The sequence below is a fragment of the Pithys albifrons genome, chromosome 5 (assembly GCF_047495875.1).
Source record: "Pithys albifrons albifrons isolate INPA30051 chromosome 5, PitAlb_v1, whole genome shotgun sequence".
NCBI classification, from domain to species: Eukaryota; Metazoa; Chordata; class Aves; order Passeriformes; family Thamnophilidae; genus Pithys; species Pithys albifrons.
In genome coordinates, this window is record NC_092462.1 from 25,130,402 (window position 1) to 25,202,490 (window position 72,089).

The following is a 72,089-nucleotide window of genomic DNA, read 5'->3' on the forward strand; positions in this document are numbered from 1 at the left end:
TCTGTATAATCTGATTCCTATCCCATCCCTCACCTTATTCTTTTATTTTCAAAACATTTAGATGTTTTACAAACCAAAGTAATGCTTCAGTCTACCTTCTTCCCATCAATATTCTTTGAACTTCATTTCATAACAATAATGCTATGGTAGCAAAAACATCTGAAAAGGATACAGCAATTCCCACCAAATTAAAAAAAGTATGTCTCAGAGTCTATGCAAAAATGTATAGTCAGCAAACGAGTACGAAGAATCCAGTACACAAATCATAGTCTTGATTCAGCAAATATTTGGCAGGTATCCTGACATGCCCTGCAAGCCCAGAATAAAATAGGGCTGAGAAAAAAGAAAAGGCAGAGGAAAAAAAAGATAAAAAAGCTGAAGGAGGAGATAAGACAGGAGTTGTGCTGTTTGGAGAGGAAGCAAGAGCATCTTGCATCGTTTTTTTGAGAGGGAAGGCAGGTGCTGCAGACCAGCAGCAGGCCTGTTGTATGTTCATCAGTGACACCATCTGCAATGTTCACTGGCAACAGCACCTTCCACCCCACTCTCCCCTCACATGCCAAAGTGAGCTCTACAGCCACAAGCCCAAAGCTGTTGTATAGGACCTGAAGATGCCCTCCGTCATGACAATGTCATACCCTCCAGCACCATTCTGGAAAAAGATGACCAGAAGTTACACTGAGACAGAGGTAGGATAGCACAAGCCCTGCTGGAAGACAAGAATGGGACCTGAGGTTTGGCTTCAGGGAGACTTCTCTGCTCCAGCTACGTCCACTCCATGGGGAAGACTGGCAGCAACCTACAAGAGCATGGAGAAACTCCTGCCAGGGGCAGGAATAACAAAGTGAACAAAAGTGATGGGAGACTCTGTGGAAACCCACACCATGGCTCCAAGCTCCTTGCTCCAGTCCTGTGGGCACATTCCCAACCCCAATCTTCTCCCTGGTTTGGGTCCTTCAGGACCATGTACAGAGCCAAGCACAGGCGAGTTCTTTCTCACCTATGAGCCTGCACGTGTCACATTAACACAGACACCAAGGGAGGATGAAAGCATCCAGAGTACTGGGCTCATCCATGACATTGCTACTCCTCAAACTCAAAGGCAAAAGGGACTATCATTATCCACTCTTAATGAGGCCCTTAATGATGATCCTGTTACTAGGTGACTGGCGCATTACTGAGAGGTGCATATAACAACATATATCCAGAGCTGCTTATAAATCTGTGACCTATTCTAACTTATACTTGCTAAGGACCTGACCCAAAATATTTATTCCCTCATGGAAAACAGATACTTCAGGTCTCCTAATGGTCTCCTGTGTTCCTGGCTGACCCAGTTTGGAGCATGAGCTTCACTCAGCCCTATTTCAGCACTGAACTTGTTCCATCAGAAATGGTTTCCTTTAAAACTGCTGCTACCAAATGACACACTATGGAATGTTTAGATATTTTTGAGAAAGAGTGAGAGAGAAAGTGAGTGGAACTAATCAGAAAACATATACCAGGTAAAACGAAATGGGCATTATGTAACATCAATAGAGCTCCTAATTAATTCAGGTTCATTCAGATTTTATAGTCCTCTCCAGAATCAACACTTCTTTTCAGATGAATGGGGGGAAACTATAAGATAATACAAAAATACATGTAACCACAGCTTCTGAGCATATTATGAACAGAAATGTGGAAAAGGCAGAATTTTTTTGGAAGAGCAGAATAGCATCTACAGTGATAGATGCAGGGTACAGCAAAATAGGTCAGCAAAGGCAAATATGTGTAATGAATTATATAAAGCTGTATGTATAAAAATGGATGTATTGATGAAAAGTGATTTTAAAATGAAGGCTCAGATACAAATCATTAGTCCTATGGCCAAGACTAATATGTATTCTGCTGTAATAAGCGATGTCATTACAAGTGAATAACAATGCTGTAATGGGCGAGGAGCCTTGCTGGGGGAGGGGACTGATTATCAAGCAGTTAGGAAACCTTTTCCCAATTATTCATATAGTTTTAGTTGCCTCAGGTGCTGGCAGGGGCCATTTCCAAAAGGCAGTGGCAATGCTAAAGAAGACGAGGAGGAAATTCAAAGGTTGGAGTGGTGATGAGGATGCCTCTGCAGGGACTCCATTAGAGACTGGCCCACTGGAGCTGCAGGGGGATGCTACTGCACTGGGTGATCTTGAGAAGCAAACGAAATCACCCTACTCTTAGCTGAGTGACTAGAAAGGGCCACTGAGAACTCGAGGACAGAGCAAGTGGGCGAACCTCCAGCTGCATCCCCACTGCATCCCTTACTGCATGCCCAACAGGCTCACCCCTTGTGTGTGCTGCCAAAGCCTGGCCTGCCTGCTGCAACAACCTCCTCTGCTTTTGACACCTCTAATGCATACCCAGCAGGCGGGCATGGCACACAAGCCCTCCCGCCTCCCCTCCTTTGCGCCATCTCCCCCGACGCCGCGCCCCTCCGGCCCATGCGGCATCGCCGCACAGTGACAGGGCGCGTGATGCGCTGTGTTGCTGAATCGGCGTCTCCGCGGCCATGAGGGAATGGATGTGTAATGCGGCGCTGATACCAGCTGAGCAATATAATGCGGTGCTGTTAGGAGCATTACTCATAGCTGATGAACACATACCTTTTCCAGGGAAACACATACATTCCGGAAAGGAATGCATAGATCATTTGGTGAAGCACATTTATTATAGTGAAATGTGTACCACAACTAATGAAACGCATAGATCATATAGTAAAATGATTATGCTCACACCTAGCAGGCTCAACCATTTATTTATTTTTAACCAACTTATTTTGGTTAGGAGGCTGAGTGCAACCTTCCCCCTCCCAGGGATTAGCAGTTCAAATCCCATTTTTTCTTCAAAAGTGTATTTATTTTCCCGTGATATAAACTCAGCTTCCCATCCCAAGCTCACCAAAAATAAATTAGTAGGAAGCCTTCTCTTACAGGAGCTGAACATTCAAGCTGAAGACAGATTTGCTATTGAAGATGGATTTTACTACTGTGCATTAGTGGATACTCTGTGTGGTGTGCCTGCTAATTAAAAATTATGTCTATGTACCAGGAAACATTTTAGGCACTCTCCCTTAAATATTAGCTTTGCTGCCCACCTGAGACTTCTTGTGTGTGCATCCTTATTAGCATCTTCAGCCAGAAATAGGTTGAGTCAGGGCCCCTTCGGTGTTAGCCATAAACCAGCCATTCCCAGTACATAAATTCAGTTGGTTCTGCTCATGCTTGCCCTAAGGAATGAAACAGGTCAAACACTTTGTTTATGACTAAGGAATTCCCTAGTATACGTGTGCCAACCATAACCTCAGCTCAGCAGTGTTGGGAGCGGATGTAAATCCTGGAGTCATGCTATGGTGCCAACATCATTGACACACTGACCAACTGGGAAAAAAACCCAACATCCTGACTCACTCTGTTACATGGGATGCCAGCAGCAGCCAAGGGACAGCAGGCCTCTTTCACAACAGCTTGTTTGATTAGCAACAAAGCTGTATTTTGAAAAAATATACAAGGAGTTTGTATTTTATTGGACTGGCCTTTCCTCTGCTGAATTGTATCTGTTTGAACAATCAATCTAGGGGAGGGGACAAAAAAGCAAATTGCTTTTGGGAGTGAGCAAGGAAGGAAAAATAGACCAATAAAAGCAAAAAGTGGCAGAAGATCAGGTATGAAATGACTACACTCAATATCCCTTTCCCCTTTCATCCCCTGAACACCATTGGTTTCCAATTGTAGAGAATATCGATTTGAATTTTTTTCATGTTAACTTTTAATTGCCTAGCTACAGCTGTCAGGCAGTGCCTTGCTGAGCCCATTTCCCACCGCCATCCCGAGCTCCCCACCACCCCCAGCACCCCACACTCTCCATCAATAGGAAATCAAGCTGCTGCTCACTGAATAACTCTTCCAACTTTTCGCACTTAGCAGCGAAGCTTTTTCAGCTTGCTCGTGTGTCGCCAACCTTCAGAGTGGCTTTGTCACCCAACTATCAGCCCTGCTGGAGACTTTTTATCTTCCTTACAAACTTATCTTTCGAACATGCTTTTTAATATGTAATCGTTGTTTGCTTCAGCAGGGGAGGCTTCCTTGGGGCTTACTGTGCTTAACTGGCCCTATTGTTGTGAGCCTTTCTGATAAAAGATGTTGTAAAAATACATGGAGGTCGGGCTGGATATTTGCGTTTGCATTTCATGGAGATAACGACATTTTCCTTAAGTTATACGAGTCCCATTTCATTATTCTGTGAACCTCTCGGTGAACCTCGGGCTTCAAGATATAATTTATGGTCCCTGATACAATCCAATGGTGTAATCTCATGATTTATGTACTTCATTTATAATTTGATCATTTTGGTATAATACGTGTTTTCCTAGATGATTTATGTACTTTCACCTGTAACGTATGTGTTTCATGCCATGATATACGTATTCATCAGCCGTACATTATGACCCTGATGGCACTTTCCCAGGGAGGAAGGTGGGATGCCCCAGCCCGAGGCCAAGTCTCGAGGTTAATTGCAATCAATTCACCTTCCATGCAATTACACTTTCATCTATCTGCACACGCCTGTGAAGTGAGCACGCTTAACGCCATATCAGCGGGAAAGCAAATGTGCCTCTTTTCCCCTTAGAGCCAATAAAGCCACCCGTGGCACAGGATTACAGGAGGGCAGCAGGGATGGTTTAGCCCTCCTTTCTAACGTTTCCATTGAGAAGGTGCTGAGAATAATTAATTATGTCCCCGTTGTGCTGATTAACGCAGGTCTTGTTTAAGCGTGTCAACAGAAGAGTATCCCAAATGCTGATGAGGCAACAGGAACCTGCTGTGATTTCAGGAGAGGATCCTCGTGCAGCACAAAGCTGAGGAAAACAAAAACACTCCTTCTCCTAATTTCCCCACTTGGAAACAAGGACTGGGAGGATCTGGAGGGACCACCCTGTCTGCTCACCTTGTGGGATCAGCTGTGTCCAAACTTTTCCCTGCAGCAGCCAGCCCCCAGGTCACATACTTTTTTCCAGCACTTTGCACTTCTACCACAAATTTCCCTCATTTTCAGCCTCCTGATCCCTTCATGCTATGCAGCCAGGGCTCCTAGTCCTGCCCACCCTGCCCCCCACCATCCTGCACCTACCATTTGAGGAGCCTCAGCCTAAATAAATCCTCTTTTCATCGTCCTGTGCAGGACATGCTTCCCAGACCACACGTCACCCTTGGTGCTTTCAGATGAATTCTTGCCAATTAATCCGTATTTTTTTCCAACAGCAGGGTTCAAACTGGGGCAGACAATGCCAGCTGAGCCCTTGCTAGCACTGAGTGGTGCAGAAAGTCTCACTTACCTGTGATTCACCCTTTTGTTTCCCCCAGTGAGACATCTCCTTTTCCACAGCTGCACTTTGTGTTCAGTTTGTGATGCTCTCTAAACCCAGTGGATCCTTTTTGCCTGTTGATCTGCTGTTTTGCTGATGGTGTCTCACCAGGAATGTGTGCCATTTATTCCTGCCTAAAACCATTCCTGTGTGCTTGTCCTTATTGCACCATGTCACCTTTTCCCCAGCTCTCCCCACTGTGTCCCACAAGCGTGTTGAGCCTCTGCCTTTCTGTGGGCCCCCCACCTCTCCTCCCTCAGTGCCTCTGCCCTCCATTGCCCATCCCAAAGGGATGCACAAAAATGCCATGCATCCCACCATAGGGTGGGTCATCATCAGTGACTTTCTCCCCTTCATGTTCTCCATTCCTGTTACGTCTTCAGGAGAGTGTGGCTTGAGACAGCATCAGAAGCCTCTCTGAGCGAAGATATATGATATTCATTGCCTCTCCACAAGGCTTATTGCCCTGTCATAGGAGGAAATAAGGTGAGTTTGACATGATTTGTTCTTGACAAATCCCTGTTGGCTGTTACTTATCTCCATGCTATATTCCAGGGGCCCATAAATAATTTGCTTGATTATTTCTTCCAGCATTTTTCCATGTACTAAGTAGGCTGACTGGTCTACATCTCCTTGGTCCACTTGGTTTGCTTTTTTTCCAAAGATGGACATTCTAGTTATCCTCTCCCTGGCTTTAGAAACCTCCTCTAGTCACCACTAGTTCTAAAAAAATATAAAAATTGCCAACAGCTAAATGACTGTTTCTGAGTTCCCTCAGATTCAGTCCAGTGGAAAATATCCTGCTGTCTTCTTCTTCCACCCTAAATTCAACCTCCTTGTTGCTGAGATAAACACTGTCAACCTAAAAAATGTTCATTGGTTATTACATGGGTAAAGCTGGAGGAAGAATAAGAAAGATATGGAGTGCTTTTATCTTCTTGACATCACCTATTACCAGTTTTCCCACCTCATTTAACAATGGGCCACCCTTTCCTCATCATCATGGGAAGTCACTAAGATCCCTGTGGAATGTATATGAATCAGAATAAGACGTTTCCTTGTTCTCTGTTAGAATATATATAAATATATATATGGATGTATATAAATATATGGTTGCATATAAATATGTAACAAATATCAAAACATGGGTATAAAACAAGCTGGTTCTTTGATACCAGAAGGGATGTGATGCCTATGTGGACAGGGTATTCCTTTGATACCAACATTGCTCGTTTTCAGCTATCCTGCAAGGTAGCTTGCCAAAAGAAATACCACCAAGCCGCAGCTTTTTACCACATGATGAGACAAAAGCCCAGAACAAATTTGGTGTGTTAAAGTCAGCTGTATAAACAGCAGGAAGCTGGCATGTGTGCAGGGTCTTTTAAGTGTAAGCCAGATGTGAGTCCAGCAGTCGTGCAACCCTTCCAAAGCCAGGGTCTAAGGAGCAGGGACTTACACAGCCCTCTCTGACCCACTACCTGTTCTCCTCCTCAACACAGGAACTCAGGTTGTTGCATTTGTGTCTGGTCTTCATTAAGAAGGAGCATCTCCACCTTATCCTAAGACTTTGAAATTAAAAATCACTTTGAGGGATTTTGATGGTATCTGCGGGGGCTCCCTCCTCAAGAGGAAGAAATTGTAATCAGAGACTACTTCTCAGAAAAATAAAATATTTTGTTTAATGGAGAATGCTATGAACAGTATTCTGCACTATAGAAATTAAAAATAGAAATAAAACCCTCCAACCTCACAAAACTCCCACAAAAAACATGCAGCCTCTCAAAGACTTGAGCTGTGACCTGAGTGGTTTTGTTAGATAATGTTGACTCTCTCTGACAATTAAAAGCATCTTTCAGGAATATTCTGCTTAAGAGATCCTATCTACATGCCAGAAAATCTCAGGCCTCTTGTGTCTGAGATCAATTACAGTACTGGATAGGAAATAAATGTTGCCTCGGTGCAAGTATTGAGGGAATTCTGTCCTTACTAGTAGAAACCAGTCACCCAAGGGGTGGTCTAAGGACGCAACCATCAAATTCTCACCACGTCAGAAAAGACAAAGAACAATTTATTAATTCTTGCCTCACTGGGCCAAGACCTCTGAGAACATAAGGTTAGTTTGCATCCTCCCAGTTATTGCTATTTTTCCTAGGCCTTGCTCTCCAAGGGGGAATGCCACATCTAGCCACTATGGCTCAGCATCAGGGCCTGAGTACATCTTGGGGTGTCACCCACAACCAATCACAACTAAGCACAGCTCACAGACCTCTGGGTTCTAACAACCGGGGGGAATGTGGGGTAAACAAGAAGGGGGAAAAAAGATGCATTGTGGACACACACCAAGCCCAACAGCATTGAGAAGCATGAATTTTGGAGTGACCTCTTTGCTGTTGGCATGTCTGGGTTCACTGTGAGGCATCAGGCAGCAGAGCCCCAAGGGGACCTGGCAGGGAGGGAGGATGGCTGGCCATCCCAAACTGGCCCAGCTGTCAAGAGCCGGTGCGGCTCCTGGGAAGGGCCAAAGTCACACTGCTGGCCAGTCCACTGTCATGAGTAATATTATGACCACATTCTACAGGAATGTGCCAATGAAGAAGACTCGGTGAAGTGACCTCCCCACCTCACACCTCACCCCCTGCCACAGCTGTCCTCTGAGCTGCTCTGACAGAAATTACCTCAGAATCATGTATTCTGGTCCTGCGTCTGCTGCTGGCAAGTCAGTTTCTCAAAGAAAAATGACCTCACAAGCACATGCCACAGCTTGTGTTAAGGCTGCTGACAGAAACTACCTCAAAACCACATAGTCCAACTCATAGAATCCCAGAATGGTTTGAAGACCTCAAAGACTTTATTTCCAATATCCCTTCTATGGGCAGAGACACCTTCCCCAGACTGGATTGCTCAAAGCCCCATCTAACCTCACCTTGAGCTCATCGGTTCTGGATCTCTTGGTGACTGATCAGCTCCTCCAGCAGGAGCAGCTGCATCAGCACATACCAAAGCCAGTGCCTGCTCCTGACCTACCACCTGCACAGGCAAAAAGTACATAACAAGCACAAACAGCAACCAGGCTGCCCATCTGCTCTCCAGGCCACCCTGCATGCCCCCAGCCTTCCCATCCTGCTTTGACCTCAGCAGTCTCTTTTCTTTGACAGATTTCAATCCTCACACAGCATCTGACAATGGGTCTGAACACAGATTTTCTCATTACTGACAAGGACCCATTCCCAGATACATCACCAGGAGCTTCCTGACCATACCCATCACCATACCTTTCCCCATCATTTCTGAGGCATCTCTCCAGGTGTGCTAACAGTTCGAGAGCAGCCTCAGGGAAGTATTGCATAGGACTTTTGCCATCAGAGAGGCAGAAAGCTTTCAGGAGATGACACAGCTGCCACCCTCAAGGATTTGCATGGTTCTCACTAAGGAGCCACAAAGAGTGCGCCAGGGAAGCACCAAGATGGGAGAATAAAGCATGAAGTCTGGCAACTACAACTTAGGAACAAGCAAAGTCATTTCCTCCAGACACAGAAGAAAATAGGGCACTTTGTGTAAAAGAGACTGGCCAAGGGCCAGCAATGACCTCACCTCAGTATGTTGGGTCTGTTTGCTGCTGAGACGGAGATCTTCAAATAAGAACAAACAAAAAAAAAATCAAAATCTGAGGGGGGACAAGTCCCAGGCTCTCAGTAGCAATCTTGTTTGAGTGGTGGATGTTGGAGTGAAGTCCTGAGGAGACCAAAAGGTGCAGCCAGGTATTTGAGGTGGTATATAAACCTGAAATAAGTTTTTCCATTAGGTGTTGCAATTGATCTCATTGCTGTAAAGGCCCCTGTTCCTATACACATCAGGCACTCTTTCCACTCTGTTTTTAAGGTCAATGAATATGAGGTTTTTTCAGCTGTAATTTAATTTAATTTAAAGTATCCAATGGCAAAAAACAGAAGATAAAATCCCATCTCTTATCTGGACAAATATAATTAAGAGTTTATACATATTTTATTTGACAAGTGAGGGTTTTGGCAACACGTGCACTGTGCCCAAGCAGTGAGTTACCACTCAGACAAAGAACAAATTTTGCAGGTGGGACTTGGCTCCAGGCAGCTGCTCAATTGAATAACCTCACCAGCAGTGCAGATGTAATATGGGCCTAGAATTTTCCAAATGTCAAAGGACTGGGTAGAACACAGACAGTAATCATGAAACTCTTCTGCAAAACGACAGCATTTTGCTCAACCAAGCACAATTCATAAGAAAGGCTTATGGAAAGGGAGGTTGAATGTGTTGGAGAGAATGTGCTGTTATGCAGCACTTCAATTTTTTACTAGACCCACAGCAAAGCAATTGTTAATGTCCCCAGAGCTCTCACAAGAAGGTGGTGAACATAGTGGTGGTAACTGCAAGTGGCCACCACCAGCAGCCCAAGAAGTGCATTACAGCACACACCAGGGCTTTTTTGACCCACTTGCTTCTCCAGCACCTGTTGCAGTCTTATGGGTTTCCTCTCACATGACATCCCGAATGCTGTTCCACTGTTTGAGGTACAGAAAGGCACGTCTGGCAGGGAAACCATCATCCAAAGATCTGAAAAGCCAACTCATGTCTCTCAAACAGTGCTTGCAGTCTCTCCTTGCCTAAGGCACAGCACTTCTTTGTCATGAGGGACAATAGAAGTGTCAAAAGCTGCTCCTCCCTTTCATTTTGCAAATTAGAAAACAAGCCTCAAATGATCCTTTTTCCTCCCAGGCAGAAAATGACCCATACTCATCCTGCAGCAGCCAGAACTGGCAGGTTCATCTGTGGGTGAGTGGGTGACTCTCATCACCCCACTCTAGGATCTGGGGCCCTAGAAGTAGTGGGCCTGCATCTCAACGAGCTTTGAGGAGGGACTTCCCTGCCAGAGACAGGTGGGTTTGAACAGTATGGGAATATTGACGGTTTATCAGGAAGAATTGAGAACTTTTCCTTAAAAAAAAAAAAAAGGAAAAAAAAAATTGGAGTCAATGTGTTTCTCTCACCTGCAAGATGCCCATAAGCTTTTGTGTCTGTTTAGCTGCAATCTCCTGGTTTCTTTGTTGTCGGAATGCATTTCACTCTTGTGTCTAAGTGTGTCAACTCTAACCTTTCCCTGTGCAATGCTGGCTCCCCTCCAGCCCCCCAACCCTGCTGTCTCAGCCAGCCACAACACCCCACCCTCTCCACAAAGCCAGCAGGCATCTCCTCCCACTCAGCACAAGGAGAAAGGTAATTAAAACTGTTTAGGTATTTTTGTTGTTGTTGTTATTGCTTTCTGAGGGTCAACAGCATAAAAGTGACTTCTGCTCAATTAAGCTCTGGGATAAAAATAAAATAAAAGAAGGTCTTAGAGCTATTCTTTATTTCTGCACATTAAAACTGGAGCCTGAGATTTACTGACACCCACTCCCACCACCCCCATGGAAGAAAACCTTCAAATAAAGATGTCTCCAGCTGAAATGACCATTATTATCTACAAGCTGGCACATATATATATATATATATATATATATATATATATATATAAATGCATATATACACATGCACCCATACCTATATATAAACCCCAAATCTGTTTGTGCCTCTTCCTGCTAATGCCAAGCGTACATTCCTCCCCATTACAACAGCATTTGCACATTTATAGGAGGAATAAAGAAGGAAAAAAAAAGGATGCATGATACGTGTGGAGGAGCCTTTCCTCTGCCATCCAGAGAAAGAAGAACTAAAAGGATTATAAAAGTTCAGATTAAAATGATATAAAATCTAGCATTTGGCTCCAACACTAGTGCCTTGGTCCTCTGTAGCTAATCTGTATGCACTCTGTGACCTCTTCGCAGCGAACCCTGCTAAATATATTATTCCCACGGGGGCTTTCACTGCTGCTTGGTGTCAGAAATCAATATGTATGAGGCGCGTGGATGGGAATTTCTAATAGATCTGCCTGGCCCTGTGCTGCTTTTCAATATCTGCCTTGGACTATTAGTGCCGGCTCGGTGCCTGTGAAATAACCGAGATAATCTTTTAAGGTGCACTGTTAAGGTGGAACCTAAATGTTGCCGTTTCAATTAAAACAAAATATATATATATATTCATAAATCAGTCACCACTGTGCGTAACCTTGTGTGTAGCGCAATTATAAACAATGATGGGGATTAAAGTATTAGGGCGAGTATGCTAATGTCTAGATTTCTGAGAAAGAGCTTTAGTTTCTTTCTTATTTTTTTATTAACGGAAAATTGCATAGATTCACAGGGGGAGGGAGGAGGAATTAAAAGTGGAGAGAATGAGGGATGGCACATTGTCTGTGGAATCACCTCCATGCTGGCAGAGCCATGGAGGTGAAAGAGCGAGATCACTATATTACTGTAGATAATGCACCCATTTTACCTAAGCAACACCAGACTGCAGTTCTGCAATGCTCTCCATTTTTGACTGGTTTGTGCACATTGGAATTATTGCCTGAGTGATCCCGAGTGGGTTTTCTTGGGATTTTTTTGATGGTGGGAGAAGGCTTTTTTAGTTTTTGCATAATTGCACTCAGCAGTCCTTTTCCCTTACTCTTTTGAAGGTGTTGAAGGTGGGCAGAAGAGGGCAGTTGATGGGTTTCCCCCAGACGCCTGCACCCAGGGCAGCATGTCCGCCCCGTTGCAGGCAGGCAGCATAGCAAGGCTCAGGTCTGGGAGTGGGCTGTGGGGAAGGCTGCGTCCTGCTCTTTCATTCTCCTTCTCACTCTTTGTTTTCAGTTGAATGCACAGAGGAAGCTGTCTCAGCTCAGTGCACAGAGGTGCGGCGTATAAAGGCAATAACTTGCTAAAGGACCTCTCGCTCTACCTTTTTTTTCCCCTTTTTATTAGGGGAAAGGTAATCACTACTCCATGCATACGCTCCCCTGCCTTTACAGGCGGCCAGACTGAGTTCAGCCCTGTGCTGGAGATGACAAGTGGAGAGTCACCACCCCAGAGGATCCGTTTTAGTCACGTTTAGCTCCGCTGCCCTTGCAAGGTTGTCACCCTACCAGAGGTTGAAGAACTGGCATGCAGCTCTGGTATTATTCTTTCCTCCTCTCTCCTCCTTGCACACTTCACTTAGCACAGCCCAGTCCAGCTGACAATTCTTTGAGCCCTCTACTGCTTGTCTGGCCTGAACTGGAAGTGGGGGGAACAGGGCAGCAGCCTGCCATTAAGGATGTGGGTCTGGGGAGAAGCACAGAGGTTAGAGAGAAATCTCTAACCTAACAGTGCTTGCACAGTGTCAGGCCTGTCTGTCAGGATAAAAGCAAAGGGCTCTGAAAGGAGCTTTTATGCATTTGAATTTCACCACAAACCCTTGAAATGAGGAAAATATGGAAGGGAATCTGTTTGGCTCTGTTTTTTGTAATAACTGTGCTTTTCTTCTGCAGGTGTCATAATTCTGCAAGGATGTAGCCCTGCTCCCACAAACAAAAAACAATCAGTGTTGCCTGAGAAATATGAACAAGGCTTTTCAGACTCTTGTCTGGGTCTGCTTCAGCCACTCTCCTTCTGGTTAAACATTAGTGTGCTACACAGCCACAAAGTAAAAAAAAATAAAAAGAAATAAAATACTCTGGGTGGGTTTGGGAGTTTGTTTTTTTCTTATGCTCAGACATAAATAAGTCACAAATCTCTCTGGACCCTGAAAAATTTCACCTGAGTATACTTCTGCCCCATACGCTATATATAAATAGATCAGAGCTGCAAAGCTCAATTCTAGATTTAAAAATCCACCAGCATGGATTGCAGGTATTTACAGGGAGTGGTTTGCCAGCAGCTCGTCTGGAAAACAGGACCAGGCAGGCAAGGCAGAGATGCATGTGCATTCAGCCCTGCTACCTAAGGTCCCAATACAGCACAGAGGCAACACTGCTGACAGCCATGGGAACTAAAATCCAGGTGTGTAGTTTGGATTAACTGTCCCTTGCATCTAGAAACATGCAAATGGTTATAAATGGCTCCACTATCACTGGTGGTTTTATCCTGGATGCAAAGAGCCAGCTCGCTCACTGCCTCAGCTCCTTGCAGTATTTATAATACAAACATTTCTAATCTAAGGAATGCAATTCCCAACAGTTTAATAGGGCTGAAGTTCCCTTCCCACCTCCCCTTTCTCAATCCATCAGTGAGGTAGGTATATGTGAAGACAAACAACCTATGTGTTTTCTGCATCTCTAAGGAGGTGTAATGGTGCGAAGTGCTGGTTGTATGCGTTTACTGATGGGAAAAGAGGAGCAGAGTGGGTCTTTGTAAACTGCAGGCTTGGTTTTTCCATGAATGCTGAAAAAGAGCAGCTTTCAGCAGTGCAGGCATGGCTGGAGAAGGAAAGAGCAAGGGAAGGGCTTGCATGAATGACACAGCCTCTCACGGTGTTGCCAGCAGCAGGAGGCGAGAATGAGGCCCAGAACCTAACCCTGATGCCCCAGATAGGGCAGATGTTGGGCTGTAGGCCAGAAAAAATTCTCCCTCTGGGCATGGAAATCCCTCAGCTTTGTTTTCCTGATCCATTTAGTCTCCTCTGTTTAAGCTTACAGCAGCAGAGTAGGACATAGGAGTCCCCTCACGGTCCACAGCTGATGGTCACTTTTAGTTTGCTTTGTTTTAGTCGATGCTGACCACCACAGTTCAGCTACAGACCTGAGTCCATATTTAAACAAAGCGATTTCTTTAATCCATTTTAAAAATACACACTCATACCTGTATCTCTAACAGCTTGCACATCTCCAGTTCTCAAAGAGGCCTCCAAAGCGGTGAAAACCCATCAAGGCAGTGAGCACCACATGAAGAATCCCTTGGTCTTCTGAGTAATTCCCATGGTGTAAAATACCACCACCATGTACAATCAAGTATACGCATACCAAACCAGTAAGCCATTATTGACAAAACCACTTGAGCTGTTAGGGGGAGCAGCCTGCAGAAGGTGGACCAGCTGCTTCTCATGCTTGCCACAATCCCGTGCCATGTTTGTGTGGACAGACACCCGCCTAGGCAGAGCTCTGCTTTGTCTGACCTTTTGCCACAACCTCTGCCTTATTGCCTCACAGCTCACATTTGCAAAGATGGGATTTGACAAGAAGTGTCATGTCCCTTCCATCCTAAAGGCAAAAAAATGTCCCTTTCGATCATGGCTGTCACCCGCCGCTCATGGCTGAGTGACACCCCAGCCCAGCAAATTACTCCTACCCTAGTTGCTGCCAGCATCAGAAATGCAGTTGACTTGGAGACTGGAGGAAGGCAGAAACAGAAGTAAACTCAGACTACAGGTCCACCCTGCAATACTCATGTGAAATGTAGATACCACCAGCACCCACATAAAAAACTAAACCCTTTTCCAGTAATCATGACCTTTTTGAAGGTGGGCATTATATAGCCATGCAGTTAAGGAAAACACAGTTATGTTGACTCAGTAGAAACTGGCTGGGGGCTGCAAGGGAAGTCACACTGGTGCAGATCAGCCCACTTTTGACCAGGAGCAGGTGATGACCACTTCCCCTGCATGGAGGGGCACAGGAACACTGCTGCCTGCTGCTCGGCTGGTAACTGCAGCTGCCGGTGCCCAAGAATCTGGGAGAGGAATGGGAGAGGCATGCTGGTCTGTGTCAGTGGTCTGTGCAAAGACAGAAATCCTTTATTGGATCAATATCGGGCAATGAAGCTGGAAGTCTAGCCCATGTTGCAGAAGAGGCAGCAGCGTAGGAGGCAGCCACCATGCAAGAGCAGCCTCTGTTTATTGTGGCACAGCTTTGGGCTTTCCTTGCATGCTCCAGGGAAAGGAGCCTAGTGGAGGCTGAGGTCCTTTTTTCCACCCTGTCCCAGGGAGTCCCCACAATGTCACTTGGATACCACTGCAGCTCCCTGAATTCCTTCTCTGGTCCCCTACCTAGGTGCTGCCTACACCTCTGTGGGCCAAGTAACAGCCAAAGTTAAAATGGACTTCAGAGCTGGTTGTGACAGGTGTCCATGAGTGTAGGAATGAAGCAAAAATGTCACCCAAACCTGAAACAGAGAGCCCAGAGTAGCATCAGGTAGTGCAGAGCCTTGGAGTCAGTGAGGGCACTGTGTTACACCATAGCTCTGCTGTGTCAGTGCCACGGCTGGAGCAGGGTGTCCCAGAAGGGCATTTCCTGGAGATGTGACACCTTACACCACCAGAATCCTCAGACACTGAGAAGGGCTCTGCGAAGCAACTTCATCTCTTGAAGGGTCAGGGGGAGGTAGATGCTCTGTTGCAGTAATGGAGAAGAGCCCAGCTGGGCCCACGGGCAGGGTCAGGAGTCCAAGTACATCCGTAGGGTCACAGCCACGCCTCCAGCACCTCATGTTCACCTTCTCTGTATGAGCCCCGGCAGCACTTGGGCTTTTTTTCCTCTCCTGTTTGCTCTCCTCGCACTGGTGCCAACTTCCTCCGATGAGGGGCTGGGGGAACAAACTGAGAGCACATTTCCCAGCACAGCAAGTGATGCTTGCATGCATTTGGTTAGGGCTGCACCGCAGGGGTTTTTTAGTACCTGGCTAACCTCCCGAAAGCTGCAGTGCCTTTATTTGTAGGCGTGTGTGTTTTAAGCAGTGTTTCAGCCCTCCTCTGACTAAAGCATTCTTACCAAAAGCTCTCTGTCCCTGCCACAGCTATGATTAATGTCCTGGCAGCACTCACAACCCTGACCAAACCTCGGTTCCCCATTTAAAACCTCCTGGGAGCAGCTTCTCCCCCGGGGTAGAACGCTCCAGGGTGAGGGGCGGCAGGACCGCGGGCAGCGCTGGGCGGGGGGTCGGCTCCCCCCGCTCCTGGGCCTCTCGGGAGGCAAAGCAATTCATCTCAGCCCTTCTCGGCAAATCACTCCGCTGACCACACAACGAGAGCCGGCCATTCAGGCTGAACCTTGGCCATATATTATCCAGTCGGCGAATACCGCTGAGCCTCGCAGCTCAGCCCCGCTTCCGCAGCTTGCCCAGCCTCACTGGCAGCATCTCCCAAGAGCTATTACTGTGGCAAAGGGAAAACTCCGTCCCGTGGAAAGGATACAAAATTTTACATCTTCCACCTTCCCCAGAAAGAATGAGCACAGGTGCCGCCACGCTTGAGTTTACTCCAGTGCAGTCCCAGCAGCTCCAGCAGCGAGCTGGGTGTCCCAGCCGAAATACCTGGGCAGGGGGCTGGGGCTCTCTGCGTTGCTACAATACAGTGCATGGGTTTACAGGGAAAGCGAGGTCAGACTTGATGGAATTGTTTAGCTGCACTAATCTCTAACTTTTTCTTGGTCTTTCCTCTTTTTCTCCCTCTAAGGAAATGAGGGTTATGGAGCCATTCAGTGGCAAAGGCAGGAAGGGAAGAGGAAGGAGGGAAGTGAAAGAGTGGGAACAGAGCCAAATTGCACAGCATATCTTTTTAAAAGTGAAAAATACAGTCAGAATAACAAGTCTAATCTCCACCCCAGCACTGCCTGTTAACACTCACATGTCCACAGAGATGACAGGCAAATGCAAATACTCTGGGACATGGTGGCACTGATGGGTCCAACAGCAGAGATGATCTTTGGGCTGTGCCTTGTATGCTCAGGCAACCTGGGATACAGGCACCTGTGATTGTGTGCATCAGCATGTGCCCATACAAGTATCTCCTTCTGTCCCTGCTTCTCTGCCTGGGGGTGTCCCCAAGCTCCAGGAGCAGAGAAGCTCCATCTATACAGACCAGGACAGGCTGTACCTCCCAGCATGGGAGCTGCTGCTCTTCCCAAGCAAGCCAGAAGTCAGACAGCTGCATTTGGTGACCCTGTAAGGCAGTCCACATTGGCACGTTTCAGGCCAGAGGAGCAGTTTCTCCTTTCAGCCCCATAGGCTGCATGAAGGATGCTCACCTCCTGTGTTACCACAGGCAAAAGAAAGCAGGATTACCAACCTTGACGGCTTTTCCCCTGACTTCTCCCCAGTTCCCAGCAGAGGTTTTGCGGAGTCTAGTTAGGATACAGCCTTAGGCGGCCTGCCATTCATTTTCACAGCCATGGGCAGCTCTGTACCCAGTTCAGCCATGATCTATGGGAATACAACAGTGGTGGCACTAGGCAAAAGCAAGTCCCTGGTAGGGTCAGATGGGGAATGGCTTTGCTCCCCAAGAGAGTCTCCTGCAAAAGTGGCAAAAGCACAAGTGGTAACAACAGTGTTCAAGCGAAAAGCATTGGAAATAAACCCCAAACCAGCAAACAAAAAACATTTGCCAGTGGAAGTTTCCCATTCCCATTTCCCTGCAGATGAATCTGCTGCTGCTCAGCTGCCTCCCCACTCATCGCAGGCAGCAGTAGGGGAAAGCAAGCAACACTCTGCATTTAGAGTAACCTAAGAAAAATGCCAACCTGCCACAGCCGCCAAGATTGCTTTTGCATGGCTGTCCCACTTCGATGCTTAGAGCCTTAAGAACCATTGAGGCTTGGCACAGCTCGGTGCACCCACTGCAGTGAGCAGAAATGCTCATCCAGCAGCAACAGCCAAATGCAGCATTCCTGGGTGCTGAAAGTAACATGAGTTTTGTCTCCTGTATCTGCAGAGGAGTGGGAGCAGACCCCAATTCCACAGGTGTGGTAGTGGCAGCAGAATACACTTGGACACATAAAAATAACTTGGAGGAAGAGCAAGTAAAAAATTCTCCCTTTGATTGAACAGACACCAGGAACTCCAACACCCACTTTTTTTTAAGGGGAAGATATTTGAAGGAGCAGCAACAACTCACAGGAGGAAGAAACACAGTGCTGTACATCCCACATCTCGTGCAGATTGCTGCCAAATCAGTGGCAAGGTGACACATTGCAGGGAGAACAACAACAACAACCTTAAAATAATAATTAATGAATTATTACTGACAATTGGAAAAACAATCCCTGTCGCTTATACAAATGAATGTTGGCTTCTGGAGTTTCTAGCAATAATAAATATTTAAACATCTCCCTTGTTTTAACATAAAGCAGAAGAGAAATGCAGCAACCACGGTGGGAGCGGCAGTGTGTCAGAACAGCAGCATGGGGCGTTGGATCAAACCACAGCAGTGGCTCGGGCCCCATCGCCGGAGACCGGGGAGAGGGCCATGACACCCCTGGCATGGCTCTATGGGGCCTTGCCATCACTCCCAGCATGCTTCTTGGAACTAGCATTTGGGATGTTAGCACTTGTGTCTCTGTACTGATGCCGTGAAATGACCCTTCCCCCAAAAACAGGACTCTGAGCACGTTAGTGTAGGGTAAGATAAAAAGTAAAGGTCCTTTAATATCACAAGCCTACAGCCCACAGGAATACAGGATGACATGCATGTGTCCCAGTTCTTGTTTCCATGGCTTTTATAATAAGATCCCTCCAATCATTGCTTTACACATTTCTCAGTCCAGCCCCAGTTCCACCCCTGGACCAACCCCTGGAATTGGGTCTGGGGTCGTCAAGACCCTCTGTCTTCATCAGCTCTTCTTCCTTGGGCACACAAAGGTCTCTTGGAGTTCATCCAGTTTTGACTTCTGGGTCACTCTGACCTATGTTTATGTTTCATTCTGTAGGCCTTCTGATATCTTTCAGTTCTACCTTGGAAAGGAGTTTAAACAAGATTAATTAACTAAAGGAATTTGAGCTCCCTGTTCTGAGACAGGGGTAGTGATAGAAAGGCATTAAACTTAAACTGTTAGAAATATTAACCCTCTAAAAATCCACAACTACTGTGTTCCTAAAATCTACAAAATGTGAAAATCAGAACAAAAACCCCATTGGCATCAGTACATAGCACACTAGGGCAGGAAGGTGCTGTGCTGGGTTGCTGGCTCTTTTCAGAGGAGTCAGAGAAAGAAATTGTAGCAAAACCCCCATTGCACATGTGCCAGGACAGCATTTCTCCCGCCTGCCCTGTGGGACACCATTTGGCAACGATGGGGAGCTGTTTGGCTGTGGCTGCCACAGCCATCTGCTTTCCTTGCCCAGCTTTTTCTCACCATCATACAATTGGTGTTTTGTGCTAAGGAGATGCCCATCCAAAAAGCACTGACCCACCTCTGCTGCCTCCAGCCTTGCTGTGAAGAACCAGCCTGAGTCTCCCCATGCAGTGCTGCAGAATTAATGCCCTTCTCGCTTCTTCCTTTAGTCCTAGCAAAGCTGGTGGCAACATCTGCAGTTCACATCAGCTGAAATGCCTTTTACAAGGTCCCACCTTGCACAGTTCAGTTTTATTCAGACCTTTAATCCTACAGGCTAAAAGCTTCCAGGTGAGGCATTTACTTCCAGCTCAGTGTCTGCCTTGAGCTAAGTGTTCTTTCAAATTCCTAGCATAACCAACTCAGCTGTTTCCAAGAAAATAACTAGGGAATAAACTGCCTAAGACCTGGCTTACTTTAACCTCTTTTCCAGAAGAGTAAGAAGTTTAGGACAAACCAGTGATGGATTAAGCACACACCTCACTCTCTGTTCCCTTGAAGTCCCTCCTAGATTTGGTCAGGACCAGCATTTCAGGGCAGAAATAACCTACATATTCACCATTCACCTTTGCAATCTGCGCTGGCTTGATGCTGCCATGATGGAGGATGTAAAAAGTTCAGCATCAATTGCTTTATCTGCCACCATTTCCCTGTGGAATTAATTGGCACAAGCATAAGAGCAGCAGCCCCAACACTTGCTGAGGCACCACTCCACACACCAAGCACCCTACGTACCTTGCAGGTGCTCCAGCCTCCAGGAGCTCAGGCCTCTGTGCAGCTGCAGCCCCATCACCTTCCCAGGATGCAAATCACTGAGCTGGGGACCTGCTGGTAGGAGCTATGGCATCTGCCTTCTCTGCCTTCCTCTAGGGAAGAGAGGAGTTACAGGAAAGGAGTATAGGGGAAAACATAACAAAAAGAGCAAATGAGTTTTTTCCTCTGCCTGGCTTGGAGGAGCTGCAGTTTTCTGTGGCTTCTCTTCTTTCAGCTCCTGCAATTCTAGATTATGTTATTGGAGTAAGATGTGTTGGATCACAACAGGAAAAAAAGATCAGCTAATAATGCTGCTCACACTTCATCTTTGTGGTGGGACTACCTCAGGATCATCCCCATCTTGTAAAAATCACTTTTTCCAGCAGAACTAGGAAAGGTAGGTCCCCAAAAATCCCTGTCTAGGATGACTGCACCACAGGCAGGATCAGTGTGTATGGTGGCTGGGTCCTGTCCAGTTCAACTGCTCCATTCAATGATACTTGATCTCACTGCCTGCATTCAAGGCCTTCTGCTCTCAAATTCCTCTATGGTCTTTGGTGAGGTGAAGATCCTGTGTGTGCCCTGGGCCTCTAGTGGACTGAAAAATACAATTTTTATGTATAATATTTAGGATGCATCAGATTGCCATAAGGAAAAGACAATGACTTCCTTACATCAGAGGGCTACATGTAGTTGTGTGCAGGCATCAGACCAGTCTATTTCTAGCCTTGCTACCTCTCCCTACAGAAAGTACTATTCCATCCCCACGGCCTTCTCAAAGAGACCCATATAAAAGGTTATCAATTACTCAGCTATGGAGATGCCTTAAACAGCTATTACATGAAAATTCATGTTCTTTCTGTTTAGTATGCTAAGTATTTCCAAGGTGTTTGAGTTTGAACTAAGCACCTGAAAAAGAAAATACTCCCCCACCTGCAGAGTCATTGTTGACTAGACATGTGCCGTGCATCACAAGTCAGGGAGTGTCAGACCCTGGGAGCATGAGAAGATGCTGGCCCTGGACCTCTGTGTGCTGAGAGGTCGTCAGCCTGCACGTGCTCCAGCTGTGCCCTTTGCCGACAAACAGTCTGCAATCAGCATCACCCGGCTAGAGCCAGTGAGCCATACTGGAGGCAAATGCTCTGCTTAATTGGTCTCAGCTGGAAACTGCTCTGTGCATGTCAGCGTGTTTAAGGAAGCAGATCTACAGGAGAGAAGACACCAGAGTAACCTATTAAAGAAAAACTCCTGATTTTCCTTCCCCCTCTCTGCCAGCCTGAAGCCCTAAAAGTTTGGTTTATTTTAAAGGAGGGGTGTTTCTCACTGTCAATGAAATCAGCTTGAGAATAAGTTTTTGCTACTGGTATTTCTAGTTTAGTACTGACAGCCACCTGTGGAGATAGCTACAGAGACCTGATTAAATCAAGTCAAGGTTTGCCCCTTTATATCTCCTTTAATTTTTTTCTTTAAAAAGAGAAAAAAAAAGGCACTAGGAATCTCTTTATCCAGTTCAAATCCAAGTTTATTAGCCTGTAAAAGTCTGTTTCCACACAGTAATCATAAGAAATGAATGACTGTTTATGGAGCGTAGCATAAAAAAAATACCAAGTCAGCCATAGGTTGGAGTTTATGATTGCTCACAAAAATTAATCAGCAGATCACATGACATTGCATCAGAAAGGCAAATCAGTCCTAGGAATGCAAACAATCAGGATAAAAAGGCAAAACAAGTAAGAGCAGAGATCAGAAAGCAATAATTAGTTCACAGTTCCTAATGTGGGTGACAGATTTCTTTAGATCAGGTTATTTACCCACTAATTCTCCAAAACCAGGTTGAAAGCCAGTTGACATAACTTTGCATTAAACAGTACATTCTCAGTCAATGTGTCAGGTGCTCAAATTCACTATCTAGGTATGACTATTAAAATATAGGCACATAAGAGACTAGGTTTACTCAACAGTCCAGCTCTTTTTTCTAAAGCCCTCCAACACTCACACCTAATGCAAGACATCTGGGTCCAGATATTCTAGTCCCTGTCTGGACACATGAACCTTGTCTCTTCTTAAAAACCTCCAGCATGCTACTGGCTCATCAGATCTGGGGAGGTTCACCTCTCTGCTGGGCATAGCAAACCTAACCCCTGTGAGGAGAAGGGGCGTTGGACATCTGGCATAAACCTGTGTTTGTTGGATGTACCAGAGAGGTGGCAATGGGAACGTCCCCCATTGGGTCCTGTTTGCTTTAGTGTTCATATTCTGTAGGGTTGTGTCCGACTGCCAAGCTGATGCATGGACTTTGCTCACAAGCTACATCCAATGGAGAGAAGACCCCAGTTAAGAGATTTGGGCAAACATCAGGAGTTTTTGACCTGGACTAACTCTTCCCTCTCTTTCCAAGGTCAAGCCAAAAAGAGATGTATTTCTTCTAATGCTTTGGGCTTTCCTATTAACTCTATAAAGAAAGCGGACTTAAAGGAGCAAGCAGAGAAAGGAGTTTTCTTTTCAAATGGAGGATGCTTATACACATCATAAACCAAACTGGGGAGAACTGCACTGAATAATTAATCCATGCTCTGCCTGACATCATAAACACCGGCAGATCTTTCTACCAGAATTCTGCTGAATTGTTTTCTAGCAAAGATCCTTGAGTCTCCAAGTCAAGGCCTTATACAAGACAATGAACCCTTCTTCAGTTATGGGGAAGCCATATTAGACTAAGAAGTACCTTCAAAGTTTATTGGGAAATTAACCCATTAAGGCTAGTTCTTAAAACCCCTTTTCCTTCTTATTAAATTAATAATAATGTGACAATCTTTTAATAGCATCTGAGAAGTTGGAAGAGCAGAGGAAATACTTTAGGCAATCAAGATCCTTGTCTTGCAAGATTACATTTTGCCACCTGCATTTCCTTCATTCTGCCTTCCTTGGGCAGAAGCACTTTGCTGAAGGACCCAGTGACCCAGCTGAACGTGTCCATCCTAAAACACAAACGGCAAACAGAGACAATGCTACTGTGGGAACAGATCCTGACATCTTTGCGGATGTGGAACTTCACCTTTCTTTCCTTGGATAGTGCCAGTGGTCTCACTTTATTGTACGCTCTGCAGTTATTACTGAGAAGTATTTCTTTCCTTAGTAGATTCTGGGGCCATCTATCCATGCTCAATGCACACTGGTGACTGAGTAGATCCTTACAGTGAAGTAAGATCAAACTTAGGTAAGTAAGTCACCTATATCCTATCCTCCAATTTCATGAACTACCTGGTAAAGCCCATGGGAACCTGGGGAGGACTAGAGCCTCCCAGGAGACACACTGCCCTGAATCACTAGTCTGTTCATAATTTCAGACTTGTTCCTTGGAAATACATGAGAGCACTGAAATGGCTAGTGGCAAAACCAAATTGAGTCCAACACAGCCTAAAAGAATTGAGCTTACACACAAAAGGGTATTTTCCTTCCTTTAACAGACTTGGTAATAACTTTGTCAGTTTTGGCTTTGAAAAGTTACCTGCTTTTTGTCTGGGTTTTCTTTTAGGAGTGTTTTTTTTTAGTTGTTTTTGTTTTGTTTTTTTTTTAATTAAAAAATAAAAGCTATAAAAAGCTAGAGGTAGCTTTAAACTGCAAGGTTCATATCTGGGGTGAGCATTTCTCCAGAGCTGAGGGACATTTTTCATTCAGACTAGTCTAAAACAATACTTGAGGGGAAAAAATGTTGAAAGAGAAAGCATTAAAGGAATAGGAACTCAGAGACCTCTTTCCGCTTCCAAATCGACTGTCTCATGAAATAAGTGTATTTCCTCCCTGTGAATTCTATATTTAATCCAGAGAGATCACTGAGTATGCCTTAGCAACCTGGCAGTCCTTTTCCTCCTCTTCAAACAGACCTCAAGAATCACTCTTGTCTAATGAGTGCTCTATGTCTCCCAAGAACATATATCCTTATGGATTTCGATAAGAGCAGACAGGATCAGTGGAAAATCCACTTCTGTTCCCTTTTCTTTTGTTGCTTTCTTTGAAAACAAAAGGATTCACCAAGGCTCCCCCTGGAAAATCAGCTGGCATAGAAGGAATCTCACAGACTAAAGTACCTACCTCATTTTTCAAACTCTCAAAATTCTGTTTTGACTCCTAAGAGCAGACTTTCTGTTGATTAAAGGAATATTCACAGAAAAATGACGTTCCAAATTTCACCAGATTCAGGTGACAAGCTTCCAGCACTGTCACGAACTTTCCCACCTATCTGAAGTTGCTTCAATGCTGGCAAGTAGTACGGGGAAACAACACATCAAGAGTAAGCCGCTTCCTGAGCTACATATAGTTTTTGCGACAGGTAGAGAGATGAACTTTGAACTGAGAAGCAGTAAAACAAAAAGAAAGATAATATTGTCATTCTCTCAGAAACCATATTCGTCATTCCAAATACTCCAACAGCAACAGGATGATCTATTCTGAGGACTATTGTTTGTTGCAAGAACTACAGATGAGATTTCACCTTCACATGCTTCTCCCTACAAAGCTAACTGCTAATTTATCATACCACCCTCACCAGTCCACTTTTTTTATACATACAGATCTGTACCAAAGGGTTTAAGGCCTTTCTGTAATCAGTCTTCCTCCTACTTCACTAACCTTTTCATAGCCTCAAAATCTCAAAGTAACATTCCTAGTCAAAAAAGGCAGTATTTTTCTACTATTTTAAAAAATCCAGAGTATGATGTTACCTCTAGTTGTATAACTTATGGGGTTTTCATCGGTTGCCAATTGAGAAGGAATGAGTTTTGTAGCTATTGTACCATCACTTCATAAGCATTCATTCCCATAAGCAAGGCTGAGGTCAGCATTTGGACCTTCTCGCTCATTTTGAGGGTTCTTTTTTAAAAGAGGTTTTCTTTGTTTAAGATCCCACAAACAGGACCTGTTTATGGAAAAAGAGAGATATTTTGAATACTAAAGTCCTTTATTCAACAACACAGAAATATCACAAAAACAACTTTACTGGGCAAATTGAATGTTTTTATACAGTTTTGTACATGCCCCATAAGTGATTATTTTTTCATAAATACACTATTTTCCAAAACTGTTTTTTCCATAATTGCACAAGCATACATACACCTTACACAAATATCTATTAGAAAATTTAATAGATAACTGCACAGTTCAGAAATAGGAGAACACTGTGAAAGGAGTACATTTCTGTGGCCCATGTTTCTGAAAATACCCTCCTAGTTCCCTGCAATTGTGAAAATGGAGTACTTTCTAACATAGGAGCTGTCTTTTGTTCACTAAGAATACAGTAGACCTCAGCGTGAAACTGCCAAATTTAATAAAAACAAAATCTGAAACATTTAGCTGTTACATGAGAACCCACTGTTTGATATCACTATGCATCTAACCATGATCAAAGACCCACTACTGCTTTTTGCTGAACGCATTTGACCCTGAATGATATGTTCATTTAGCAACTTTTTTTCTTCATTATTTGATTACAGATACAGTCCATTTAAAGACTTTACATTCTTCAACACTAATTGTAGGACGTACATACCAGAGGGTCTGTACAAAAGGGAGTATTTTCCCTCATAGGGAGGGTCTGTTATTAATTGACAGAATGGGTACGTGTGCCTCCCTTTCAACCTTACAATTTTTCATAAGTTTCTCTGGGGTATGCCAAAAATGCTTCCATTAGGCTTAGCATTCCTGCCTAGAAGATGGTAAAAGTTCTGCTCCTTTTTTTTTTTTGCCCACCCCCTTTTTTTTTCATTTTTCACTGTGAGAATGAAGAATGCAGAATAACACAAATTTTCACATTAGAAAATGGTATTGGACCTTGTGAAAAGCACAAATTTGGTAATTAGAACTTGATAGTAATCAGATTGACAAATGTGTATATAAAAGGGGGAGTGGGTGGAAGGAAGGGCAGTGGAGAGAGACAGGCCAGAAAAGGGATTTCCTTCTTCAAACATCACTAATTAAAATGCTCTATGCACACTATGTCATATAAATACTGTTTCAGCAAAATCTAAAAACCTGATGGTGCAAAGGAACAACATCCGAAACAAAAGCCGTATGGGAAAATCAAAGAAAAATCAACTCTTGTTCATTTTCATTAATTAACAGGCTTGCTTGTTTGTTTCTTTAACAGTTTTGAATTGACATGTAAAACACCACAATTACAATATACAGACCCACCAGTTCTTTAAAACAAAACAACAAAACAAAAAAAGAAACCACATCAAGACATGCAACATTAGGGTATTAGACAGTAAGTACATTGCTATGAGTATCTTTGTGCACCTAATGTAGCCTGAATTTAACTTTGCCTCTGCTTCTGCAAGAGCAATCAGAGTTTTCCAAAGAGCAAGGCAAGCTTACCAGCCAGATGTGAAAATAAGGCTTCAGTTTGTAAATCAATCAATGCTTTGGTAGAGAAGACCTTGCAGAGCTCATATTGGTCTAGTGATCAGTAACAGAGGCCCTAACCAAAATGTCTCCAACACAAAAAAAAAAAATCCATACGTGGTTGCCATACAGACATAAAGCTCATTGAATGGGCACTGGATGACTATTTAACTGAGGATCTCTTACAAACTGTAAGAGGGGCACCATGATAGAAGCATTTTAAGTGTGACATTCCACCTCTGAAGCCATGTACGTGATGTCGTACGACGCAAAGACATAGACACATGCACTGGCCCTAACCTGAGAATGCAGGTGTAAACCCAGCCCACCTGCACTCCTCCAGTTATCCTGGGTCACCCACGCTCTGACGGGTCCTGCTGACACACGTGACCTCAGGAGGTTTATCCTCCTCCATTCCTTGATCTTCACTTTCTTGACTGCCCCCAATACCTTCCAGTCCTGTGAACTCCCTCACCTGCCAAAGCTGGCACCTGCACAGGTCCCACACTGTAGCATTCCCAACCCATCCCTTGCGCTTCACCAAATAAGTCTGATCAGGGGCCAAAGGCTAAAGTCCTTAGCAAAAAAATGGAGAAAGTGCTGAAACAGTAGGAGTTTTGCATGTGCTGTGCAACATTACCTGGTTATTTCCATGTCCAGCACCTTGTCTGTGAAACTACTGGTAGTCCTAACTTGTACAAAATTATAAATCTATCAAATACATGGCACAACAGCATTCACTTACTTTGATGGCATGGCCTTTTCACTCGTGAGTGATATGCCAAAGCTAAGTAAAAAAAAGTGATGATCGACTGATAATAAGTATTCCTAAGTTTAGAATCCTACATATTTTTTACACTGTGTGAATTATATCCATTTTTGTGCTGCCTTTCCATGGAGTACACATTACCTCAACGCAGCTAGAGCAGGAAGAACAGCAAAAGCATTTTTCTGGGGGCCTAAGGGACCAGTCATTCAGCAAAGCCAAGATCTGCGGACCAAGAAATGTGTGTGGAGAAGTGGTCTTTTTTTTAAAAGCACTTTTTTTAAAAGGTTCATTTTTATACCACAAAATGATCCAGGCTCTCAAATGAGCACAAGTGCAAGTGAGACCCAAACCAGTCTAACTGTCAAAACTCACTTAACTGTGAAGAGCTCCACTTGAACCAAAAATATGGCATTCCACTTTATAAAATACTTACTCCATTGACTGAAAATGTTACACAAGATCTCGTAGGTGAGGGTAGTTCCACTGAGTCATCATTTTTTCTAAAGTCTCATACTCTGTTTTGCATCCTACAACAACCTTTATTTGGATGACTAGTTTTGCATATCCGCCTGTGCTGGGCACTCCAGCTCAGAGCACAGTGGAAAACAAGTCAAACACCAGACAGCATTTTTTGAAAGATACCCCTCTGTAAAGCTCATTTGGAAGTAATGCAAGTGCTCAAACCACTACTCTAATAGAGTGCTTGAAAGATTAATTTTAAATGTTACGTCTTTCCCTCTCACAACACCATAACGGAAGGTAATTGCTAGATGTGTCACAATCTTTTTATCTTGGAAAACTTGGCATCAAGTCTCTGTGGAAGGATGCAGGGTAAAATAGTGTTGCTGTTGCTGCTGCTGCTAAACAACTAGCAAAACAAATAGTTAAAGCTAGAATTTATTGCTCCGGATTTAACTCACAGAACCACACTGTTGTGTACAAACCGTTTATCTCCATTGATGCTCAGACATGATTGTCTCCTTGTGTCTAAACACACAAAATACAAGCGGCTATCTGTACAGTTTACAGTACTGAAACACATATATTTGAAAATGAAGTATAGATATGTTACTTTTCAAAGATACATGACTTTATAGCAGGGGTTTACCCAAACTTTTTTTTTTACAGCCACTTTAAAAATAGACAACAACTTCACTAGTATAGCTAAGTTACATCAAAGAAAGAATCGGTGTACTGAATGTGAAGAAGCTGGCCAATTCCCCAGGCTCCCAGATTTTTGTCTTTTGCTTTTGAGGAAACCCCTATACATAAATGAAAATAGTATCTGAGTATATTCTTCAATGGTGGACTGAGCAGTTTCTTAAAACAAGACTTTAGCTCGCCATTCACTTCGGACTGCCTTGAAAATAAGATACACTACTGCTTAAAAGAACCATCGGAATGCTTCAGCGCTGGGAACAGGTGTTCTCTAAAAAAAAAGCAAGAAAACAAGTTAAGCTTTCTTTTGCAGCATTGGCATACTTGAGTTCTAGTTGTTCTTTTCCTTTATATTTTAGGCATACTTTCAGTTATCTAGGAACAACATGATGCCTCACATTGCTTGACAATTAATAGAAACATCCCTCTCCAAACACACACCATTTCAGGATCACTCGCCATACATCGTACTCAGTATATAACACACTAAACATGCTGTCTCCTCCTTAGTTAACAAGGCAGTCATGGAAATGTAAACATTGCTAAAAAATATCTGGAAAACAGACAGTGCTTTTAGAATAACCACACAGTTATACAATTGTTTCTGCCTGTGCCTTGGCATACCAGATGCACAGTTATGGCTTGGTGGGTTTGCAGATTAAACACACACTTTGGCAAGACCATGTTTGTGACAGAGGAATAGCAAAGGCTGATCTGTCACTCAGAAAGTGTGGTGTGTCTATAGATGCCTTGGGAACAGAGGTTGGTATTTTCAAACCTCAGGCTGGTCATCTCGTTCCACATTTAGGTTGCAAAGCAGAAAGAATTTAAACACATCCTTGACTTTATTTCAGTGAGGGAAACACCTTGGGATACTGCCCAGGCTGCCCATGTCCTTTTTTCACACATATGCTGGACCGTGGCTTATGCAGAAATAGCCTACTTGCAGAGTTGCTACCCTCCCTCCTTCTCCCGCCTGTTGTCCCCTGAAAATGACATCCACTTGCATTCAGGTGCCTCCATACACATTTGAGTACTGGCAAATCCCTTCACAGCTTTAGAGTACAACATATGAGAGGCTGCAGAGCTGAGCCTGCAAGGACTATGTAATTTCTGTAAGCTACTTCTTGCCCTCCGTTTCCTTCTCAGTTAAAAGATTGTGAAAGCACTCTTGAACCCATGCATCTAGACCCACATGTCTCTCCTCCAGAGCTAATGACTGCATTGTCCAGGGAGGCGGCACTGAGACCTAAGATAACTCTGTATCAGTCTGTCCCAGCTCACAAGTACTTGTTTCATTAAGAACTACCCACAAATAGTGCTGTGACACCTGAAGAAATTCCCCTAAAAACAAAAATACGGAAATTTGCAAATAGATCCTCGTAACAAAAAAGTTCTCATAGATTTTGCTGGTGTCACATATAGTAACCATGTATCTTTTTGAAAGAATGACTTCATTTTTGTTTTAGTGAGGACCTTTGAAATGTTTTCCTAGTTTTTCCATAAAAATCCAACAAACCATGGACCCTGCAGCATATGATGTGCATTGTCCCTGGTGTCAGAATATTTCTTTCAGAATTCCAGGGAACTGCTCATTAGTATGGCAGCTATTTTTTGTTGAATAATTACCCCAGTTTGTGATAATCAGGCTCAAGCAGTACACAGCTCCTCTTTTTGTAAAAGCCGTATGAAAGGGGAGCTGTTATTGTTATGTTTATTGCTTGTTCACGTGGAAATACCAGAAATCAAAATAATTCTGCTGTGTCATTAGAAGGCTCACCTGTCACCAATTCAATACCCTCCTCCTCTGTGAATGTTATGCTTTAAAAAATCATCCAAAAATTATCTTCCAAAGACAATGAGATTGTTTGTTGATACAATCACCCTGACTAGTGTGTTTTCTTGTATTGGTGGTGCAAAAGTAGGAATTGCTCACATCCATCTTTACCAGACCCTGTTCTGCCTGGTTACGTGAGTTGAGCATAAGCACAAGTAGTGACAAAGCACAGCATCTCTCATCCCTAGGTACGCTGAGGAGAGCTAATGCAATTGCTAGACCATCCACATCGGTCTGTGTGGGCTGTAAGATGGCTGCTGAGAGCGAGGTACACAGATTTATAATTTATAAAGAGGTTGTCTGCAGAAGAGGCTGGAGTTTGGAATGGCAGGAAACAATTGTATGACTAAATTGACCTCAAAAGAACAGTCAAACATGAAAATGTATTAAACTCAATAGATTGTCTGCATCTGAAAACTAAGCATAATATTCTGCTGTAGGTCCATCTGCCTGAACACAAAATCACAGGTAGACAGAGAGATTTAAAGACATAGTGACTGAGATGGCCTTTATTTATTTTCTTGCCGCATCAGATTGAGTTACTGTCAGACATTGTCATATCAGCTGGAAACAAAGGTGTAATGTTTGATTAAAAGGTCATTCAGACATTTAAATACACAGAATAGTATTTTTGAAGGGGAAAGCTGTGGTTTAACATGTGTCCTTTTGAAAAACTGCAAGATAAGGAATTTTTGCATGTGTACCAAGTTCTAATTAAAGATATGCATTTACAATTAAATACCCATTGCACTAACTACCAATTTGGGAATGAATTATTAATCCACCCTTTAAACATAAAAAGAAATATTTTAAAATTGAATAGCTGGTTCAAGTTAAATCTAAACCAATATATGTGATGAAATCCATAGATTTCACCACTCCAAGAATGAAGGTGATTTCCAGACAAAGAGAGACCCTTCAGCCCATTCAGAGGTTCAGCACAACAACATACAAGTTAAAGCGCAATGCCTACTGCCTGGCTGTATAAATCCACCAGTCCCAGCTGGGGAATCAAACTCTCGGCAAGATTAGAGCACATTTCTGGATCTCTGTGCTGCCAGCGGGGAATCCTTATCTTGAGTGACAGGAAAGACAGATCCTGCCGGAAGCCTAGGGAAGGGTGGTGAGGAGCAAAACCAGAGCTGATCAGCGACGTTTTCCTGTAAAAGCCTTCACTGATCGTGCCAGTGCAAATGCTGACAAACGGCAGGCTCGCTCTCAGGAGGATGCTCAGAAATCTGCAGCCCTGGCTTCTCTGAGGAGGTAATGCCATAAAGTGCATCACTGGAGAGAATTTATCCCTACACAAACCCAGGATGAAATGACCACCACACTTCCAAACTCTTTATTTTGCTCCCTACTTGCCAGCTTTGACTGTAAAAGAAGTGGCTCAAATATTTGAAATTTGGAATTTTAATTGTTGTCACGAAAAGTCAGCTTTGCAGGGGACCAAGTGTGCTACATTTTTGGAGGATGAAGTAAAAAAAGGCAACACAAACCAACAGAAAACCTCTTCAATTAAGCAGCAATAGAAAAATGATAACTCTGTATCTGTACTGGGTGCCCCAAAGGGAAATGTAAGAGCAGACCCTTGCTACACACAACACATGACAACAGCACACTGGCAGGTGCTATAAATTCCACACCAAAGACACTGTTTCAACACCTGTATTTTCACAGCAAAACCAGATATTAAAGAATGATCCCTCCCACTGTCCCCTGGGCAGGCTTTGCTCATCCAAGGCCCACCTGCTTGCCCAGCCCAGCCCCATCCCTTTTGGACCTAAAACCTACCAAAAATGCCAGAGATGCCTGTCTCCTTGGCTCTGTGAGTCTCACAACCACCTCAAAGATGTGATACAGAGATGAGGAATTAGGAAAGATGGCCACTCCTGCTTAGGATGCTGTTGCTTAGGGTGCAAACAAAATTCACAGTTACCTAACCAAGACTCACTGTAAGTCACCTGTATTATTTTCTGCAAGGCTAGGGACTCACCTGAGTTGAGGTGAACCATATTCAGAAATAAAATAGAATAATAAAATACATCAGACGACTACATGATTATGACCTAATACTTTACCAGTGTTAAAAGATGTTGCACTGTGTAAGAATCCTTTGATGTTTCATCCATGAGCAAAAATCCTGCTCTCATTGAAGTAAACTCACACATCAGCTACAGAAAATATTAGCCAAATGTAGCACTTGTCATTCTTCTTGAGAAGCCCTGGCTGAAACAATCCAGCTCAACAGAGGCCCTTTAGGAAGTATATTGCAGCTGAGGTACATTCAACAAGATCTGGACTACCTGGCCATCTTTACAAAGATCTACACAACCACAGAAACAGACAGCACCTTAAAGAATCTAAAATTCACACAGAAAATTAAATGAAACCAGTGTGTATATAGAGACATACAATCAGACATAGAGAAATCTGGTGTTCTACAGTGGCAAAAAATGTTTAGCTGGAAAGTTGTGGTTGCTGCATGAAATGCAATTTGGATCAATCAGCAGCCCAGCCCAGCAAACACTGACCATCACTGGCCATAAACCAGTACCTGTATGCTTTCCTTACACTGTGCAAATACAGGCCATGCACCTAGTCCGTCCCACAGAGCTCACATGACTGCCAGCAGGAAAGCAAACTGGCCTTTCCATCACACCTTCTATTTCCAGTGCCATAAGCTAATTTAGGTGTCAGACAGCCACCTTGGAAATGACATCAGCATTGTTCATACACAAACAGTGCAGAATCTGTTGCAAATTCAAAACTCACTTTCCATCCCCAATTTTTCTCTCTGGAAAGACCCTTCCCCAGACAAGCACCAGGCTGTATGGCACACATGGTGGTACAGACCCAGTCGTTGCTGAAATGGAGCTGTGTGTTGCACTGTGATGTGCTACAGCCCAGTAGAGTGACAGGACCTCCTGACCTGCAAAGCACCACAAAATCATAGAAGGGTTTGGGTTGAAAGGGACATTAAAGATGTTCAAACCCCCCTGCCATTGGTAAGGACACCTTCCACTAGACCAGGTTGCTCAAAGCCCCATCCAACCTGGCCTTGAACACTTCCAGAGAAGAGTCATCCACAACTTCTCTGAGAAGCCTGTTCCAGCCTCTCACCACCCTCACTATAAGGCATTCCTTTCTAATATCTAATCTAAACCTACCTTCTTTCAGTATAAAGTCATTCCTCCTTTTCTTACCACGATGTGCCCCTGTAAAAAGCTCCTCTCCCGCTTTCTTGTAGGCCCCCTCTAGGTACTGGAAGGATGCAGCCTTCTGAACCTCAGAACACAGCACCTCCTGACCTGCAGGATGAGTGGAAGCCGCCATCTGTCCTGCACCAGCCTGCTCTGCCACTGGTGAATGCAGTCTGGACAGCATCTCCACTTCTTACTTGCCTAAATACTAAGTCACTCCAAGAGGAAAGCAGCCTTTCAAAGTATCTTCGTCCCACTTTGTTCCGCTCATAAATATACATTACCTACAGCAATGACTTTGGGGAAAACCTCCCGTTGCTCAGATTCCACTCACACAGTCTCCTTGAATGTTTTTCTTCAGGCAAGGAGGCTTGGGGGCAAGAAACCAGTGTGTGAACTGCATCTCCTGGAAATGCAGAAGGGAAAGGCAGAACCTGGCGCGTGGCATGTTTCTCCCAGCTGCTTCACTCCCTGTCCTGGCAGTATGCCAAGAGACCCACCGCGCTGCCCTGACACTGAGGGGGCCAGTTGCGGCTGCAGGAGGATGAGTGGATGAGGCACTGCTCCTGCACGCATCTTGGCTTTGGCACTTGTGCACACCAGCTGGCACAGGAGAGCTCCACACAGAAACAGCACTCACCTCAACCCCCTGGCATCCTCCCACCCAGCCACAGGCCCATGGGAGGGATGTGCTGCCCCAGCTCTGGACAAGGTGTGAAACAGTCATGAAGCTGCCACTCCCCACAGCTGCCAAAATCCCTGGCTGTCCACCAACACTGTGCTCCTGCTTGCTGTATATGTTATCAGGCAGTAACAGATGTCCTCTAATAACAAGCTTATTATTGGGCTTAGCAAATAAAAAGGGACACATACGCTGGGTCAGAAGCTTGGTGGTGAGTTGTCTACCACAGCCCACCTTAAAATATCTCTCCCCACACCTGAGCTACAGGCCTGTCTCCCTTCATACCAAGGATGAGATTTAACATTTATTTTAAAAGTCAGCTTTATTTGCTCCAAGAGGAAACACATCTGCGTTCTGGCAGTTATTTTTCCACTTGCAGTGCATATCTCTCAGGCTGTATTTGAGACAAACCAGATTTAGAACATACCAGATTAGGAAACTCATTTGACTTTCTCTGCCGCTAGCTCTACTGAGTGAAAAGTAAACCTTTGCCATGGGACATTGCAAATAGAAATTTAAAAAATGTAGTCCTAAGTCAGGGTCATGGTTTGAAAACCCAGTTCCTCTCAAATAGCTCACTTAGAGGTAACCTCATGAGATTTTAGTGGAGTCAGCTGGGGAGTAAAGGATTTGTGCCAATGGCCATGGAGACCTGCCACTGTATGGCCGGATGCTGCCACTCAGACTCAGCAGCAGGCCACAGCTCCCCAGCCAAATCAATTGGATTAGTCAGAGGAGTAATGTGTTTCTCCACAGGAGAAAGAAGGAGCAAAGGTGTACCTCATTTACATTCACTACACACCATAGCTTATTTTATATATTAATTTTTTTCACTTTATAGATGAGATTAAATTTCAAGGAATGGGTTTTGATCTGAAAAAAATGCATAATGCCATTGGGGAAAACAGATGGTAAATACAGATCAGAAATCATAAGGAATCCAGACTAATGCTGTCAAAGAAAAACAGCTCAGTCCCAGGAAACGTTAGTGACAGAGCCCCTCTCCGTGCCAGTGAGCACCTACAGCTACGAGCAGCCACACCAGCTCTCAGTGGAGCAGCTCACGCGCTCGAACCGCTCCACCGTCAGCCTTAACATCCCCAGGAGTCAGCTCCAGTCGCCAAGCATCCCAACAGTGCATCGAGGCTGGCAGGCACAAGCATTGCCCCAGGATACAGGCAGAGTCCTAGACAGGAACACATCTTCTCTCCTCCTTCCCTCCCGAGCGGGGAGTGACTGGCTGTGGCCGCCTTCCAGCATGCTCCCTCCCTTGTGCCAGTGCAGCTCTTTTGGCCAGCGAGCCGAGGGATAGAGCCAAGTCTCCACCTCTGGCATCCCGCTCACTCCCATGGGGGCAGGCGGCTTGGCCGCTGGCTTCCCTGTGCCTGGCATCCTGCATGCGAGGCTGGCAGCGGCGGGCAAGCCGGGTCGGGAACTCCTCCTGCTGTCTGCTACCCTGCAGCTCAGTTCCAGCTGGCCATGCTCCGGCCTCAGGCAGGGGCTCATAATGGCTTTCTGGCAAAGGCAGCAAGGAAGATACCAGAGGCTTGGCTTTTCAGTCTAGGGGTCTCCCACATCTCACTGCCAAATGGATTCACATTTCTTTCTCTATTTCTAGAGCAGTTCATGCAGTTCCTTCAGTTTTTTCAGCTATCCCTGTACCTGAAGGTGGATCTGCTAAGTCTGCTAGAGTGCCTAACTTGGCTTATGTGACTATTTTGCTTTTCTCAGTTTATTATTTGCATTTCAGCAGCATATGAAGACCTCAGGCATGACGAGGGGTTTCTGCTGGTTCGGCCTGCCTGGTCCCTCAACCACTAGGTCTGGCCTGTCTCCTGCTTTTTCAGGAACGGGAAATGGCTCATCCAAGCTTTAACAATGTTACTTCAGAGACAAAACTCATGCTAAGCAGGTCAGAAAAGCTGTCACTCAGTGCTCCCATACTGACTGTGGGAATTAGTATCAAATAGTCAAATGTTTTATTAGCAAAAAGAAGAAACCTGTGTCACTCAGAAAAGTTTTATAGAGAAATTCTTGGGAAGAGGTTTGTTACCATCATGTAATATAAAAACCAAGATCCTACAATGCAAAAGACAGTAAAATGAAATACCACACCAGTACTCAGGATCTGCTTTTGCCTAGAAACTTCCTGGTTACTTCTTCTGACTTCTCTGTCAGACATTATCAACTAGAATTGTGCCTGTCTTCTGCAGTGGATGTACACCTCCCCACCCCCCCCCCACCCCCCCCCCTCTCTTACACACACACACACACACACACACACACACACACACACACACACACACACACTGCCATTCACCTTCTCCCTAATCAAATCTCTGTGAAGACCATCCATCAGCCCCTATCATTTATCCTTCACACACACACACCAGCTCACAAAACAGAATTATTCTTGTTAACATTCATTCCATTAATGAGAAATCCCTGCTGGTTCATCATCCAGTGGTACAAGTCTTTGCACTCACAGGCTGACATCTCTATCATCCTCCAAACTGCTGCCCTGGGGTACAGTAATCTCTTACAGACTGGTCTCCAAGCAGAGAGGAGGCACATTTCTGAGTACAAAACCTAAATTTAAATCTCTTTCCCCTAGAGCTGCTGGGTCTTCAGTATCTTTTTCTCCTGCATGGAACCTAAAATCAGCTATGATGCCTCATTGGTTAGCTAACTGCTTCTGTCCTTTGGGATTTTTCATAGGCTGTTGATAAAAGAGCCAGTGAAAAATATATCCATTAAATGCTTGGGCTCTGCTTGCTTGTTTCCTTTTCTGCAAAGTTGGGGGGGGGGGGGCAGGGTAATGAAGAAGAAATACAGAAATACATTTACTCAAATGCAGCACTTGGTATCCAGGCTGAGGGAGTATAATTAGCCAATGCCTAAGACTCATCACAGGTGCCAGCTTGGCTCTCTTGCAGCCAAACATGAAAGTGAGCACCATGTATTGTCTGATTGGATGGAGGAAGAGGATCAGCAAGACAAACTATTATGCAGCAGGTCACCACAATTCCTGACTAGCAGGGAAAATGTTAAAAGGTTGTAAATGGTTCTGAACCCCATTCATTCCCAGGTGTGTCTTCTGAAATTTTCAAGGATGACAATTAAGATACATCTCAGTAATTATTTTCATGACACTGTCACCTCCACTGGACTTTGACCTCCAATTTAGTTTACATGAGCTTCCAAGCAACCAGCCAACAGTATCACCACCTCCCAGAGCTCAGACAAACTGGTGATTTAGAGGAAGCAGATTTTACATCATTACTAAGATGGTCATCAAGTCCTCTCCCACCCCCTCCCATGTGGGTCATACCCACAACCATCCCAAATATAATTTTCTTCTCTTTTATTCACTCTAAAACCAATATCCTTTGTTTGACTGATACTACTCACTTTGGAGATCACATATTTAACAACATTTACTTCCTTACTTCTCCTTTTACATTTCTGACCTCTTTAATTGCCCTGCTCAAAGTCCCCTTTGGCTGTATGAAGTCTTGGCCTTCCCTTGTACAAGTCGGGGAAAATGGTTACTGGTGAGCTCTTTAACTACCTCACACGAATTACTAATTGCAAACCTCCTGCTCATAGCAGCAGATATATCTGTGCTCTTCTCACCAGGGAAGATCTCACTGCCCTCTTCAGCCCAACCATCATACCCTTCAGTACTCAGTCAATCTGTGCCACATCACCTCTGTGAAGGACCAGGCACCACATCACTGAGCCTTCACTTATTATAAATAACCCTCAGTCCCTTTTGTGTTCTTCTCTCTTTGAGCACTCTCCAGCTCTTCTTTCTTTCTCCTCTGTCCTCATCTTAAGTGATATCCATCCTGAACTCCCTTGGATTCCCCACTGTTTTCCAGTAATTATTTTCTCCTTCCACCTCAAATTTTAATACTGCTTCTCCACTTCTTAAACCACTGAATAACCCCTCTCATCTCTGTACAAATAACTCCCAGTCAAATTAAGTCTGATACCAGCTAGAGGGGATCCTATATAAAAGTACAACAGACACCATGACCACAGCAGTCTGGAACAGAAAGGAATACTGTCCTGAGACTGGAGAGGGACAAAGTTTTAAAATGCCCAACACTTAAGAGACTGATATAAAGAAAAATACTGAGTAGAGAAGGGTAAAGAATAAGACCCTATGTGGTGAGTGAAGGGAAGGCACTTGATGAGTATGCTGCCTGACAAAAACACAGTGTCCAGCATGACCCAGGCTGGTTTTAATCCTTTTATGTTCTCATAACTCACTTGGCACCAGAGTGTTTGGTTAAATGGGAAGGAATGGAGAAACTCTGGAAAAAAATTATACAGGCTTTGTGCATACCTAGCTATGGATTTTTACAGCGTTAATTAAGAGGATGCCTAGGAGTTCCAGGGAGGAGAAAATATTTCCCATAATGTCTGAGAGTAGAAGTTAACAAGCCTGCTGGGATCTTTTTAGCCCCTGCAGAGCTAAGGCTTCAACATTATTAAATGGCTGTCGCATCTAAAGTATGGCGCAACATAACACACAACAGAAAGCGCAGGATGCTGGAATGGGGCATGACTTCAGATTACACCACAGAGTAATTCAATTTCAGGACAGGTGTTTGCACGTGACTGAACAAGATACAACTGTGGAAAACAATAAAGGTACCCAAAAGAAGAGAGAAGACAGACACAGCAGTATGGGCTCCCAAATAGCAAAAAAGGTGTCAAATGAAACTCATGCTTCAAGACATTGTGGCTCAGTAGGATCATTCAAGTAGATGAGATATCAAAAATACAGACACTACAGAAGCAGAGAATTGCTTTCTCTGGATGGTGGTACTCCTCAGAAGATGTGGTATCTGCTGCCAATTTTTAAGCAAGTAGTCAGAGACTTGGGAATTGTTAGCAACCAAGGTCGTCTTCGGGACTTTTTTTACAGTGATGTGAGTTACTTTCTTATTGCTCCTAACTGACTTGGGTATATCCAAAAAGCTAATCTTAAAGCCTTTCCCTCTGCAATTGGCTGCCATTTCCCATTGCAACCAGCAATCAAAAGGATTATGCTACATTTGATGAGTCTTTAAAGTGTATATTCTAGGTTTGCCTACTTAGAATTATTTCACCAAGCATAACCCTTAAAATATACACGTGTTAAGAGCTGGAAAACTACTTGCTTTCTTTTTAACAAAACAAATTTTTAGGATCATTGGAAAGGATCTGTTCTCAGTCATGGCCATGTATCAAATGCATGACACAGCATACAGAAATCAGTATCAACCTTTCCTTTAACTCTCTAGAGCACATTTATTTGAAAACCAAAAACACAGCACCAAGATGTTGGTTTCTGACAAAAAAAAAGTTTCTGTTCCTTTTCTTTCCTAAGTCCCAAGGGATTGCTTTCTGACATCCTAATTCATTCTCCTAGTAAGTAATGTCTTCCCTGATTTCAGCAAAGGTGTTAAGTGTGCACTTCGCAAACAGAATTGCATGGAAAGTGGTCCCAAGACCCAATAATATGAACATACATAAACGGGCAGACAAAAATGGAGGTTATTTCTTACTGTTAACCACTCCTAAATAGCAGTATATAACAGGACATTAACATATCTACCAGCTTAAATGAGTCTCCCTATATGAATGAGGCATGTTGTGTATAGTCTACAATATTTTGTACAAACACAGAATTGGAAAGATTTTCCAAACATCCTGTAGTTGGCATAGGACTCCACGTCATGATGGTTCTATGGCTTCTGAAATGCCTGGTTCAAAGTGACCTAGATGATTGGGGGGGAGGGGGGAAGAACAGAAGAAAAGAAGGAAAAATATACTTCTTATGCTAATTACTGCTAAAAAAGACCCTAAAACTGTCTTCATTCATCATCTGTCTTATGACACATGCAGCTTGCCCAGCCTAAACAATACAGAGATTTCACTATGTCAGCTTAAAAAAAACAGACTAATCAATCAGTCATGACACTGAAATCCAGAGTCTGACACAGAATCTTGATGTCCCAACTGCATAACCTATACTAGTATTTACTTTGAAAAACCTGCAAAGAATTATTCAGTGCAAAATCACCACAACCTCTTAACCTGTCTTACCATACGGGCAATTTCACTGGCAAACAATCATAGGTCAATGATTTAAAACAAGCAATTTCTAATGCATGTAGAAAGCAGTGTTTGTATGAAAGAGACTGTTAAGCCCTTGACTGGAGTACAATTTTGCAGAATTCCTTGACACTCTATTTAGTACAGTACCAAATTCTACCACTAAGAGATTTCCTTAGGCAGAAGAGACTTAATTTTTGCCTCCTTTTAACAAACTATACTATATCAAGCAGCAGTTTATATTCTAAATTGAATGGTAATGTCATGGGGTTTGGGTACTTTCTCTGCTTTGCAAGAATCACACAAGACAAGGGAAGCAACAATGTATGAGACAGTAAACCAGACAATGTCCAACTCCATTTCAGAGGAAATCACTTGCACTCAGTGACTTGCTAGAACTGTAAGGAGACCAAAAGCTTGACTCCTTGGGCCCTAAACATCTTCCTCCACTCCATGTCTCCCAGCAACCACAGTACACTCCTGCCTTGCAAGATGTGATCCTAACACATAAGGTTGGTCAATTAACTTCAACGAGATTTCAGAGCAGCAGAGATAACGTGCCAGCGAGCGAAGATGCTTGCAGCTGCTCTGGTCTCTGCTGGAGGTGGCAGCAGGAAGCCTTGAGTTGTCTCCAAGAACCTCCAGAGGTCAAAAAGAAAATTCATCATCGAATGTGTTTATCCCAGATGCGCAAAATATGAATGAAAGTGACAAAAAAAAAACATTGCAAAACACTCAACAAAGGTCAGATCTTGTCCTGCCTCTCACTTCCCCTGTTTGCTGCCCATACTATCACAGCACTGTGTTGGAAGCCTCAAGCAGGAGTACCACAGTCACCCAGCAGGGGCTCTCATATGGTGCTAGCAGCCAGTTCCAGTGTCAGGCACACTCCCTGCAGGCTCAGGTCTGGGAACAGAAAAACAAGAGCATCCTGGCAGAGCACAAGGGGCACAAATAAGAAACGAGAGAGGGGAAGAACAGCTCTTGGGGTTGATCAGGCCTTTGCAGCCAATGCCAATGAGAATTACACTCAGGACAAACTGTAGTCCTTGCTCCAGCTGTAAACGCCCAGGAACAAGGACTGCTTTTTTGCTTTTCTGCACAGTGTTTAACACATGCACACAGGGAGACTTGGCCAGAGGAAGGGCTACAAGGCAGGGGCAGACAGGAGAGACAAACTGTCATACAGCAACATTGCTGATGTTAAGTGATGAACAGCAATGCAGGCTACAAGGTGGTCTTTCTTTCCACCTTCCAGTTAGCCAGTTGGATCATGTTAGCCACCTGCTCCTTATCAGACTTTACAGTTCCCCCTCACACTACTCAATTCCATCATGCCGTCACTTAACTCGTGCATGTAATTTAAAGCTAGATAGACGGCAGGGAAATTGCTTCCTCTGAGGCCCCTACTAATTGACCCCTATCCACAGAGCTCAGCAGTCTCCCCTTAACAGCACTCACATGCGCTACCGCAACACGAAGTGCAAGTTCGGAGGTTGCCAGCACAGCCTCTCTCCCCCGTGGCAATGCCATATGGTGTTAAGATTCTCACGATCAGACGCCATGCCTGCTGAAATCAATCATCACAACCTGTCCCTGGAGAAGGCCATCTCAAACTCCCTCTGGCTTGAAATGCAACTCAGCGAGGTGCCTCAGATTTGGAGGCTGGTATTGACTATATGAGGTTGGTATGCAAACATTCACTTTAATAGCGCACGTACCAATTAGCTGAGCTGTTACAAAGAAAGCAAGTGGTACCAGCTATGATGACAGCATGCCTAAACAGCTGATATTTCACATTTAGGTACAACCCTTCAGCCCTTGCCATTGCAAGTCAGCCTCTCTGCCTGAATTTGTTGCCATGCTAAGGAAAATGAGGAGCAGGGCAAATGAGATTGATATGCAGAATGGAAGTGGTTCACTTCAAAGAGAGTGGGACGTAAACTATCATCAGGCTCCTAATCTTCATAACCTGCAGCAGAAGTTATAGACACGTATACCAATCAGAGCAAAATAAGTAGTCTCTATGGGTAAATAAAGATTATGTCTCTTTAAACCAACTGTAAATCTCAATGAACACAGAATATACATACACAAGTAGGCAGCGTGCAACGTGATGTCAATCTTAATTTTATAGATTTATTATTGCTGTACATAAAATTTCCTAGTAATAATAACATTCTATGAAAAATACTAGAGCATTGGGACACTTTTAATGTGAAAATAGTACAAGAAAAGTAGGAAAAAATAATTCAAGTGTTTTTAAAAAAATGCTGGGTGAGAAGCATTCCATTAAAAATGTGAGGGTCAGGGACTAGAAAGCATTCACATGAATCTATCTTCAACTTCATGTACTAACTCTGAGAGTTGTAACCTATGCCTTCATTGCACCAGTAGAAGAGACTTAAAGGAAAAAGAGAAAAATTGTTTCCTTGGGATCAGCCAGTTTACTGTTTATTGGTATTACTCTCATTTTTTGTTTATTTTGTCTTTAAACATGGTTCCACCCCCTGCCTTAAATCACTCCTGCAACAAACACAATTCACAAATCTTACAAGTGTGTAGTGGAATGTGAGCCCCTCAATCCTTGATGCATTTCTGTGTGACTGTGCTACTGATGTGCCAGAGCATCACCCACACGCAGAGGGGGCTTCCCCAGGAGCACAGGCCAAATGAGTTACTCCAGCTGCTCACTCTGCAGGGAGACTGAACTTGCCTGCCCCTCAATACCAACACTGCTGCTGCAGTGCCATCATGTAGGCCCTGTCACTCTCTGACGCCCTTCCAGCTGGTGGCTGTACAGCCAAAGTACTGGTGCTGCACTCGTGCTGTAGGCAGTCCTGCTGTCACTCTTTATTAGCTAATTTAATTTTTTTTAAAAGAAGAAGAAAGAAGACATAAGGAAAGCAACCACAGAAGAAAGTTACTCTTCCTTTCCTGACAAACCACATTTCTGTAAAGAAATCAGCCACATCCCATGACAAAACTTTGTGATGGGTCACAACCTGCAGAAAAGTGATGCCTTAATGACATCTGCACAGCTGGAAAGAGAAACCTGTTTCCTTTGAGTTACAGCACAGCAGCAGAGGAGCTTTTGTGTTTATGTATCTGATGAAGCACAAACAGGAGAGAGTGGGGCAGAGACAGAATGAAGAAAAGAAGTGAAGGCAGGTGGTTATGAGAGCACACAAGTGACTAATTAAACCACAGGTATTACTAGTCACAGTGGTTAAACAATTTTAACGGGCGGCATTCTCATAACATGCCTGAAAAGTTTTTACACTGTGGAACACCTTTGCCAGGCGTGAGGAAGTTCTGGGAATGTGCTCGGATGCACACAAACCCATAGGAAGATCTGATAATGTACAAATTTGTTCCAGAGACAGCTCACTTTCTGCACAAATCAATAAGCCATCAGAACCTATAATTTATCACAAATAATAAATCCCAGCAGCATCCTGGTTTGCAAGCCTATTGAGGGAAACTTGCACACAAAGGCACCTCCAGTGCTGGGTGGTGTGTGTGTGTGTGGGGGGGGAATTCTCCATGCCTCTGGCTCAGAGTAGTCTCTTTTAGGCTGTACTCAGCATTATAATCCATCATTAACAAACTGGGGCGTTAAGTATCTTTGTTGCAAACTTGCTACAAAACCAACAAAGGCATATTATTGAGGAAAACAAGACCTGAAAACCCAGTCTAGTTTCTAGCCCCTGGGAAGTCCATCCTGGTTTTTGCATTGACGATGCTGGGTCACCATATACTCACAAAAAAGAGCTTAAAAGGCAGGAAAGCTATGGATCAAACTTTCAGCAAGGACAGTTCACTCTTGCAAGAAGGAATTAATCAGTTGTTTTGATGAGGCTGGTTAGGAAAGAGTTAATAGTATCAGCCAAATGTCAGTTAAACCCCCAAATGTTGCTTTTGTCCCATGGCAGTGTCAATATCAACACCATTATCTCCATTTATTTAACAGAGAATAAATTAATTGGCTCTTGGTATTGCTTTTTCCCTTGGATCCCTCATCCCACGTCTTCTTGGAGAGAACTCCTGCAAGCAATGAGCAAGGGAATACGCTGCTCTGCAAACATGCACAGGCATACACACACACACAGAGGGAACTTGCAATTTCGCACTTAGTTGTGGATTTCTCTGACTACAAATCTTAGTGTCACCCAGCATACACTACTCCCTGTACTAAATCCATCATCCTCGACACCTTCAGATGCATCTGATACATGCATCTAACCAGCAACACTATAATTTTAATAATGACAAGGGATTAAGTATGATTACTAGTCTTTTCTTTCACTTGTTTCCTCCCCCTAACGATACCATCCAATTGCCGTTTTCCTCACGGTTGTGTGTTTTGGTTCCCACTGTCTGTCATACCCAATAAATTAACTGAAATGTCTCCGACATGGGATCTGTCTGTCTCTCCTATGTCTAGCAAAACTGAAAACCTGTTGTTACAGCTTTGGGGAACACAATTCATTGTCAGTTCCAAGGACATGTCGTAAAAATAACCGTACATATAGTTCAGTCATACCTGTGCTATTCTTCCACTGTGTTTAATACACCACGAACAGGTTATTTCGTAAAAGACGTTGCCAAAGAGATCACTTGGGCACGTTTTACCGATTACCAGGACCTAGGGGCAATTGTCTGTCTGGGACAAACTGCTACCAGCCAACCTGGAGATGAACGCGTCATCACTTTCCCTTGAACTTCTGACAGCAAAAGCCTGGTGTTCAGCTAAAACTTTCCCTTTTCCACCTCCCCGTCCCTACAAACCGCCCTGAATCATCATGATTGCCATTAATTAAAAAAAAAAAAAGAAAAGAAAAAAAAGGAACCAGAGAGAGCCAGCAGTCTTGTGGAAACAGCACGGCAGGTACACCAGGTCAGCATCGTCCCGTAACGGCCCCGAGCTGGCGGGGCGGGGCAGGCGCGCCCCGGCCGCCCCTTCTCTGCTCGGGGCAGGGGGCAGCGGCCGGGTCCGGCTCCGCGGGGCGCCGCGGGGGGCGGCGTTGCTCTTCCCTGCGGGGCGGAGAGGGGCGGCCGGCGGGGCCGCGCCTCGGGGAGCCGCGCCCGCGACGGGGGCTCCCTCAGAGCCTGAAGGAGGCCTCGGAGAAGGGATGCTGCATCTTGAAGCTAGACAAGAAGCACTGGAGGGGCGGGGGCAGGGGGTTGAGGAGGGACGGCGGGAGGCTGGGGAAAAAGAAATCATCTCCTCTGACCTCTAGCGAAGTGCCCGGTTTTTTCTTAAGCTCTTCACATTTCCTAAATTTGCAGATCTGGTGTCCCGTTTTGCGGTTCCTGCAACTGCTGCAGACTCCACAGTTGATGAGCCGCTTGCAGGGCACGCACACCCCGCAGCGTTTCCGCTTCTTCTTGGCGGGGTTGCCCGCCCCGGCCCCGGCGCCGCCGCCGGTGCCGCCGGCCCCCCCTCCGCCTCCGCCGCCACCGCCTCCGCCGCCCCCCGCGCCGGCGGCGGCCCCTAGGGCGGAGGCGGGCGAGGCCGAGGCGTGGCTTTGCGGGCAGTCCGCCAAGTTGGCGATCTGGAAGGCGCTGTCTGTGACGGCGGCCGAGGCCGCGGCGGGGGAGTGCAGGGCCGTCATGACGATGACCCCGGGGGGCAGGGACAGGCCGCCCAGCGCCGGGATGGCCGAGAAGGTGCCGACGCGATCGGGGAGGTTCATGATCTCGGCTTCGGTGGCGCCGCACTTGAGCTTGTTCATGCACTCTCCGGCCAGCGGCCGGCAGTGCTCGGGGGCGAGGGTGGAGAGGAAGTTGCCGTTGGCCATGGGCAGCGCGGGCTGCTCGGCCGGGGGGCAGCCGGGCTTGCCCAGCCGCTGCGAGTCGCTCCGGTGGTGCATGCCGCCCCTGCCGGCGTGCAGCGAGGACGCGGCGGCGGCGGCCGCGGAGGCGGCGGCGGCGGCGGCAGAGGAGGAGGAGGAGGAGGGTTTCCTCGCGCCGCCCGCCGTGCCGCCGCCGCCGCCGCTGCCCCAGAGCATGGCGGTGGCGGCGGCGGCCGTGGCGGTGTCGCAGTTCCAGGGGGACATGCCAATGCGGGCGGCGGCGGCGGCGGCGGCGCTGGGGAAGATGGGGGTGGTGATGCGGGCGATCTTGGCCGCCTGGGGGAAGGCGCCGCCGTTGGTCTTGTAGAAGGTGGCGAAGGAGCGGTACCTCTCCATCTCCGAGTTGTAATCCACAAGGCTGTTGAGGGCCCCCTCGGGCAGGTGGCTGTCCTTGGGCAGCCCCGGCGCCTCAGGGTTGGGGCCACTCTCCACGCACACGTTGGTGTTCATGGTGGCCGGGTCAGGGGTGGGGGCGGCGGGGGGGAACGGAACAGGGGGGTGGGGGCCGGGGGGGAGAGGGATGGGGCGGGGGGGAGGGGGGGGCAGGGGCGCTTAATCCTCCTCCTCCTCCTCCTTTGGGCGCATCCCTGCGGTCAGTGCCTGGCCGGGCAGCCGTTCCTCCGGCATCCTCACGGGAGCTGCCGCAGCTGAAACACAAAAAGTCATTTCCGAGGGGGTGCGCGCGCACGGGGAGCGCTCACGGCCGCCCACGGGGGGAGAGAGGGAGCACGACACGGGTGGGGGGCACACACAGCCGTACCCGCAGTCAGAGGGGTTGAAGGGGCCGCCTGGGCACAGTAACCCCGGTCCCGGGACACGGTGGGGGCGGGGGACACGACACGAGGACTGGGTGCTGCCCACCTACCAGCACCGGGAAAAATGAAAAAGCAGGGAAAGAGGGCGGGGGGAGATAAATAAAAGGAATTAGAAAAAAAGAAAAAAGAGGGAGGTGGGGGAGGGAGCCGCCAGCTGCCACGGTGTCCTTCTGCGCCCGGCGGTCATTAGCTGCCTGCCGGCACAGCTGGCTCCGCCGGGTGCTGGTTGCGGCCGCACCGGCCCCTCCGGCCCTCCCTGCCGCCTCCAGGCACGGGGGGGGCTGCCCGCGGGCCGCGGCGGGGATGGGCTAGGTTATAAAAAAATTACTTAAGCAATTTCACAGCCTGTGATCCCTGCGCCTGCAGCTGTACTAACGACGGAGTAGTTATCCCAGCCTCTCTGGGAGGATTCCCCGCCACCGCCGCCGGGGGCTGCACAGGGAAAGCTGGGGACACACACACACACCGAGACGGGGATAGCTCCTTTGTGGGCCCCGCAGAGCAGGGGGCTTTGTGGAGACAGCCCGGGAGGGCACGTCGCTGTACCTGCTTGAACTAGCCCTCGGCGGAGAAAGATGGCTTTCTGCTTCAGGGCTAGGAAAGTTTAGGAGGGGGCTTAAGGACACGGCGTCCGTTTTATTTCCCACCGCCCTCTTCTACCCCCCGGGAGGTGGAGTATTTTAGTTTATGGCAATGAGGAAGGCATATTATAGCAGCCTGCGCGAACTAAAGCAAAACATAAGCATAACTTAAAAAGCCCTCTGTTTATGAACACTGCCTCTTTGTTTTCCAGATGGTCTACCTGAATAGTTTAGGTATTTCCAGCATCTTTTCTGATGTAGGGCTATCGATCAGAAACGCTCACTCGGGAGGCAGCCGTGGGGCTATGTCTAGTTTCCAGACTCCGGTATGTTTAGTTCAAAATGGTTATCAATTACGGTAATTACGATCATAATTAGATTAATGAACCGTTTGCAGCCCAACCTACCGAGTGCAAAAACTTCGTCTTCTCCCAACGTCGTGCACTAAAAAGCGGGCTTTATGTAAACAAATCCAGATGAAGGGAGCGTAAATCTACTGAAAGAACCTCACCCCCGGCCGCACTGGGGACTGGCGGGCGTCTTTCCGCCGGGAAACAAAAAAAAAAAAAAAGAAAAAAAAGAAAAAAAAAGAAAATGACCCCGAGCCCGCAGGAGCCACCTCTGTGTTTCCACGTCAGGGAAAAAAACAGACTCTCGCTGCCTTCAGAGGTCTAGTGGCAATACAAAGGCTGCCCCGGAAAGCTCTAGGCTAAGCGTCGTCTCGTGGAGGGATGCGAAAGATTTGCATATGGCAAAAGAAAAAAACCTCTCCCGTTCCAGAAGGGAAAACCTAGCTGCATGTCCTCGGTAACAACTACCCAAAAAAACTAGTTTTGCCAGCCATGTGTATGAATGCTCCGCATCTGGTAAGGAATAAAACCTTAGCGTTCATCCCTTTATGCCAGAAGTCATAAGCATTTTCTTGCCCTATTACCCCCTCAGCATTTAAGTGGCTTCTTTCCACAAAAGCTTCCCTTGCTGACTACCTTTTCTCTCCCCGTGATCCCCTCTCAGGGTTTATTGCCACCAGCAGCGAGAAAATGATGGTGCCCACCAACCGGGTCATTATTGTTTAATCGATGCATCGCCGGAGCATGAAAAGGGTACCCGAGACGCAGTTATTGATTTCCCTCCCTCCCTAACTATCGCTCCCTTTTCCACGAATGAAATAAATAAATAGAAATTGCTAGCCGGGCTTCGAGATTCTGTCCCTTCTTAAGCTAAATGTGACTGTACATGTTCAATATTGCATGTCTGCTCTGCCCAAGACAGAGAGATCAAAGGTCATATTTAACATTCAGGAGGAGGGGCGGGTGCAGATTAATTAATAAATTAATATAGCGATACCTTTTATTGCTCGAGTCTAGCATTAATGCACTTTTACGATCCCAGGGGACAAGAAGAAGAGAAAAAAAAGGAGCCCCCGGCAAAACCACAAAATTAAAAAAAAACAAAAACAAAAAACACAAAACCCCATACCCTAAAACCAAACAAACACACCAGCCTAAAAATCAAAATCACAAAAACCAAACCAAACCAAACCAAAAAAACAACCCACGAAGAATAAAAGGGGGGGGGCGGGGGGGGGGGAAAGGACGGGGAGGGGGAAGCGGGGGGGAAGCAAACCAGTCACTTACCAGGCTCTTTATTTGGGGGGGCTTGAGTGTGCAGACGCTACCAGCCTGTCTGCCTTTAATTAGTTGCACATCAGTCCCTAACACAAAGAAGAAGAAGAAGAAGAAGAAAAATATCCAGATGTGCCTTGGCAGCTCCTCAATTACAACTTTGATACTTGTAAACAAACTGCGAGGGGCGGTGGGGAAGGTGGGGGGGCGGGGGGGATAAATTAAGCCGCCGATCCACTAAACAAATACCTGTAAGTGGCTTTTTTCCCCCCTCTCCCTCTCTCGCCCGTTGCAGAGAAAGGAGGAGGAGGGGGAGAGCAGGGGAGGCGGCGGGGGGCGAGGAAAGAGCAGGCACAGAGGGAGGGCGGGAGGGAGTGTGCGTGTGTGTGTCTGTGTGTGTGTGCGTGTGCGCGGTGGTCTCCTCTGCCGGCGCGCTGCTCGCCGCCCGTCTCCCGGCGCCCGCCCTCGCACACAGCGCCGGGAGTGCGTGTGCGTGTGGCGGTGCGGGGGAGGGGAGGGCGGGGGAGGGCGGGCAGCAGGCGATCGCCGCCGAGGTGAGGGAGCGCGCCGGGAGGACGGGGGGATGCGGACACCGCCGCCGCTGCTGGCGAGCGCTGGCGCGGCCGCCGCCGAGCGGCGCGCACGGGCCGCGGCGCAGCGCGGGGGGCCGTCCGCTCCGCAGCCTCCCGCGGCGGGGGCGCTGCGGCCGCGGCCGCCCGGTGCGGGGCTGCCGGCGGGGCGGGGCTGCCGAGCGCCGCAGAGGGGAGGGGAGGGGAGGGGAAGCCAGGGGAGGGGGCGGCGGCGAGGAGGGCGCGCCCCGGCGCGCTGAGCCCTGTCACCCTCCCCGTGGGCGGGCGGGGAACTGCCAGGAAAGTTTGTGCCCCGCGAAGTTTCCGGAGGGGAGCGGAGGTCTCCCCGCCTGACCCGGCCCGGCAGGCTGGAGCGGGAGGCGGGTGCCCCGGTCGGCATGCCATTTTTCACGAGCGTTTGTGTCTTTAATGACTACCGCCCGCCACGCACGCTATTATTTTTTTTTCCAGTCGTGTGAGGTGCTGCAGATTTCAGGCATATTTAGGTGAAATGGAGCCAGCTGAACTGTAGATGTGTCTCGGCGCTCACTGGAACCACTTTTCCCACATCTGCCCTTCGCCTGTGCCAGAGCCCAGGTGGTGAGTGGCACCTGTCCAGGCAGACTACGCACCTGAATGGCCAGCACCAAAACGCTTCTCTCAACAAGACGCTGATGTACAGATATTGCATGCAAACACACAGCAACGCCTTAAAAAATTTCAGCAAACTATTAAAAAAATCCCAACCAACCCCACCTGCCTTCTTGCAAGCACAAAAAGGGGCCTATATTTATTGAATAAATTATGCATTGCAAATTCTTAATCCAGCTCCTCTTGGTACCTCCAGAGTGAGTGATGGCACTTTACAGAGCCACTGCTGTAGGCCAGTGCTGCCAGTGTGGGCACTAAGCAGTTAAGAAATGGATGTTTCTCCATGAAAATAATTTTAGCCATTTGTAAATTACAGAAGAAGGGAAAATTGTACCATTTCACTGGCTTTATATGTAAGTAAGTGAAGGATTTATGTGCAGATTGAAGTTTTATTTTCTTCTGCTCCAGTCTGAATTTCAAGCTGAGGTGCTCAACGCTAGGGAATTACCAAGGGGAAAGTGCTGGAGGAACCCTTTCCAAGGACCAGCAAGACAAGGTGGATTTGAGCAGTGGGGTTTGGCAAGGCCCAGCAGCTTTGTGGGTAATGCTCCAACAAGTGAGACTCTCTGGTAGAGGAGAGGGACAGTGAGGTCAGTCAGGTAGGCTGCAGATTTGCAAGAAGTCCTGCTTCTGGCATTTACGTTATGGATTGGTACACTTTATTTGGAACCAGTACAGTTTATCAAACTAATTAGCTGCTTCTGACCACACGATATGCATTTTAAAATACCCCCAAACATGGATTTACATAATAAAGTATAACCTCCCGACTAGCTAGCGTCAGCCTTTATGACAGGTCTGCTGCCTTTTTCAAAGTCTTTTCTGTTTTGATACATTTTAACACAAACTTATGGGGAGGGGAGGGGGAATACAAATGAGGGGAAACAGTGTTTCAGTAATGTCACAAAGTGACAAAAAACAAGAGCTTTTTCTGTTGAAGTTCATTCCCTACCACTTTTCTCCCCAAATTAGTTGTCAAAAGCCATATGCAATACTCCAAACACTGAGGATGTTTTTCAAACAGACTTCTCCTGAACTCCAAACTTCCTTTAATCACAACCTGTGTCTCACTTAAGCAATCCTTTCCGAGTTAATTTATTACTCTTGAAGGAGTTACATTTTTAATAAGCTGAAAGAGGAAAAGAGGAAAACTCTGATAATCTTTTCTCATGCATAAGGAAGACCATTTCATGTATTTTTTAATTGTCATGCAAATTAAATTGCAGTGCTATATATAACCTTTCTGCTCCAGTCTGGAAACTTGTACACTTTTTTGGTGTTGAGGAAGAAGTATAGAATCCAATTCAGACAGATTTTCTCTGAAATATTTTTGCTTAGTAGAGTTTGGGAGTTTTGTTTTTTGGGGGCTGAGGGGGTGGGGGTTGTTGTGGGGATTTGTTTGTTTGTGTATGTGTGTTTGTCTGTTTCTTTTGTTTTCAGATACAGTTCTGTTTTATCATTCATTCTGCCCCGAGCCTGGGAGCCAAGGGGGACTGGAGGAGTCGAAAATCTACAGGTGTTGGTTGGTGAGGTAGCCACCCTTCCAGCTACAATTGTTTCATGATGAGTCCTAAGAAAAGACCTCCAGATTGTCCTTTTCACCATAATCTCTGATTAGGGACAGAAAGTTAAAAATCACAGGCTCTGTTTTTCATTCAGAAACCATTCCTATTTAATTTTGTTAGCAGGAATATTACATGTTAGAACATTGGGAACATGGGAGCTGCCCTGCCTTTGAGGTTCTTCTGAAAGAAAGTTGCCAAAAACCCCAAAACCATACAAACACACAACCCCACCCCACGCCCCCCAACCAAACTGAAATTCACATTCAGTTCTTGTTCATTTTGTTACTGACTCTAGTGTGTATCTAGAAACTAGTCACTGTAAACCTACCCTGATCCATCAAGTTTTATAAGCACCAGAATTAAAAAAAAAAAAAAGGAAAGCCAGCCCCTGTGGAATGCAGAAGTTCATACAGACTGCTAGCTATTTTATTTTTGTTCAAATGTTATTACTGCTTTTTGTGTGCTGTTTTCCTAGGTCTCCTAAAGCCTACACATACACTGTCAGGGCTAGACTCTGTTGCTGTGCTTGGGTTCTCTTCTGCTGGGCAAAGAGCCCTAAAATGTCCCTGACCGGACATGCTGTGACTCTGGGTCTCCTCTGGGTGGTCCATGTGGCTCACATCCCAAGCAGACTAATCTTGGGGTGTGGGTCTCTGCTACAGAAGAACTATAGATGGGGACTGGAAAAGCAGCTGCCGCTGCTCCCCTCACTTTCATTAGAAAATCTCCTGCCTTGCAATGGAAGCAGTAGATTTTATTTATTTTCCCCCAGCTCTGTCTGTGCCTCACTCCTTGATGAAAATGGAAATGGTGGCTAAGCTGTTTTCCACCCTCAAGAAGAAACACATTTCTGGCCTTTCCTCTAGCACCAGTCTTGTGGACACTCTGAATGTATGGTCCTTCCCATCTGAGACAGGGGTACATTGAAGAAGAGACGCAGATTTTTTTCCTCAAAATTCCCAAACCAACTTGTTTTTTTATTTCATTGGTGCAAGAAACACATGAAAACATATGGAAATGTCTTGTATACCATCCACAGCAATAAAAGCACACCTGCACCCTGTTACCTGGAATCTCTCATAACTCCTTGACATCCTTTGAGCTACAAATTATTTAACAGATTCTCTGGAACCTGGGCTTCAATTTAACCTGAAAGCTGTCTAACCTGAAAGTTTGCACTGCCATGATACCAAACCCAGCCCCTCTGAGCTGCAGTTCACCTCTGTGACTTCTAGCAGTGCTAGGTACTCTCCTTTCTTCCTCTGTAGATGCTCACCTTTCTGCTGGCTTTTATGTACCATTCCTCCTTCTCATGGACAGACACCTTTTCAACTCCTTCATACTTACCTCTGCTGCTTTCCACACATGCAGCACATCCCAGCTCTCTGATGAAGTGGGGTGCCTTGCTGCTTGCCAGCTACTGTGGAATTCTTACGTCCATTAAAAAAAGTCCAGGCACAAACTAGTTTCTGTGTGTTGCAAGAAAAGACACCTGAGAACTGCTGAAGAGTACTATCTGCCAGCAAAAATCAGGTTAAACCCATCCATTAGAATGCCTTGCTTTCATCCAGTATTACTGAAAACTGCACTCCTTGCTTTTTTTTGAAAGGAAATGCAGCAATTACCCCCTAGCACAGACACCTACAAATATTTACTAAAATAACGTTTTAAAAAGTTATCACAGCTCAAACATTCCCATTACTTTGAATCTGGTTATATTCTGTGTCCGGTATAGCTGCTTTCCTGATGCTTCCTAGGCAGGATTCCAGATTGCTGATCTCCAATTATGCCAACTCTCAGAGGGCTCAATCCATCACTGATGCAAGTCAACATTGCATCTTTGCATTTCATAGGCTGCTGCCAGACGAGAAACAGCAGTGGCCAGGAAAAAGAAAGTCCATGGTAGTCCTCATACTGCTGATACTGGGATTCCCGACAGGACACAGACAGAGAGCTCTGAAACCCATGCCCAAAGAGTTGGCTAATAAAACCACCTAGGTTTGTTTAGACCACCTCTGTATCTCCAGGTGTCTCTCCTCTGTGACTGACAGCCCACACCTTGGTGCAACAATTTCCTTTCTTTATGGTTCTTAAAAACTGCCCTTTGTTGGAGCAGGGCTGGAGTGGCTTTTACCCTGGGAATGCTGTTGAAATCTAAATATCAAGCCAGAGATGTCATGCCAGCAGCTAACAAGAGGGTTTAGAATAAGCGCTCCCTGGCCAGTACACAGTAAGCATGGGCTTGTTCACCTAATCAGCTTTTGGGCTCCTCAGTGCTAAGGATGTATTCTGTTTTTGTCAAATGGCATTGCACCAACACTACTCTGGGGCAGCTACTCAGAAAGTGCATTTATTCTTTCAGAGCTTGCATGTCCCAGAAAAACTGTGAGAAAGGTTTGAATCACTGCTGCTAGTTCAGTGTGGCTGACAGTTTTCCTTTCCTTTTGGGCCCTATTTTCAGATACTTCTCAATTTGTCAAGTTTCACCCCTTTGAAATAAAAGTTCCCTGTTTGAGAGGTATGCAGTCTCTGAAACCATTCAGCTGGTTTCCAGACTTCATTCTTAACTAACACATTTTCTGTGCTAAAATAATAACTATTTAAGAACAACTTTTCTAAGGAGCTGTAATGCCTTTGCACTTAGAAGCCAGAAATTTGAAATTTGGTCATTGTGAACATACCTCATTCAGCCAAATTGCGCAAATTTCTGAGCTATAAAAAAAGAACTCTTAGTTCACACATAACGATTGTTGAAGTGCAAGAGGGAAAATTCTCTAAAGGGTCTCTTTTTGGCTGATCTTTGAAAAATATTCTCTCTGTAAACACTTTCTCTGTACTGGAACTGCTAAGTGATCTGACAATAGCAAAAGGTCAGCATCAGCCATAGAACATTCAAATGTAGTAAGGATAATCCTGCTTCCAGAGTTTGGAGACAGACTTGTTGATGCTTGAGAAATACATAAGTATCACAGAGAACCTGTAGATATTTTGCAATATGGCTGCGTGGAGGTGGGGAAACTGTGGAGGAAGAAAAGACTGATACTGAGAAGGAAACACAGACTAAATAAGGAAACAGTCCTGTGGGGAAACTAGTATGCAATCAGGCATATATACCAAGCTGATAGAGCAAGGATTGCATTGATAAATTCAGCTTGGGCATATCCTGGCTTTTGAGCACTTAAGTCTCCAACCTTTGCAAAGATTCTGAAGGTTTCTACCCCCTGGCTGGGCTGTCTTCTGAGTTATGGTACTTGTCTTGGAAGTGACAGGTTTTGCTTTACCTCTGTATGTAAGTTTTTGATGAGGTAGTTCCATTTTTACATTTAAAGAGAGTCAAGACTTAATTAGAAAGCAGAGTTTTGTCAATTTAACACCATTTGCAGATGAATGACAGTCATCTTGTGCCAGATTTTCATATCACTGTGATCAAACTCCCCTGGTAGATAACAGCAATTAGAAACCAAGCTCATACCACCGAGCTGTGACTTTGGCCCTGGGACGCCCACAAGCTATTCCAGATTCTGTTAGTCTGGAAGAGAATCTGAAACCAAATAGTAAGTCCACCAAACTTTATCACTACCTTATAAAACAACAAAAGAAAAAAACAGTATCCACTTCAGTTAATTTCTACAGGAAATCTGAGTGAGATTTTTTCTCTAGAGAAAAGTATTTTCTTTGTAGTTGTGATGTTGCATAGCTTTGGTTACCTTCTCATTGAAATAGCCAGAGATTCTGTTACACGTCAGCTCTCACACTCTGACAAAAGATGTGTATTTTTACTATCCAGTTTTGTTTATGCTTTGCTCCCCTCATCTGTTGTCACATTTTCACTGTTAAGGCTCATCTGGAATAAGGTTATGTTTTTTAAATACTTGATTTCACACACTACTACTATTTATGGTTAAGGCTTCATTGGGAAGAATGACAATCAATCATGACTCAAAGATGGTGTCAGTGCCAGAAGCACTCATATCCTTCTATCAGCCATCATTCTGACTTATAATAAGCACCAGCAGGCAGTGGATGGTCATTTCCCTTATCGTTCCCTGAGGTCATGTTAATCAACCCTCGGCTTTACTGTCAGAAGGCATAAAAATGGAACTCCACATGCTGCACAGTGTAGGACTGATGAATGACCCCAGAGGAGTACTTCTGATCCTCTGCTGATGTCCCCAGAACTTGCTTCTTTCTCTGATTTCAGAGGTATCCACAGATGAACAGGGGTGCAGAGGCCAGCTGGCTGCTCTACTCATCAGGTGGTTTAAAAGATGCTGCAAGAAGCTGGATGCTGACAGCACAGTGTCTCACTTAGGTGACCACGGCTAAATACCTCCTTTGTAAGGCAAGACATTCAGTAGCAGGTATTGTCTCACAGAAAAGGTAATTGCTGTGGTTTAGATAAAATCAGTTTTCGTACTTTTATCCCTGTTGTCCCAATTATGAGTGTCTTTTGATATTCACCTACTTACAGCTGTGGACACAGGTTCAAGAAAGAGGATGCTGGGAAAGGGAAATGATATGCCAGATGTCAATGCATGGTCAGAAGAATACACTACAATCCCAAGAATAGCAAAAAATGTGAGCTACTAGACTTGGGAAGAACAAGAATGGACACAGTGAAAAGCAAATAAGAAAAAAAGCTAGTAAGAATGGAAGAAATATGGATAAACTGTATTCTGAGGATGTAAGAAGAAAATTAGGGCAGAACAAAGCAGAGAAGGTGCCACAAGGGACATGAGCAAACTTTTTTGTTTCAACAAGATAGCTATCGCTTCTCACACATGTGCAGTCCTGTCCAAATGTGCCGTCACACAAATATTTTAAGCTGCTCTCTCCTGCTAGCAAGAGAGTTGTTATCCTGGCAGCCGGGGCTGTGCTGCTGAGATGAGCCCCCAGATGAAGCCCTCTCTCCCCTCACTCCCGCACTGCTGTGCCAGCCGATTCCCGGCACACCTTCCTACGTGCTCTGAATGACAGTCACGTTTCAGTCACTGCCTCAACCCTTGCTGGGTGTAACTTTAGCCCCCTTGAGCAGTGACATACCTGCTTTACGCTGCATCTGCAGAACAGAAAAAAACAAGGCCCTGAGCACAGAGATCTTGTTAAAACATGCTATAGGCAGACCACAAGATATTATCAACTGATTGAACAAGGACCAGCACACGTTCATTCTTGAAATTCTGTTTGTTATCCCTGTTCTGCTGAATCTGCTCAATTCCAAGTTGCAAAAGTGTTATCATAAGCAGGATGACAGAAATGCCCCTTGTTAATGTTATGATTTTATTACTCTTGGTTCTTAATGGCCCAAGACATTTTAGCTGATAATTGAGATCAAGTAACAGAGTTATTTCTTTTATACCTTTACTATATGTAAGTATAGATATATACATACACATCCATACATATATATTATGTATATATATATAAAACCCCTCTGCAAATACTCTAGGGCAGAGGTCACTTGATATGTTGAGTTTTCCTTAACATTTCTCAAGCCCATTTAATATTTGTGTTTGCTGTTACACAAAACAATAAACTGACCTCAAAACATTTGGCTTTACAGATATAAAGTGAACATTAAGACTTTAATCAACAATGCTGTCAAAGTATGTAGAAGAAATTAGTTTATCATGGATTGCTATGATGGGTTTTGAGACTTCTAATGAAAGCTGATATAGCCATTATCTGACTACTGTAACGTACACTCAATCATTAATACAAAAGTCCTCTTTAATGATTTTCATTTTATGGCCACAGCCATGCTAGTAGGAAGCCAGGAGGTGGGAAGAGGAAAGTATTGCTTCTTGCTTTTGTTTATGCCAGTTCTAATGGGGTTGTGACACTGAACAATGCTAATTTAAGACTGATGAGTATTTCTTGGCCCTAATCACAAGATGTGGGTCAGAATTATAAGAGGTCAGCAGTATTTGATGTCCCGAGGGCAAAACAATACTATTGAAGATTCATATAGAGGCTTTGCTAGTCTTCTCCAGTCCCAGGGACTGCCACTTGGCATATTGAGACGTGCAAATCCATGTTCCCCATCACAGCTGTGCTGAACCAAGTCCTGCTATGAGTAAGAAGCTGTGCCTTGGAAGGGATGATCCTGCTCTTCAGTAGAAAAACCATGGAGAAAGTAAAGAGGCATAAGGGGTCTGGTAATTATTTCTCAAGTTCGTTATAGCAAACTGCACTCTGCTGTTATTTTGCTGCTGGATTCTGCTAATAATTTGCTCTCAGTTCTTAAAGAATAGACCCCAAAAGAAAGTTTTTGGCATCTGGCTCAATCAAAATAGAGAAAGTCATAATAAGGAAACTATCTTTCAAAAAGAGTGAAGGCTGTGTTCTCTGAACGTAGACTTTTTAAAATGACTTTGGATTTTGCAGATTGTAGTCATTATACAGCTATTTATGAAAAAGTATTATTGTTGTCTTTGTCATGAATAAAAGCCTTGAGAACACTTTCTGTCACTTAGGATTAGTATTGCCACAAAATAAATGTTCTCTCAATATTTTTGCGGATGTTTTCACAGGATCATTACAGAACCTGAACCCCACTATTACTGAAAATTAAAATTATTTAATAATGCTGCCTGTGAAAGGGTGTTGTTTTTACAGTTGTCAAAAAACTTAGACATTGATCATTTTGTTTAACAATACATTATTTTTTTTCAGTACTTCTAGACGTACTGCGTTATAATTCTTTAAATGTCTGTGTTATTGTAAAAGTACTAGCATGAGTGAATAAATAGTCACCTAAAACAGGTATTGATTTTGCATCTTTAAAAGCAAGATACTGAGAACACCAATTATATATTTACCTCAAATATTAATGTCATCGTGTACCATTCAATTTATGCTGCAAGTTGTATCTTTTCTGAGAGAGTTCTTACTGTGTATCATTTAAGTATCATGTAAACTTGTAGGTTAAATGGTAGAACAGTCTTGTTCTGAATCAGAAGTTAAAGGATCCTTTGGGAATTCTTCTAAATATCTTGACTTTAAATGACTGGAGCATTTTAACCTTTCTTTTTGTTAAAGTCAGCCTCAGAATTAGTTTTTCATTGCTTCTCTAACTCCCTCACATCATTTCTTCTGTCTGGAGAATCTCAGCTACTAAAACCCACCACTGCCAAATCTGTGCAAACCGTGGACAAAAGAGAATGTTCAATGAAACAGGAACACTCAAGCTTCCTGTTCGTGCTATGCTGTGGCTGCAAAACAACGGAGTCACAGCAGTCCCGTAGACTACATAAAAGAAATAGGTCGTTAAGGAACGTATGTTTTCACATATTGAGAGGGGTACTAAGCTCCCACGTTTTCCTACCATATGAAATTCACCACTGTGTATAATTCTATCTACATTCCTGTGGTTCACTTCCTGCTGTAGCCATGACAAATGCCCTTTTATATTTTTAGGGATTTTAGGGTTATTCATCTTTCATTTCTGTTGTTATCAAATCTGTACTTCAAATATCTGTCTGCATCCTGCTCATTCCAGTGTGATGTATGTCTACAGATAATATATACACCCCATGCTTAAATACATTCATAAAAGCCTCCAGAATTGAGTTGTCTTTGGCTGGTATTCTTCCTTGGCCACTGCACCCCACAGAAATCACTTCAGTTCACCTGAATGTCCCCTGCTTTTGATTGGGCTCAACAAGCACATTCATTTTTCCTAACAAAACACTGAAAGTTTCCAAAGGATTTTTGCTTCCTAGGGTAGACTCCACAGTGAATACATGCCTATACATATGTACATTTACATATGCACAGTGGCCATTTTCTTGCACAGGGATCCTGGGGAAGACCAAACCTGAGCTGTCAATAATGTAGTCTGCTGTAGGGTATAGGTCACAGATAAGTCTGAACAGCATCTCAAGGATTCTTATCTATCTCTCTTGACTCAGATTTATATGTTAGAAGGTAAAGATGGGTGACATGAGTCCAACCCATGGTGCCAAAATGATCCATTTGGAATAATGAGGCTCATGCATCAGATGCTGTAAGATGTGCAGGGAAATGAGAGCTTTCCAAAGCGCAATCCAAGACTGATCCAGAAAATAACCCAAACTCAAATACTGACCAGATTTTGGGTAGACTTAATTTAAGAAGCAGTATGATTATCAAGGGTGGGAAGCAAAGAAAAGGGGAAGACTGGAACAGATATGGACATTAGTCATTTGTTCATAAGCAACCAAGGGGTAGTTGTGAATCAAAATAGTTTTGACTACTACTAAGTCTAGTTGGTTTATGCATGAACTCTTTAACTTGAAATAAAATCATCTCTCCTTAAATTACCAGTCAAGCTAGGTATCTTTGGCAAGGTGTTTCCTTCAGGCATCGCAGTGAAAATTTGTCTTGAAGACAGACTTTAAAGGCAGATGCAGCTGGCATGGATTGAGATCCTTATGGAATTAAAGAAAATTACTACTGTCACAGGAAGGAACGGTGGACATGCTTTGACTCACTGGTCTTTATTCTATCTAGTGGACACATCAGATCACTGTCACTGTAGAAGAGCCTGCTCCAGTTGTAAGTGACATTGACCATATTAGCCATTTCCAGGAATTTCTAGTATGGAAGTCTTTCTTTCTTTCTCCACCAAACACCTATGATCATTTCCCACCAAGTAAATCTTGTGACCAAGATGAATAAATATGTTAAGAGTAAGGTATAATTATTGCAAGTACTCTAGCCTAGCCTGTACATCAGCTCTTCAGGAAGTTTCACAACCCATTCATGTACAGTCACGGTGCATCCTCCATTGACCCTGAGATGTTCCTCACTTACAACATTTAGGAGGGAGAAAGGGATTGAAAGAGGGAACATGCAGAAAAATATGTTGGTCAGAGAAACAAGTCGGGTCCGTGAAAAATACCCCAAAGAACTAATTTTTCTACTTTAACGGTTTCCTCTGGTTCAATTGAATTTTCTCAGTTTAGTCTTTATTTTCTGTGTAGTTTTCACAATTCATTAACCTGTCATTCAACAAGTCAAGAGTTTCCCCTTGCTATGTTTCCACTTGAATTAAAAAATATACTATATTTTAAAGTTCATATTTACAGTTATATTTAGGAAATTTCTCTTCCTTCTGAGCAACTTAAATTTCTGGATTGTTCCTCTCTGTTTTATGTGATTCTAATTGATTATCCAATTTGCCAATAATGTAATTAAAAAGACAAAAGCCACAGTTATTCCTCAGTGAGAAGCTCTCCTAGAGCTTTAAATCACACTGATTCAGGGTGCTGGAGAACTCAATGATATAATTAAGAAAGTCCTGCAGTCTTCATAAACATCCCAAGGTTATCCTTCCCAGACTTGTGCTTTTTGCCTTTCCTTGCCACTACAAGCTCTGCCCTTGCCTGTCCCATACCACAGGGAAAATGAGACAATCACAGATGGCTTCTGCCATGCTCCCAGCAATCTCTGTCATCTGGACACCAAGGGTGGTTTAATTTATTCTTTCCCTTTTGTCTGGTGTAAAGGAGCAAAAGCGTTGAAACTCTTGCCTTTTCTCCCTTTGTTAAGGGTAATGTATTCAGATCTCTCAGAACAGAATTGTCTAGTACTGTACATGTGTTGTACCAGGGAAAGAGTATCAGCTCTTGTATTGCTGGAAAGTCTAAACACATTTAAGTCAAAGGCAACTAAATTTCCAACACCTCCTGCAGTCTCCACCTTGGAAGAGGAATTGCCTTAAGATGTACTATTAAGACTGCCCAATACATGATTTCTGGAGATCATTTTTTTACACGGGGTATATCTTTTAAAAGGGTTTTATAAATTGTTAGGAAGAGCCTTAGAATACATGGGAATTTGCATATGCATGTATGTCTGTAGTACCACTTAATTCCTCCAGTGCTTTTTACCCAAAAGGATTTATCTTGTAGGCTGTGAAGACCAAGTGAGCAGGGAAGCCTGCTGGTTCAATAATAGCAATAAAAGTTAGATATCATAATGCTTCCATTTCATTAGGAAGCTCTCTGTCTCCTGGTTGTGGCTGGTTATGACCTAGGAAAAAGTGGATAGATGGCTTGATACAGCATAGAAAACATAAGGTATATATTAATGATCACATGCTGTTTCTCTCAAAAGGGCATTTCTCTCAGTTCTAGCTCTATATTGGTTGACTTGGCGGTAGTAGGAAACTGAATAGATGATTCAGTTGCTATAATTTGTAAAAAGCACCAAGAATTTCAACCTGCATTTTGCCTTCAGTCATACTCTTGTCTCAGTTAAAGCTTTTTGATGTTTTCCTCCACTCTGACCATCCTCTAAAACACGAGATGAAGTCAGGTAAGTAGAATGTGGTATCAACTATGTACACTCTAACAGCATCAGTGAAGGGAATGGGCTACTTCCCCATTCAACTTGAATACATTTTTGTCCTCAAGTGCCATATACATATGACACGTGAGGGACAAAGAGGATCTAATGACATTAATTGCATGGGTTGGGGTACCATTTAGACTAGCCATAGCAGATAATTAGGCAGCTAAAGGTTTTGATTTAGATGTTTGTGTGTTGGTAGGAAAGTACAGTGTATCAGCTGGTCTAACTCTGCCTCCTCAGTATTGTTTTGGTGAGGGAGGTGTGACAATTGCTGTGTTTTTCCATATATAGAAGCTATATTAATGTTCATTCATATTGCTCAAGAAGAATACAATACATCTACCTAATCCCACATATTCACTTTGCATTATACCTTGCTTCCCATTTATTATAAATTTCTCTCCCTCTGAAATAAATTGATTGGTTTTTTTCTTTTCAGTTTTCCTGATTCCAAACCTCTCACTAAGCTTGATTTGCTGCTTCTGTTGGGCCACCTAAACTATGCCATGTGTATTATACCTCAGGGTAGATTATTAATTCCTACCTCTTTGATTTAGTTGCACTCTCAGTCAGATTCCTGCATCATTTTATCTTCCTCGATTTTTTCTGCCAGTTTGAAACTCAGCTTTAGTTCTGCCTCCCTAAACATTAGAAGAAAGTACATTTCTCTTTTTTTGACCTCATTTTCTCACCTGACAACACTCGGCTTTTTTTACTGATATCTCCCCAAATCATGTTTTTTCCATTTAGTACTAAGGTTAGTATTTCCATGTTTCAGCAAAAGCAGCTATTTGCGTTCCTGTGACGTTCAGAGTCATCCTATGCATCTGCCTGTGCAATTCTGAGTTCAGTGCCAAAACAATTTGGGAATTTGTATTAAAGTCAGAAAGCCTTTCTACTATCTTGATAGCTTAGCTGTATTTGCTGTCACAGTATTAATATGAGCCAGTTGATCCTGCATTCCTCAGTACATTTTTGTGTACTCTCTTGTGGTCTGAATCATGGTTGGCCACTGGTTTCTAATCAAACTTATTCATATGCAATAATACATTCATCAAATAGCTGGTAACATTTCTGATACTATGCAAAAATTCAGGCTAAATTTTTAAGTAACTTTAGGCTAAACCTACAATTAAACCATTTTCATATTTGATTCAATATTAATTTTCTTCACATTTTACTCATTTAGTCCTAGTTCACATTTGTACTCTCCTCAGAGTCATGTCCAGTACTCCACAACATAAGCAGTCCTTTCAGCAAAGTTAGGGTAAGGTATCTTTCTTTCATCAAATACTGCCACCAAAGCTTAATTGTTAATGCTCTTCAGCTTAGATAGTCCACAATTGCTTGTCTCAGTAGTTTTAGCTCAGTGTAATACTCGAAAAACCACCACATCCACTGCAGATTCATCAAAAAAAGCATGTGATTTAACAAAAGCAGAAGCTGGCTTGGCAGCCCTGGAGATCAAACTACACTAAAGTATTTACAGGAGCTGAACATGAAACCGTACAATCTTCAACCGTATTTAACTGTGTAATATGTATCGCTGTTTATTCTGGAAGGCCACTTTTACAGGTCAGTCCTTCAGTTCCAGCACCCATTTAGTCCCTTTGAGTCCAAAAAGCAGATCACATGCTAGCTACGGTTATGATTTAATTTTATTTTGTACATACGTATTCATCTTAACCCCTATCAAGGCACCCAAACCACATCAAAATGTATCAATCTTCAGTTACTACTAAATGGAGCCACCACAATACTGATCTCCTCCACCTCTGCAACCACTATCTGCTTTTTAAATTAATATATAGATCAGAATCATTTTTGTCTAATAAACCCCCCCCCCCCCCCATGACTGTATCTACTACATAGCAGGGATGACTTGGGAGCTAATTTTCACAGAAGCACTTTGAAACCCTCCACACTATGCACTGTAGAGATTTGTGCCTAGGAAGATTTTGTTCTCCTTGAAGAGTTTGCCTTCTGAGTACGTCCTCAGTGCACAGGCAAAACAGTCTGTGATAAGGGACCAGAGGTGATAAATACAAAAACGTTTAGCAGAACAGCAAATATCTCAACTTGCCATCTGGTCTAACCAAAGCCAAAGAGAAACAGTTCAAAAGCTTCCTGACAGAGGACTTTTAGGGAGAGAGGTACAGGAAAATGAAGTGCCATTTAGTTGTTTTGACTGAATGAGACAGTGTTTGCCAGAGCAGGCAATGGGGAGGTTATCATGAATGCTGTTACCAGCACAGAGCAGGCAGAAGTTACTAGTTTTTGGCATGTGTAGTGTAACAGATGGAGTGACACCATTCTCTGGGCTGTAAGATACTTCTCCTAATCTACCTCCCTTTCTGTCCCCAACACTTTTTCCTCAGTGTGCCTGGTTGTGCTTTCATCACCAGCACTCATAACCTCAGCTGAACAGGCATCCTGGCTCATAGGAGAATATGCCCTGTATTATCTTGGCCTTTGCATTAGTGTAATGCACTAAGAGCTTTTATTCTATTTGTTTTGGCCGGACAGTGGGTGTGGATTAACAGTGCATAATACTGATTCACTCAAGTCTGTGATCCCCTGCTTTAAAGTCCAGCTATTGGTAGGAATTTACCAAAAAGCCTTGCACTCCCTGCAGCTGGGACTAGATTTTCAGATTTCTTCTCCGTGTAAGCACCTAAATAAATGTCAAGATTTTCCCAGAGCTCTGCATGTTCAGTGCTGTGTGGAGTGGCACTATGAGATTGGCTTTTGAAAAGTGAGCCCCACGAAGTGGGGATTCTGCTACTTACTATTTGTGATGCTTTTTAAAACAAGACTTGAAATCATTCCTAATATTTTCAGTCATTAGAGATCATTAAGAGCTATGTACCACATAATTAATTACATCTGTGCCTGCGTCTGTTTCTCTGCAACTCTATGTAGATACTTCTTTCCTCCTGATCTGTGATGTAGAATTCCTAGGTTTTGGTAGTGGAGAAGACTGGATCTATGGTATAGCTGGCACAGCTGCTTGAAACAGTGGCTTCATTTCTACAACCAGAGCTTTACTTTGGGATCCATGCTAGTGGAGGATGCTGGGTTTGTATAGATTATCTATGTCATTATGTCAGTTATGTTGTTCAATTGGATTCAAATAAATTATTCTTTCTAAGGCTTAAGCCAATTCCTGAATTACTACATAAATTATTAAGTAGTCTGCATTCAAACTTTTTACAGTATTATCTGGTTCATTGTAGGGAGAATTTCATGATGTAGGAATGCCACATGAATTTTACATTTAATAGTGATATTTCATTACTTCAAAAACTTTTCACACTATCTCATTTCTTGTAGCCATTTCTTGTGGCATTCCCAAGTCATGTTTTTATCTGGCAAGATGACATATTCAAAGAGCTTCAGCAAGGCTTGTACAAAAAACTTGTATGAAAAATAGGACAAGTAGCACTTCCTAAATGTGAGAGATACAGCAGAGTGCTTTAGAGGCCAATTAATTATGGAATAATTCCTGTAAATTCTAGCAGTAATTAATGAGCGAGTAACATGCAGTATTTAGAAGTGAACAGCAGTTAGCAAACACTACACATCATTTTGCAACTGTAATACAAGAAGCAGTCCTGTACCCATTTATTGATTATGGGTAGTAACAGATTCCTCTACTTAACGATGTGTCCTGTGCTTATATCATTGAGTTCTAATCTAAAATGTGACTACATCAGAAAAGTAGCACTTTCTTTCTTGCACACATTCACAGGAGAGAGAAACAAGTTTCCTTAAGAATTTGATTGGGTTGAGAAAGTAGATCAGGTTAATTCAGAGGAGACAGTGGCAGGACCACACTGGCTCAGAGAAATAAATTAAGCACAAGGCATGATATAACTGGAGGGCTCAAAAGGCTTTCCTCTTACCTGTTTCCTGGCGGGTAAGTAGGACTGCACCCTTTCTGCAGCCTTTAAGTTTTGTGAAGCAGCTCATACGCAGCCCTGAGAACAGAATGTGTGCAACGTGTTCCCTTAGCATATCATGAGGAAGGTCTCCCTGGCTTCTGTATATATCTCTGATCTGGCACTGAATAAACTTCTGCAACTTGTGCCCTGCCAATGAAGCTTTCTGCTAGCTTGTTCAATCAACCCCACCAGCCAAAATCTACTGTCAACATCACTCACCTGCAAGGCCTATTTTCATACATCTCCATCAGCTGCCTCTGGTTGTAGATCATCAGGAAAGGGACTGTTCCTTTCACTATATTTGTATAGCACTTAGGACAGAAGAAAACCTGTATTAATTGGCAAGTCTGTGAAATAGTTTACTACAACTTAAAAACAAAAGGTGGTTATGAAAAATAAAAAGAACAGAGACAGGATGACCAGAGCCTAACCAAATTTGGAGAACTGGACAAAGAAAAGTAGCATATTGACTTTTAAATGGAAGAAAGCATATGGTTTACGTCATTAGAAAGACAGAGAAGAAACCTGGAGAATATTTTTACTTAGAGTGTTACTATCCTTTAAAATTCAAGGTTGTTTTAGCATTGCCTTTGAAAGATCCCAAAGAGAATCAGCTTATTGAAATGCATTAAGACTGGTGGTTTTCCATTAACTACTTTCAATAGGAGAAAAAGAAACAGAAAAAAAGAAGTCTTTTGTGAGGAAGCTTACAATTTATCAATACAGACTGGGGTTGAACAGCCCAAGAGCAGCCCTGCTGAGAAGGGCTTTGGGTGCTGGTGAATGAGAGGCTGGACATGACCCAGCAATGTGCACCTGCAGCCCAGAAAGCCAAACACATCCTGGGCTACGTTAAAAGCAGTATGACCAACAGGGCAAGAGAGGTGATTTTGCCCCCTACTCTGCTTTGGAGAGACCTTGTCTGGAGTACTGCATCCAGCTCTGGGGTCCCCAACACAGGAAGGACATGGACCTGTTGGAATGAACCCAGAGGAGAGCCACCAAGATGATTAGAGGAATGGAGCACCTCTCTCACAGAGAAACTGGGAGAACTGCAAGAACTGGGACTGTTCAGCCTGGAGAAGAGAAGGCTTTGGGGAAGCCTCAGTGCAGCCTTCCAGTACCTGTAAGAACCAAGGAGCCTACAAGAATGGTGGAGAGAGACTGTTTAGAAGGGCATGTGGCAACAGGAAAACAGGGCATTCTCAAGCTGAAAGAGAGTAGGTTTAAATTAGATAATAGGAAGAAATTCTTTACTGTGAGGGTGGTGAGGCACTAGAACAGGTTGCCCAGAGAAGCTGTGGATACTCCATCCCTGGAAATGTTCAAGGCCAGGCTGGATGGGACTCTGAGCAAACTGGTCTACTGGAAGCTGTCCCTGCCCATGGCATGGAACAAGATGATCTCTAAGGTCCCATCCAACCCAAACCAACCTATAATTCTATGACCTGCTCTCCAGGGTGTCTATCCAGCCACTGGAGAATGTTAAAGTGTGTTCAAACAGGAAAAAGCTGAAAAACACTGCTAGGACAGTAGCACCTATTTGGCATCTCTTCATCCAAGAAAGGTATGCAGAGATCTGTAAATAGACTATATATTCTTCATGTTTACTTTTTTGAGTCTTAAAGTGCTTAGAAAGATCAAAAGGTCCCGCAAAGGGCCTTAAAGGTCATCTAGTTCCAAACCCCCAAAGCAGGGGAGTTGTAAATAGATGATCTTTAACTTTCCCTCCCAAATCAATATGATTCTATGAAAGCTGAAGTCAAATATGTAGGTGCTTGCCACACTGAATGGGATTTTTATGTAGCCAGGACTAGATAGTTGGACTTTTTAAGACACATGAATAAAGCATTTTGTGCACACCATCCAAAGAAAAGCATGTGATTCATGCAGTATTGTCAAAATACTTACAAGATGGCCACTAATGAATTTAAGCTCCCATGTCGGTGCTTTTTTCCCTTAGGCATATAAACATTTGTCAGGAGGTGTCAATCTGAAGGCCCAAAAGAAGGTTCATCTTTCCTCACAATTCCTTCTTGAATAGCAGAAGCATCAAATATGAATTATTGACAGGTTAAGATTAATCTGTCACAGGGGCATTAAGAATTTATTGCTGATTTCTGGGTTTTTTGAAAAAAAAACCACAAAGCTATTTTAATAGATGCCTAACTTGCTTTTATTTTGTCAAAGAAGAAGAAAAAAGACAAGTGCTGCATGTACATTAAAAAAAGTGGGACTGAATTTCTCTTTCTTTGCTTTATTATGGGATGGAGAGTGTTAAACTGCCATCCACTAAAAGCAGCGATTTTATGCGGAGGTCTCCAAGTCAGTGAATTTACATTTCGTAAGAACACCCTGAGGGGCTTTCAGCTACTTTGCTTAAAAGGTAGACAGATACATTTACAGCAGCGCATGCAGAGCTCCATGTGTGAGCATGGCCACAGAGCTGCAGATTCGCTTTCTGGCACATGTGTGTTAGGGGTGACTTAGTTTTAAGCAGGTAATGCATCAGGACACTTTTATGGCTTGGCTGGGAATACAGATCAGTAAAGAATGTGACTGTAATTACCAGTAACGAGGGTATAAATTTCTGATCCCTGCTTTGCTGGCTGAATTTGGCTAGTGTTTCTAAGCATTTACATTTTACAATTGCCTTATTTATAGTCTGAAATTTGGTACACTATTTTTTCATGCATGTGAAATGCTTTTTATTGCATATGGTAGGAAACTACTGCCTTCACAAGCTCACCTTTCATAAAAATATTACAACCAATTTAGTTTAAAATATTTTAATGAAGTAATAATAGATTATTGAAGACTTTTAGTTGGAACACATCAATTCTATAGATCTTATTTTTCTTATTTCAAATAAATAAAAATCCTGTATTGTGTCCAAAGTCATAAAATTACTACAAAGAAATAATTTGTAAATATATCTCCTATATTATTCCCCCAAATAAGGTTGTATCTGCTATGTGGAGTTAAAAAAGGAAATCTGACATATTAGTTCACCTAGAGCTTCAACCACCCAATTTTCAAGACTGCAGTTTTTCATTTCTATTCCAAAGCCATGTGAGCAGCTTGCCTGTGCAAATCATTCCATCCACTTCTTTGTGGGGGTCAGGTTTTGGGGTCAGACTACCATTCACAGCAGGACATTTGAAAAAGTGCCTTTTTTTGAGAGGCTGGGCAAAGACCTCCTCAAAGTGTTGTAATTATGAACTAACACTTGAATATTATATGGCTCCCCTGCACACGGAAAAGTATCTGAGGCAAAACTTGTCCTTATTCTCTGGTTTTTTAGCACCTGTTCTACTTCCATCGCAGTCTGGGACTAGGCTGCCCAGTCATAATACGTTTCAGAGATGTGCCCTTCTGCACTTAGAGCAATGCCTGTCTTCAATAATATAACACTAAGGATAGCTCAAACTGACTGAAGTCAGTGCTTTAGGGGTCACCTTGCCTCATGAGTCAAGCCCTAAATCAAATTATCAAATTAATATGCACATTTGGTGTTGATGTGTCTTTCCTCCACAATGAATCAGGCCTTATTTCAGTTTTAGCTCTTGGTTTCAGTAGAGTTGCACCAGATTTATACGCATACTGGGAAAAGAAAAGTTTTCTTCTTCATATTTTTCTTTGAAAACAACTTCAATTGAACTGTCTAAAGGTAAGTCTTTGATTCTGTTTTTAAGCGGTTTATCATAAAGATGTCAGTGATACCTGATTCTTTTGGAAATACTTCCTGTGGTATAGACTGCAGTTGGATATGAAGGGAGGAAGCAGAGGAAAAAGATGAGGTAACAGCTTCTGTATGAGCTGTCCAAGAAGAGCCTGCTTGCCTCCTCCCACCTGCTTCAAGGAATAAATAGCATGAAATGGGGAAAGGAGGAAGCAGACTACAGTCCTGCTTTGATACACAATTGAGTGAGAATGCAAGAGGGTGACCTGAAAATGTGGGTGAAAGCACAACTGTGCATTGTTCATGCTAACATTATTTTCATTAGCATACCACACAACTCAAACCTAGCAGCCAGAAGCTGGGGCTGACTTCTGGCTTTTACTACAAACATCACAAAAGCAGCTAGTGCTCGCAGAAGAACTCACTCTGTTGTCAAACTGTGGAGAAGAGCACGTGAGCACAAATGAAGATTTCCCTCTTTGCTCACGTAAACACAGAAAACCTTCTCCCTGACTCCTAGTAAAGTCTGCGTATCAACCGTGCATGACTGGACCCAGCATCTACTGGACCACAGCCTCTTCATTTTGGTTTTACCTGATGGATCAAGTACTTGAGAAGTAGTATCAGGCATGTAACAATTTTGTTTCAGGGACAGGAGGGAAAGCCCAGTTTCAGAGCTGATTTTCATTCCAGTGTTGAGCGAAAATGTTTTTGAAAGTGAAAAGTTAAGAGGCACATTTGGACGTATCCACCACAGGAGTGCTAGTAACAAGGGGACCAAATTGCAAACAAACTTGCCAGTTTACAAGTGGAAAAGGGGAGTTTAAATGCATTGTTCTGCCTTTATCCCTACAAGGACGTCGGCCTCTGTCCCCTGTGGTGGGTACCAGGAACTGCAGAGTAACTCTGGACTGGAGGGTGAACTATTCACACAACACCTCTGACAAGGCTGAGAAAAAGTGGGAGAGGCAGGTAGAGGGGCAAGACATGCAGTACAAACCATCTGTGCATCCGGGCTGGAGAGTATATGGGGTCACCAGTGCCCCAGGTGGTCACACTATTTCCCAGGTAGTCCTTTTCTCTTCTCTTCTCCCGCTCCCATCAAAAAATTCCAATCTAGCCCTTAGAAATTTTCCCTGAGAAATTTTCATTGAAACCAACACATTTCCATGAAACATTTTGTATTTTCATAAAATGCTGTATTTTGACAGAAGAATGTTTCCTACAAGTTTGGGGTTTTTTTTCCCAAACAATTGTCATAACAACCTCTAATGGAAGCTAGGGATGGTTTTGACAATCTATATAATAGAAACATCAGCTCAAAAGGAACATCAAATCTTAATTCCAATTCTGGAAGCTCCCATTGCTCATACTGGCTCTGTGACTGAAACTCACTAGAACACCTCAGATCATTACTCGGACATTCTTACCATGGGATAACAGTTTTGTCAAACATACCACTCCTCTATACCGTCGCACTACCTTTGCAAGTATACACCTCCTTCTCAAAATATTTAACTCAAAATACTGTAAAACTGATAAAAAGAACAGAGAGCTAATGTTCCTGACCATATGGATACCACATCCTAGTGATTATTAACAGATTCCCATGGTACCAACAGCTCTGTTGCCCCAAAACTTAAGCCACAAGTCTGAGGACGTTTAGAAGAGATGACCTTTCATGCAGTAAAGAACTTTTCAATGTAACAGTAGAAAAATAAATCCTTTGCTTTTCTCAAATCTCAGGACAGCAGCTTTTCATCCTATGTTCAATCAGGCTCAGCAGAAACATTTAAAAGGAGAGAAGAAAGGCTTTGTTTTTACATGGCCCTAAAGCTGCTTCTCCCTCCTCCTTCTCCTCCTCCCCTGTACTTCTGACAGAATTTTAGACTCCATAACATCAAGCAAACTTTATTAGACTTGGAGTCACCATGATTTTATAGACAGGTGTCTACATTTAAAAAACCCCACTGTGTGCAACTTTGTATATTTAAGTGGATGTGACCTCCTTGAAAAGACAGATTATTTTCCTATACTTGACTTCCATGTGGTTTACACCAGCAGAAGTGTGATCAAAGTGTAATTTGTAATATTCGGAGGTGCCTTTTAAAGTGGCAGACACAGCCATATATGGGCTTCCCTGGATTTCAAGTTGACTTTTGATGAGCTTTTTTTGTGCAGGTATTCCAGG

At 44.1% G+C, this 72,089-nt stretch overlaps 1 protein-coding gene across 2 annotated transcripts; it reads right to left on the reverse strand.

Annotated features, from left to right (window-relative positions):
* Nucleotides 1-21,625: 21,625 nt before the first annotated feature.
* CXXC4 (CXXC finger protein 4) lies at nucleotides 21,626-46,578 on the reverse strand. Of its 2 annotated transcripts, XM_071555945.1 has the most exons (3): nucleotides 45,773-46,578; nucleotides 45,508-45,691; nucleotides 21,626-28,708 (listed from the first exon to the last, which is right to left on the reverse strand). In XM_071555945.1, exons 1-3 carry the CDS (start codon nucleotides 46,576-46,578, stop codon nucleotides 28,664-28,666), a joined length of 1,035 nt encoding a protein of 344 aa, XP_071412046.1. In that variant the 3' UTR covers nucleotides 21,626-28,663. The 2 variants fall into 2 exon arrangements, with proteins under 2 accessions (XP_071412046.1, XP_071412045.1); XM_071555944.1 differs by lacking the exon at nucleotides 21,626-28,708 and having other exon boundaries at nucleotides 42,472-45,691.
* Between the last annotated feature and the right edge of the window lie 25,511 nt (nucleotides 46,579-72,089).

What these genes read in the sequence shown, in the direction of transcription:
- CXXC4 (XM_071555944.1), bottom strand. Translation starts at nt 46,578, where the DNA reads ATGAACACCAACGTGTGCGTGGAGAGTGGCCCCAACCCTGAGGCGCCG. An exon ending in TCGGCCTCGCCCGCCTCCGC is followed by an intron (nt 45,692 to 45,772) that starts CCTAGGGGCCGC and finishes CACCGGCGGCGG; the next exon opens with CGCCGGGGCCGGGGCGGGCA.